Source organism: Ictalurus punctatus, chromosome 1 (genome assembly GCF_001660625.3).
Source record: "Ictalurus punctatus breed USDA103 chromosome 1, Coco_2.0, whole genome shotgun sequence".
In the NCBI taxonomy this organism is placed as follows: domain Eukaryota; kingdom Metazoa; phylum Chordata; class Actinopteri; order Siluriformes; family Ictaluridae; genus Ictalurus; species Ictalurus punctatus.
Window position 1 is genome coordinate 10,636,719 of NC_030416.2, and position 71,868 is coordinate 10,708,586.

At 40.5% G+C, this 71,868-nt stretch overlaps 3 protein-coding genes across 4 annotated transcripts; 2 read left to right on the plus strand and 1 right to left on the minus strand.

The window, feature by feature from the left end:
- Positions 1 to 1,284: 1,284 nt before the first annotated feature.
- On the plus strand, positions 1,285 to 24,511 carry atp1a3b (ATPase Na+/K+ transporting subunit alpha 3b). Its single transcript, XM_017469503.3, has 22 exons — positions 1,285 to 1,626; positions 1,773 to 1,831; positions 15,039 to 15,155; positions 15,343 to 15,402; positions 15,713 to 15,916; positions 16,037 to 16,150; positions 16,293 to 16,427; positions 16,577 to 16,694; positions 17,016 to 17,284; positions 17,396 to 17,594; positions 17,713 to 17,957; positions 18,532 to 18,724; positions 18,813 to 19,125; positions 19,288 to 19,438; positions 19,970 to 20,138; positions 20,259 to 20,413; positions 20,501 to 20,624; positions 20,715 to 20,860; positions 20,962 to 21,092; positions 21,215 to 21,316; positions 21,549 to 21,640; positions 22,786 to 24,511. Exons 2-22 carry the CDS (start codon positions 1,826 to 1,828, stop codon positions 22,812 to 22,814), a joined length of 3,072 nt encoding a protein of 1,023 aa, XP_017324992.2. The 5' UTR covers positions 1,285 to 1,626; positions 1,773 to 1,825; the 3' UTR covers positions 22,815 to 24,511.
- Positions 23,192 to 33,930, minus strand: rabac1 (Rab acceptor 1 (prenylated)). 2 transcript variants are annotated; one of them, XM_017469528.3, is made up of 6 exons: positions 33,790 to 33,930; positions 33,221 to 33,293; positions 31,323 to 31,532; positions 30,061 to 30,158; positions 29,768 to 29,869; positions 23,192 to 25,007 (listed from the first exon to the last, which is right to left on the minus strand). In XM_017469528.3, the coding sequence occupies exons 2-6, from the start codon at positions 33,289 to 33,291 to the stop codon at positions 24,904 to 24,906; spliced, it is 585 nt and encodes a 194-aa protein (XP_017325017.1). In that variant the 5' UTR covers positions 33,292 to 33,293; positions 33,790 to 33,930; the 3' UTR covers positions 23,192 to 24,903. The 2 variants fall into 2 exon arrangements, with proteins under 2 accessions (XP_017325017.1, XP_017325027.1); XM_017469538.2 differs by lacking the exon at positions 23,192 to 25,007 and adding an exon at positions 25,239 to 26,139 and having other exon boundaries at positions 33,790 to 33,929.
- A 275-nt stretch (positions 33,931 to 34,205) lies between these two features.
- dedd1 (death effector domain-containing 1) lies at positions 34,206 to 50,742 on the plus strand. The gene is made up of 6 exons (XM_017469514.3): positions 34,206 to 34,285; positions 35,131 to 35,622; positions 36,797 to 36,901; positions 37,071 to 37,199; positions 48,677 to 49,064; positions 49,606 to 50,742. Exons 2-6 carry the CDS (start codon positions 35,166 to 35,168, stop codon positions 49,610 to 49,612), a joined length of 1,086 nt encoding a protein of 361 aa, XP_017325003.1. The 5' UTR covers positions 34,206 to 34,285; positions 35,131 to 35,165; the 3' UTR covers positions 49,613 to 50,742.
- Positions 50,743 to 71,868: the final 21,126 nt, after the last annotated feature.

A 71,868-nucleotide genomic window follows, 5' to 3' on the forward strand; every position in this document is an offset into this window, starting at 1 on the left:
AATCAGGGATAATTTTCTCAGTATCCTGTTTGCTGAGAGAGAGAGAGAGAGAGAGAGAGAGAGAGAGAGAGGGAGAGAGAGAGAGGGAGGGAGGGAGAGAGAGAGAGAGAGAGAGAGTGAGTGAGTGAGAGAGAGAGATGGGGGTTGGGTGAATCAAGGATATTGTATGTACATGGGGACGGCCATTTTGGTTATTCAAAAACCGAGAAAAAACTTTATTGAAACCAGAAGCAAAGGACAATAACAGAACCTTTTATTTTATTCGAACCAAAAGAGAATTTAGGTCCTATGTATAAGAACAGACATTTGAATGGAATATGAAGGACTGCAGTAGTAGGTCTACTATAAATAAATCATACAATCTGCAGTGTAAACTCTCTCTCATGTCCTCTCTCATGCCTCATCAAAGCTTAGACTCAGTTCCTCTGCTTTGTGTCCTGCTTTCCATTGCAAATCGGCTCACTGATCATCACCTTGTGTGTGTGTGTGTGGGGGGAGCATGTGTATACATGTAAGATATCATTCACGTATGGTCAGGGCACCTATCAACCACTATGCATTATTATGGCAGAGACTCTGAAGTCAGAATGTGGTTCAAACATGGGCTTGAGAGCATTTGGAGAAATGTGATTATATATGCTTTTTCCCTTTTAAGTCTGTGTGAGAAAATGGCAAATGTGATTGTGTAGAATGTAGGCAGTACATGTACAAAGCAATCTAAGCTGCCACTTGTTAAATTTCTAGAAACGACACAGCCTAGTGTAAACGATACTACACATCCTGCATGAATGTGCTCATTAATAAATCATTATATAGCCTACTGTAGCTATGGCACACAGGTAGAAGGATATATGGAAATGAAAACATGATGGTGGTGAAACTACTGGTGCTGTTTGAATGTCCAGACTCTACAGTTTACAGCTGTAGAGTCACAAACAAACAAGCATACTTATACTGTTATACTGAAATTTCATATTCAGTTCATGTAAAAAAAATAATAAAAAATACAGTAGGACACCCTTTTACAAACACTGTAAGGCAAAATAAATAAATAAATAAATAAAATCACGTCTTAGTTCAGAGAATCCAGTCATTTCTGAGGAAAAGACTAGATTCCTGCTGTCACCCTCGGAATTCTGCAGTAACGGAGGCGGGGCATCAACCGCGTTCTGATTGGTCCGTTTGATCAGCTTGCTTTGCGTTGATTGGCCGTACGATACGTCAATTATACATAAAGCGTTGTATTGGTCAGTGCAGCTGGTGTATTAATGAGCTTGGACAGAGCTAAAACCGCTGCGCATCACTCGCATCAACCGGCGCAGCTTTTTGAGGCGGAATTGCGCAGGTTTCAAAGGGGTGTGCTGCGGCTTGCAGGCGGAAGGACACAAAAGCCCATGAAAAACCCCCCCACAGAACCGGGACAGTGCGGCTTCTTAGTCTTTGCCGGCTTTACCTCACCTCAAGAGCAGCGCACGAGACCGGCATCCTGAAGAACCGGCACTGCCCTGCTCTCTGATTCCCCCCCAACACACATTTAGTAATTTCTTTAATTCGCTTTTAGTCTTGTTCAAGCTTTGTGAACGACTTTATTTCACATCCTGGCCAAACTTTGAAAACTAAACCGCGGTGAGGCTCCTCAACTCATACACTAGAGCACTTGTTTACCTCTCTGTATACTCTTTTATAAAAAAAAAAAAAAAAGAAAAGAAAAGAAAACAACAACAACAAGAAGAAGAAAAAAGTCAAAATTTCCCCTCTCATACATTCTAAAGGGCTGACATCTCCATACTGTACCAGCTGAAGACAGCCGACTGACTGCGCAACCATGGGGGTAAGAACCAACATCTCCAGCTTTAGCCTACTTTTTTTTATTATAATAAAGAAATAACGCCTATAATTGGCACTAGCCTATATAAAGAGAGGCTGAATGGCGTTGTCAGTGTAGTACAGTGTGTTAGATGGCTAGAAGAGACGCAGAACTTTGTGTTCCGATCCAGATGAACTGCAATGTCACTGCTGAGCTGTGACTGAATGACATTGACTGTAATGCGGATTTTCACTTTTTCTACCTCTCAGACTGCGACTAGACGGAATGATACAGGAAAAGCCCACTTCAGAGAGAGAACAGGAATGTCCACTAAAAAAAAACAACTAAAAAAAAATAAAAAAAATAAATCTCTAAGCTAGATATGTGTACGTTTTAACACCCCTGTCCCGGTTAGTGATTCGGACCCGGAACCCTTGTTCCTGTAGCATATCGTTATGGTTTGTATATGAAATGCTGGTTATATCAGTAACCTGTTTATTTATTTATTTATTTATTTATCAGCAGAGCAGCATCTGCTTACGCTCGAGCTCTTTCCCTCAATTCATCATCTTTTGCACATTTTTTATTTATTTATTTATTTATTTTTAAATCACCTGCAGTGCCCTTGCGCTTGTACAGGCTGTAGATTTCCCCCCCATCCTCCCTTCTGTTTTAATTTGCGCAGGTACGACCGGATGTCCTCTGCTTAAATCGCTCTCATCCTCTTTACTCATGCACTCGTGTCGTCTCGTTTAAAAATAATAATAGTAATAAATAAATCAGAAGTTGCAAACTTCTGAGTTTGTTTTTTTTTTTTTTTTTCAAACCTCATCTGCCTTATAGCTCATTCATCCTGCACAGTGAGGATTTTCGCATACTCGTGTCTTTTGGAGTAACACTTGACAGGTGCGCGTTCTGGGAGCAGTGGTGATCCGCTGACGCTCGCGCGTCATAATGCGGTTACCGGGTATCACTGCGCTCCAGGGCTTCTTTCCCCCCCGCCGGTTAACGTGTTACATAAGAGAGCGTTCAGGGGAATCTGAGCGATACTACGTCCTCGCTGGGCAGATCGAAACTGCTTGAATTTCTTCTCCTCTGCGGATAATGCACGGAGTGGTGAAAGAGCGTGTGCCACTGCGTCAAACAGCGCACGCGGCCTGTAGCCAATCAGAAACGCGACCTCATTTGAACAGCGTGTCCAAACCAACACAGCATTATTATTATTATTATTATTATTATTATTATTATTATTATTATTATTATTATTATTATTTTGGTCAGAAGGAGAATGGAGCTGAATTCTATAATTTTCCTTCCCGCAAGGGCATTACGTCCTCTCACACTAACAGTATGAGAAGTATTAATACAATCGTCATGCCATAGGCTTGTTATTATTTCCGGGGTTATGCGGCTTGGGACATCGTGGTGTCATGACGCATAAAAACCGAGAAGTGCCAGGACTTTGCGCACATGCATGGCGCATTTCAACCCTTGTCTATAATGGTGCGTTTATAAGATTCAAACTCATAAATGTCCAAACTGGGTGTCTAGTGCCACTGCGGCAAAACGACGGTATCAGCAATGCTCCAAGGGCGCAGGGTAAAGTGATTACGCGCACAATATCTGCCGAGTCATGCTTTGTCTATGTGTGAGCAACAGAAAGGCAGCAGATGCAGAAGGACGCGCGCGCTGATAGGCCTATAAGCGTCTCTGCTTTATCATCATCACCGGGTTATTCACGTTGTCGACCATCTCTCTCTCTCTTTCTCTCTCTCTCTCTCTCTCCCTGTGTGGAAGCGCGCGCGGTGACGTGACGCAGTGCTGCCGGTCTGCGTCGAGCAGGGGGCGTGGCCAAGCCAGTGGAAACTCCCTGTGCATGACCGATGGACGGATTGTACCGAGACATAATGGACATAAAGTGCACTGGATATTTATAGACTAGGAAGTGCACTTACGTAAGGAGACATTTAGGCAGTCTGAATTGTGTAGGATAACCTGAGGATCATGCATGTATTATAATTTTTTTTAAAACCCCATATATTATGGGGAATGCAATGAGATTAATTTCGACTATGAAACAAGAGGGAGAGAGAGGAGAGCTAGAGTTACTGTATATTCTGTTACAGTTAAACTTCAGACACAGGACACGCGTGGGGTGACAAATATACAAATATCTGAATATCTGAGAGTTGTGACTTTGTGGGGAAAATTCGACCGTTAATAATGATTTCACTGGAAGGTCCTGACAAGAATAATAAGAAAAAAGTGTGTGTGTGTGTGTGAGGAGACAAAGGGTAGGGGGCGCAGGCAGAGGTAGAGGACAGGAGGAAGTATGGGCGGGGAGGGGGAGGGGGAGGGGTTAGAAGAGAGATAGGAAGGGATCATGTTGCAGTGTTCCACCTGAGCTGAGCTCACGTTTCCACAGTTGATATGTACTCAGGTGTCTCTCCCTCACACTCGGGTGAGGACAACTGGGGTTTGTTAAAGTGGGACAGTACGATCCGGACTTCTTAGAGAGACGGAATCATTCTTCATTACTGACTCAGTCATTGTAAGGCCATTATGTTGTTGGATAAAATTAGCATCGAGTGTCGGAAACTCATGTCATAAAGATGACCTTCAAGTTAAAGTGGCCTTGTTTTTCAAAGTGAGGCTGTTGAGAAGAAGCATGTCGAGATTATGTTTTATGTCACAGTGACAGCAGCAACCAGTCAGAGTGCTTGGTTTAGAGAGCATTGATTGACAACCCTCTCAGTGCTTCCGCCTCCTTTTTTTAACTTGCAGCAATAAACCTGTCTGTAAAACAACTGAGTGTTAATCAGTCAGTGAATTAATATAACATCTTTGTTTTTTTTATTGATTTGGCATCTATATCCTCCATTTAGTACGTGAATCTCCAGCAGTCTGCATCTAGTACGTGAATCTCCAGCAGTCTGCATCTAGTACGTGAATCTCCAGCAGTCTGCCTGCTAAATCCAGATTCATGATGATCATACCTCTCAACCCCGAACATTGCATTCATTATAGATAAAAGAATAGTGAAGCCTAGATCCAATGAATTAGGGAGAGCATGTGGTCATTGTGGAGGTTATTAAGTCAGCTGACTGGTTCATTTGGGGTTTATTATCGGGAATTGTGTCTGAATTATGTGTGTGGATGTGTTCAGTTTCCCAAGGTAGGATTACCCCCTCCTACAGTTTCTCCGGCGCTGAGCGCTACCCAGAAGGTCAGTGGTGCGGTGAGATTACCGGTGTCTACGGGAGGTTATCCGAGGGCTCGGCTCCGGTTCCCTGCTCAGCACGGCATGATTTATTCATGCTACGCTTTTGTACCTTGAGATGCACTTCAATCAAACATAGAAAATATTTTCATAGAGGAACTTTACACTTGTATCTGTTGGTTCTTGTTCTCTTTTACTTAATGGCAGGTCAGTGGGGATGGTCATGTGGAGTATGATTTGGCATAAAAACAAAACAATTTGATTCAGGTGTATGTGTCAGGTCCTGGTGAAGAAGACGACTGAGAAACTGAGAGAAAGTGATATGTGTTCGTGTGAGTGTGTGTGTGTGTGTGTCAGTGACGCAAGGGAGTGACGCAGGGGAGATCTCAAGCAATTCCTTTTCCATTGGAACCAATGAAAACATATCCATTTCCATACCGCTTATAACCTTATTTGGGGTCATGGGGTCATCCCAGGGAACTTGGGGCACCCTGAACTCAACCCATCACAGGGCACAGTCAAACACACATTAACAATTTGGAAATGCCAATCAGCTTACAATGCATCTTTTTTGTATCGGGGGAGGAAACCACAAAGCACAGGGAGAACGCGCAATCTCTGTGCACACAGAGCAGAGGCGGGATTCGAACCTGGAGGTGCGAGGCAAACATGCTAACCACTAAGCCACCATGCCGCCCTGAAAACATAGACATATTTTATCAACTATATTCTGTGTCAACATGCAGATTTAGTCGTGAGCATGTAAACACATAGGGCCTAAATTCTAGCAAAGCTGCTAGACTGAGGATGAATGGATGGCTGGACGGACAGATGGACAGTTGGGCTGAAAGGGGAGGGGAGGAGGGGACAGAGGAGGTAATGCATTAAGAAGGATTTTAGATTTAGCCTTGGGTTTTCATTAATTGCATAGAGCACACATGGCTGTGTGTATTCTTTGTCAGACCAGGTTTGATTTGTTTTTGTTTGTATTTGCTGTGCGTACAAGACTTAAAGTATTAGTGTGTGTATCTACTAAGAGATTTCCTAGGGTCACTCAGTTCGGGTGTCAGAAATAATGGGTGTCAGGGTATAATGCGAAGTGAGCGATTAGGGAATGAAGTGCGAGCTAATCCTCATCTTTCCTAATCAGATTACGCAATCTGTATTCGCGCAGCTCTATCATAACTTACAGCAGAGTCCAAAACATATGGCCCCAAGGACGTTCCAGCATTCAAAAACACACACATATACGTATTTACACACATGCTAGGCAAACAAAATCTTGCCACTTTTTCATGAGAACCATGTCAGTCTCAGGGACGAATGATTCTGGATGTCACGGACAGATTTTCCCTGCTTCCTTTTGCTCACGCCGTGTATACATCATCTGGAGCAGTGTGGGCATGTCTGCTGTAATAATAATAAGTGCACACAATACACCTATGCACTCACGCACGGTGCGCACACACACACACACGCACACACTTTCGCTCTCTAGGGGCAGTGTCGCTGTTTTTTCTGCACTAGCACTAATTTACAGCTAAAGCTCCCACTAGACGTTGAAGGAAAATCGTGACCTTACTGTTATATAAGCTCCATTCTCCCATTCATTTTTAACCCAGATAGGACGTTATAAAACTAAGGTCATGAAACGTTAACACCGAATTAACGTTTAATCCTTAAACACGTGATCGAATCGAAATAGGTTAAAAGTTTGCAAATGTGAAAATCCTAAGTGTCTAAGGTTTTGAGGACGGGAGGGAACTGCTTCATGGACTTGCCGCTAGTTCACATGCTGATTCATGCTCCATGAGCAGCTAATCAAGGGTGGTGTTGGACTGTGCCTTCAGCATCTTTGCTTTGCATAGAAAATAATTAGATATGACATATCTTGGGCCGTAGGAAAAGGCTCAACCTTAGCAAAAGGACATGAGGAAATGAAACGGCTCCAACCGTAACCATTCGTATGAATTCCAACACATTCAGAATTATGAAGCCGAGTTATTCCGAGAATATGTATTGAACATGTTTATTCAGGGTAGCTGATGTTACGGGGACAAATCTACAGGCAATAACATCCAGAAATGGTAAATACCTTATGCAACTAAGAAAACAGAAAAAAAAAAAAAAAAACTCAAACCAGTAATTCGGTGCAATCTTTTCTTTTCAGCATTAAAACCGTCATAGATGAATTCTCCACTTTAAATACAGTATTATCGTGTGTTTAAAGTCTCCATGAAATTAAAATGGCAGTTTTGTGTCTCTTAGTACGGATATGTTGGCCTTAAGGTTATCTATAGGCTTGTGTGCTCGAAAACAATGATACAATTTGTATTTAGAAGATACCGTGCTGTGTAGAAGTATTTGAAAAGTAAACTAATTTCTTCTGTTTTTGTGTATATCTCATACTAAATAGGTTTAGATCTTCAGACGAAATACAACGTGAAACAAAGGCAACCCGAGTAAACACACGATACAGTTTTAAATTATTTACTTATTTATTTTAATGGAGCAAAAAAAAAAAAAAAAAAGTTATCCAACACCTGTCACCAATTTGAAAAATGAATTGCCCCCTTAAACATAAAATCTGGTTGTGCCACCTTTAGCAGCAATAACTGCAACCAAACGCTTCCAATAACTATAGATCAGTCTTTCACTTACTTCTACGACTTGGATTAACTCCTACGCTTCGGATCATTGTCTCGCTGCAGAATGCAGTTGCGCTTGAGTTTCATCTTACGGACTGAAGATCGGACATTCTCCTTTAGGATGTTCTAGAGAGCAGAATTCATGTTTCCCTCAATTATTGCAAGTTGCCCAGACCCTGAAGCAGCAAAGCCTCCCAACACCATCACACTTCCACCACCATGCTTGACCGTAGGTATGATGTTCTTTTTGTGGGATTCAATGTTTGGTTTGCGCCAGATGTAACGGGACTCCTGTCTACCAAACAGTTCCACTTTCGACTCATCAATCCACAGAACATTCTCCCAAAAGTTTTGAGGATCATCAAGGTGTGTTTTGGCAAAATTCAGATGAACCTTAATGTTCTTCTGGGTTAGCAGTGGTTTTCCCCTCACCACTCTTCCATGGATGCCATTTTTGCCCAGTGTCTTTCTGATAGTGGAGTCCTGAACAGTGACCTTTATTGATGCAAGAGAGGCCTGTAGTTCCTTTGATGTTCTTCTTGGCTCTTTTGTGACTTCCTGGATAAATAGTTCCTGTGCTCTTGGAGGAATTTTGGAAGGTTGGTCACTTCTGGGAAGGTTCGCTACAGTGCCGAGTTTTTCCATTTGGGGATAATGGCTGTCACTGTGGTCCTTTGAAATAGCTTTGTAAGCCTTTGAAATAGCTTTGTAACCTTTCCCAGGCTGATGTATTTCAATCAACTTCTTAACAACAACTAGTGTGTTACTGGGTAAGAGCTTTTAAACAACTTCATGCTGTTGAAAAAGTTCTATTTAAGTGTAGATGTGATTGAACAGGGTTTGCAGTAATCAGGTCTGGTTGCGTCTAGTCCATCTGAACCCCATTATGAATGCAGTTTCATAGATTTGGGGAATTAGTAACCACGGGGGCAAATACATTTTCACACAGGCCCAGTTAGTATTGGAAAACTTTTTTGCTTCAATAAATAACATTATCATTTAAAAACTATTAAATTAGTAAACTGTGTTTACTCAGGTTGCCTTTGATTTTGTTTTAATTCTGAAACAATTTAGTATGAGATATACACAAAAACAAGAAGAAATCAGGATGGGAGCAAATACTTTTTCACAGCACTGTATATGCATTTAAAATGTACAGTCTCCCTCTATCTCCAATACGGCTTAACAATTTTGGTGACATCGTTCTGCACTTTATCTTATCATCAGATTTTCTGTCCAATCAAATCCTCTCTAGAATCTGAAGTGTCCCGCCCCCAACATTATACAAATCCATGGTACTAACTGTCAAGTACAGCTTAACCTTGGCTGTGAGGTAAAGTAAACGCTTAAGAAAGGTGGAGGAGTCACTCAATATGTCCCTTGACTTCCTGTTTGAGTTGTAATTATGTCAACACCTAGAATAATGCTGCACGCTTCAAGGCACTTCATAATATAATACAACATTTAAACCATACAAGTATAAGAGTGAAAACATTTTTATAAGGCATACTGTGAAGAAATTGGCTTTGAAATGGAATTGAAATTGGTCCATTGGTATGACCTTTTAGGGTGCACGGTGGCTTAGTGGTTAGCATGTGTGCGGAGTTTGCATGTTCTCCCCGTGCTGCGGGGGTTTCCTCTGGGTACTCCGGTTTCCTCCCCCAGTCCAAAGACGTGCATGGTAGGCTGATTGGCGTGTCCAAAGTGTCCGTAGTGTATGAATGGGTGTGTGAGTGTGTATGTGATTGTGCCCTGCGATAGACTGGCACTCTGTTCAGGGTGTACCCCACGTTGTGCCTCATGCCTCATGGGATAGGCTCCAGGTTCCCTGCGACCATGAAGGATAAGCGGTATAGAGGATGGATGGATGGATGGTACGACCTTTTAACGTTATTAGGCTTACCAGTTATCAACTTCACATTTTATGTATACCTCTTTATACATACAAATCTGTATAACGTCTAAATGTACACTTAAAAAAAAAAAAAATCAATATGCTATTTAAAAATACATCTTGTAATTCCATGTCAGCCCTGTAACTCATTTGAAAAAAAACAAACAAACCCATTACAACATAATGAAACAATGCTCAAGTAACACGATTCACAGGAAGTCATCATCTCTTGTCAGGAAGACAATGGTACAATAGCAAGTAAGTTTTTCCTAATATATCTAATATACTATTTATGAAGTTTTATATTTGACTAAGAGGTACAAGTCTAATATGTCAGCTCTGTTACCTTTGAATATTGGATGAATTGCTACTTATTTTTCACAAACACTAACAAGCAGATCAGCTCTAAATGCTCACGGGGTTGACATGCATACAGGAATACTGGATATACTGTAAGCACTCGTGAAAATAAACAAGTAAAAACGAACGACTACTTAAACGGTCATGTGATTTAGAGCGTAGTTTGAAATAGTGACAATAACGAACATTAAGTTGTGCGCATAATCGGGCCCATTGTGGTTTATAGTTTTTTCCTTCACCAGCTTTCCATTTGCATGTACAGCCCATGATGATGACTAAACATTATCTATATGTATTTCTGTATCAGGAAGTACTTCATTCCCTCTTTCTCTCTCATTCTCTGTCAGTCTGTCTCACTCTCTCTCTCACTGTCGCAATGCGTTTCAGCCGACTCCACCATGACTCACTTCCAAAGATGATACGATTCCCCAGTTTTAGTGCTCTCTTCTGTATATTTCATATATATATATATATATATACACACACACACACACACTCTGGACTAACCGAAGCTTCCAGTTACAGGAGCATCAATAATTAGTTATCAGAGTTCAGGAAACAGTCCATTGGTGTAAAGGTGTGTGTGTCAAGTCAGTCGGTAGAAATATGCCAGGATGTAATTTCAGCCCGTGGTCTCTGGTTCTCTCAAAGACCAGTTCTGGTAGGTTATGGTAGGTATCACACGGACACAGAAATCATTACCGTTGTTGCTGGTAATTTCCTGGTAATAACGATATGCTGAAGGAAATCCACAAAGATTAGCGAACACCTCTCATACACAACAAATTTACCCAATTTGAGTCATCCACTTCTCTGTGACCCCTGGTGCATCATCGCCTGAGTCAATTCTCACTCGATACCCACTGCAGTCCGATACCATATGGAACTGCTTCAACCTTAATGACAGAGGGAAAGAGTCACTATTCTCCTCTTCTCTTACTTCTCAATCGTGTTTTTGTGTGTGTTTTGGAGAAAGGCTGAACGCTCTACCTTAAATAAGTGTGGGTTAGGGGTCTTCACTTGCAAACTTTTATTGATGTAACTGGTAAATGGTCTGCATTTATGTAGCGCTTTTATCCAAAGCGCTTCACACTGGTTCTCATTCACCCATTCACACACACACTCACACACCAACGGTAGCAGAGCTGCCACGCAAGGCGCTAACTTGCCATCGGGAGCAACTCGGGGTTCAGCGTCTCGCCCGAGGACACTTCGGGATGTGGAGTCACGTGGGCCAGGAATCAAACCGCCAACCCTACGATTAGTGGACACCCCGCCCTACCACCTGATCCACAGCCGCCCACATGATGTCACTTTTAGTCACTGTTTTAACCCCCATTTCCTTCCAGTTTTTGTGGTTACCAGTTTCTCACCTCTGAGACCGGTAACATTTTGCAGTCAGCGGCACCTTTAACTGTAAAATAAGTTCCGTACAGATTTACACTCGCCATCCACTTTAATATGGCCGCCTACTCATTTATGCAGTTATTCAATCGTTCAATCATGTGGCAGCAGCGCAATGCATCAAATCATACAGATGCAGGTCAAGAGCTTCAGTTAACGTTCACATCGAATATCAGAATGGGGGGAAAAAAGTGTGATCTCTGTGACTTTACCTGTGGCTAGGATGTTGGTAGCAGATGGGCTGGTTTGAGAATTTCATAAACTACTGATCACCTGGGAGTTTCTAGAGTTAACACATAATGGTGTGAAAAACCATATATATATAAACTCTGTATAATCTCTAAATAGATCAGCAGTTTCTTGAAATTGCTCAGGTGTGAGTATGTGTGTGTGTGTCCAGTTAGAAGTGGCCAGGTGGTGTGCTGGTAAGAGCCATCAGGCGATAAATGCCATCGCTGTTGGCAACAAGCTCACACGCTGACAGAGCAGCAGGTCAATATCTAATTACCACACTGGAAGGAAAATGACAAAATCCTCCCTCTTATCTCTCTTTTTCGCTCTCCTTCTTTCTCTCATCCCTCCTGCCCTTGTTCCTCCTTCTACAGCGATCTCCATCTCAGCAGATATCGCTGTCAGTCTGTCAGTGTCTCCTCCCCCACGCTCCTCTCTCTTTCCATCTGTCCTCTTTTTCTTTCTCTATCTCTGTCTGTCCATCCATCTCTCTTTCTCACCTTCTCATTCTCTATTCATTGAACGTCACCTGCTTGGCGTGGATGCGTTCATGGCCGACGCGTGGGTGTAAGCAGGTGCGCCCTTGGTCAGTCCAATAGGGAAATTAAGAGCGATAGGCCAGATGAGGGAGTCGTCATGTGGCACAATGGATAATAATACCTTCGATGAACGACAAGAGAAAGGACCTTGATTGTAAATTTTCCTATCAAGCAAGGAAGGTGTCGGGCCACAACAAGTGCAACGACTTCAGTGTGCTTTGGCCAATCTCTGGAAATTCAACGGAGTGATGAATGCCGTTTTTCCAAATGATATTCCCTCAGTTGGAGTTTTGGTGCTGGTGCTGTCATGTCACTTCAAAATCTCTCACAGGTGTTGGGTTGAGATCTGAAATCATGAAAAACACCCCGAAATGCCCCTACAGCATACACACAAACATTATACCAGGACATTTATGCAGTACATAGGCTCATGAATCCACTCTAGTATAGTTGAATAATAAAACAGGAATAGATATGAAGGTAGAATTTATTTGGTGGTTTGATGTGCGCACATGAATGGTTCAATAAGTTACTCCGCCCATTATACACTAGTCATTCTGTAAATATGTCCTAGTCCATCACTGGGCAGTAGGAGTCTCCAGTGTTTAGAACGCGGACTCGTTTACACTTGTTTTCTCTACTGTATCTCTACTTAATGATCTCAGAAATGGACGAGTAATTAGATCTGAAATATTTCTACCTGTGTATAGACAATAGGTGTTTTTTGTTGTTGTTGTTGATTTTATTCAAAGTAAATATGCACCAAATAAACACAATTCACAGTCATCCTGCGGCCACGTAACAAGTTAACTGCTGCTTCAAAACTCTCAAAGAAAATCCATAGACAATCACATTGTCATCTGAGAGGTTTTCCGGGAAGACGATTCACTTTCGCGTATCCGCAGTGCATTAAAATAGCAGCTCACATCCTGGAGGATGACATACTGGCTCTTCTGGATATCGATCAGGAAACGTGTGTGCGTAGGCTGAACCCGGCTTAGTGTCCGAAAGGCTAAACTAATCCGCCGGTAAGGTTATTTTATTATGTTAGCGTTTAAATCATCACACATTTGCCTTGTCGTTTAAGACATTTGACTTAAAGTTAATAAGACACCAAAAAAAATGCAGCTTTGTACATTACCGAAAAGCCCTGAACAGTCCTGAAGTTTCCCTGGTTTTAATGACTCTTACAGAGACTCCTTCCGTTTAATGTTACGTGAATGTCTCCTTACAGGAAGCTTCTCCGTATCAACTGTGAAGTCTCTGTGAAATGAGGTGTTAGTAAAGAAGTGATAGCATATTAGAATGAGTGCATAAATATAAAACAAAGACTAGCTAGCTAGCATTAGGAAATGTCCCAGAAGAATGCTAATGACCTAATAGAAAGGGAAAAAAAAGAATCTCAGATTGAATTAACCTGTATAACGAGCTGTGATTAACTGAGAGAAAATGGGAGGTGATCGGCTACTTAGACAGTTAATCTGGCTGGTTAAAATTTCAATCCTTCCAGCGTGGATGATAATATAGTTTCAGTTTGATTGCGTTGTGAGTATTTCATTTTTACGTGCAGATTTTTGGCATTAAGCATTATGCAGCCAAATGATGTCTTTAAAGTGATGATTTAAGGATGCAACTGAACTGACGCTAAACCGGATAATGTCTACATTTACGTGCACACCGGTATTATGATATTAATAGAAATCTGGCGATATTCTGATTAGTATTGCGTCGCCATGTGAACGCCGCGATCCGTTTGCTCGATTCAGATTAAGACAATATTCGGATTCCCCAAATTCTGATACCCACCCCTGGAATATGCCTGTTTTAATCGGAAATTTGTTACAGAAGATCATCCGGAAGGAGAGATAAAGGAGATGCGTGTGCGCATATAAACATCGTATTCGGAATCTAGGAATCCGATGCGCATGTAAACGTAGTCACTATAAACTCCTCTGACTAGTTAGCAAAATTAGTAGCTCAAAAAAAAAAACAAAACATTTTTTAATTGAACACCAAACTTCTCGACTGACTGACTGCATTTGGAGTAAGAGGACGATTTATTTATGTATTTATTTTTCTCTCTGAAGTATTTCTTTAATGGTGCCAGGTCTAATAGCACAACAAATGAAATAGGGCCAAAAAATACCTGATTTCTAGAATCTCACACACATACAATATGGGAATGGGGTTTAGAGATACGGATATAATGTATCTGAGAGTTTAAAAAAAAAAAAGGCGAATGTTTGGGTACCTTCAGTGAAGAGGACCATTATATTTCTCATATTTTGACATCTGACATCGACTTTAGTAGAGAAGAAGCAAATCATAGTTTAGACAAACGTTAATGATTAGAGTTGTCTTAATCTGCGTGAGAGGTGTGCACACGACTAAGTCAAACCTCCTGCTGACTACGATTTTTCCCCCTCGGTTTATGGTGCACACCTGGTCCAGACTCATTTGGGTGCCAGACACACACACACACACACACACACACACAGAGAGAGAGAGAGCGAGAGCGAGAGAGAGAGAGAGAGAGAGAGAGAGAGAGAGAGAGTGAGTACTCATTCTTTGATCTTTGATCTCTCAGCCTGATAAAGTCCAAAGCAGCTGTACATGAATTAACATGCTTTTGAAGTATACAGATGTTTCAGTACAACTTGATGTTTCGGTTCAAAGCAGCAAGTCAAATTATAGACTCCTTGAAAAAGATAATGACTCATTATATGTCTTGGAGACACAGAGAGAGAGAGAGAGAGAGAGAGAGAGAGAGAGAGAGAGAGCATCAAGGTTGTAGTTCAAATTTTAGCATCTATATAGACAATGATAGACAATGAATGAGAATGATTTGCACATTGTTGCTTCAGGATTTTGTAGACAAAACAGTCTACAACAGTATTTTGTAGACAAAGTGTCTCATGCGTTATGTGTGTTTCAGTATGGGCGATCAGACAGCTACCGCGTGGCTACCACGCAGGACAAAGACAATAAGGGCTCCAATAAGAAGAAAAATGCGGCAAAAGATCTGGATGAACTGAAGAAAGAAGTGCCTCTGGTAAGATGCACAATCTCACAATGCTTTTACACACACATACACGCACACATACAAAGTGAACAATTCCTTTGTCAGCGGATATTATGTTTGCCATGAAATGTGTATTTTCACGTGAGTGTTCCTAAAAGCAGTACTTTTCTTCTTCTCCCCCTGGTTTGAAGCTGTCACTTGTTACTCTTTCTTTCAGACAGAACACAAGATGTCAGTGGAAGAAGTATGCCGGAAATTCCAGACAGACATAGTACAGGTGAGCGTCTCTCCTTCACTGTTCAAACTACCGCAATGTGTCAAAATGTCCACTAGGTGTCAGTGTAATCCAGTTCACTGGTGCACACATTTCATACATGAGTAAACGCTAATGCTGTACATTTCACTTCCCTGTGAGTGGACACACTATAAAAAACATACAGCAAGGACATTATAGATGACAATAGTGGGCTGTTAATATTCTGATCAAGCTTGATTGTGGCTAGTTAACACGTTAATATTTCATTTCACGAATCTCTATGAATAATATTATATTATTCAGTGTCATGCATTTGCTCTCTCTGCACCAGGGTCTGACTAATGCCAAGGCGGCTGAGTTTCTGATTCGGGACGGACCAAACGCTCTCACGCCTCCCCCAACCACGCCCGAGTGGGTGAAGTTCTGCAGGCAACTCTTCGGAGGCTTCTCCATCCTGCTGTGGACCGGCGCCATCCTCTGCTTCCTGGCCTATGCCATCCAGGCTGCCACTGAGGACGACCCAGCTGGGGACAACGTACGCAAAACACACACGCACACACAACTATACATTTTTACAATTTCAGATCTGATACTCAATATGGCTATAACGTTATATGGATATAACGTCAGTAACGCTGCGTCCTCTTTCTCTCAGTTGTATCTAGGTATTGTGCTGTCGGCTGTAGTCATCATCACCGGCTGCTTCTCCTACTTCCAGGAGGCCAAGAGCTCCAAGATTATGGAGTCTTTCAAGAACATGGTGCCCCAGGTACCCTCACAATGTGCTCCACAGACACAGGGTAGCCTCAGATACTCTTACTGTCTGTGCTCTTACAGCACTATTCAAGCGGCATGGCGCAGTCGCTATCCAGATATAGAACCCTCCTGAGTAACATTCTCTCTACACACAGCAAGCGTTGGTGATCCGTGAAGGAGAGAAGATGCAGATTAACGCCGAGGAGGTCGTGGCTGGAGATCTCGTAGAGGTGAAAGGAGGCGATAGAATTCCTGCTGACCTCAGAATAACATCCTCCCATGGCTGCAAGGTACACAAGCATGCTCTATAGATTTTGTGTGCTTGCATATTACTATAGCACATACAGATGTGTGTCCACACATCTGTATGCTATTCTCACGCAGTTCCGCTAGCTTTGATGGGTGAAATAAGAAGTAAGTGCGCCGCTCATTTGTGCAGGTGGATAACTCCTCTCTAACTGGGGAATCAGAGCCACAGACGCGATCGCCCGACTGCACTCATGACAATCCTCTGGAAACCCGCAACATCGCTTTCTTCTCCACTAACTGCGTAGAGGGTACAGACTCTCCTTCAAATATTCCCTCTCTTAATCACTCACTTAATCATTGATCCTCTTACTCATTTTAACAGGAGCACAGCTACACATACTGTATGCTGCAGTAGCATTATATAAAGATTAGGTTGAAAAATGCCAGAGTACTATTTTTAAATGGATAGTACAGCCCATAATAAATTAACCTTGGTTTGCCTTCATCGTTAACTAACAGTTTTGGATTTCTGGCTGGACTATCCCTAAAAGTGCACGCCTTGTAATGTTAGGGACTTTCTATACAGTGGAATAATTGTGCAATAACGTCTCTATGTCTGTTTTTCTCAGGCACTGCCCGTGGCATCGTCGTATGCACCGGTGATCGTACAGTGATGGGCCGCATCGCCACGCTGACCTCAGGGCTGGAAACGGGGAAGACCCCCATTGCCAAGGAGATTGAGCACTTCATTCACATCATCACAGGTGTGGCCGTCTTCCTGGGACTCAGTTTCTTCATCCTGTCCATCATCTTGGGCTACAGCTGGCTGGAGGCTGTCATCTTCCTCATTGGTATTATTGTGGCCAATGTGCCTGAAGGACTGCTGGCTACTGTCACTGTGAGCATTTAAATAAAACGCACCTATAGCACTCGCACACGTACTATATAAGTGACATTTACACTAAAATCACCCAGTTAAAAGCAATTCTGTTTCTCATTTGTCTGGCAGGTGTGTCTGACCCTGACAGCGAAGCGCATGGCTCGGAAGAATTGCCTGGTGAAAAATCTGGAGGCTGTAGAGACTCTGGGGTCCACATCTACCATTTGCTCAGATAAGACTGGAACCCTGACGCAGAACCGCATGACTGTGGCCCACATGTGGTTTGACAACCAGATCCATGAGGCCGACACCACTGAGGACCAGTCCGGTTAGCGAACGTTACCCCATAATGCTTTAGGATGTAGAGCAAGAACTTGTAGATGTTCAAATTTCATTTTATACTACCTGCTCTACACCTAATCAGAGCGCTGATTTTTCCTCTGCAGGCGCAGCCTTCGATAAGACCTCGGTGACATGGGTGTCTCTGGCTCGTGTTGCGGCATTGTGTAACAGGGCAGTGTTTAAAGCGGCCCAAGACGGTCTACCAATCCTGAAGAGAGACGTGGCCGGTGACGCCTCCGAGTCTGCCCTGCTGAAGTGCATCGAGCTCTCCTGCGGGTCTGTCAAACTGATGAGGGAAAAGAACAAGAAAGTAGCTGAGATCCCATTCAACTCTACTAACAAATATCAGGTCAGTATTGAGAATAGCCCAAAAAACAACAACAACAACAAAAAACCAGGATGGCCTAAAATCCATTCCTCCATGTCACAAACGAATGCCAAATCAGCAACTATAAACACTCATGGCACTTATCAACAGCCAAATACGTCTATTATAAGCATAAATATCTCCGGTATAAACAGGACAGTCATCAAACTGAAACTTTTTCTGAGGGTCTACTTTATATAGTGAACGAAGAACAATAGCGAATGTGTATGCCGCAGCATTGTCATTATTGTAAGCTACAGAGCTTGAAAATAAACTAATGAAATGCTGTAACTAGGCTATAGTCTCCTGATGGCTACACAGTTGTCCACTCCCCAGGAATTCAGATGCATGTCTGTATTAATACAATTGACTAGCTGACTCCCTCACTATATATTATTACATTTTATTAGTTTCCGGGGCAAACAAAACATGAGACTGGGTAGCACATTGATGCTTCCACTAGATTAGACCACTGGGCTGGCTAATGAGTTTATTGATTTGTCCACCCTTGAAGACTGTTATATTTCCTCTCACCACCTCTTCATTTCTACTTTAGCTGTCCATCCATGAGACCGAGGACCCAAATGATAACCGCTATCTGCTGGTGATGAAGGGAGCGCCAGAACGCATCCTGGACCGCTGCTCTACCATCATGCTACAGGGCAAGGAGCAACCCATGGATGAAGAGATGAAGGAGGCCTTTCAGAACGCCTATATGGAGCTGGGAGGGCTGGGAGAGAGAGTGCTGGGTGAGAGAGCGAGAAAAAAAAAAGATATATGAGACTGTATATAATACTGTGCATTTAACCATGACCATTCTTCTGTTCCACATCACAGGCTTCTGCCACCGCTTAATGCCAGAGGATCAGTACCCTAAAGGTTTTGCCTTCGACACAGACGATGTTAACTTCCAAACAGACAACCTGTGCTTTGTGGGCCTGATCTCCATGATTGACCCTCCCCGTGCCGCCGTGCCTGACGCAGTGGGCAAGTGCCGTTCAGCTGGTATCAAGGTCATCATGGTGACTGGAGACCACCCCATCACAGCCAAAGCCATCGCCAAGGGAGTAGGCATCATCTCAGAGGGCACTGAAACAGTGGAGGACATTGCAGCTCGTCTTAATATCCCAGTCAGCCAGGTCAACCCCAGGTAACAAATGCACACACATCACTCTCAAAGCACACTCACACACCTGCACAGTCCATTCACAACAACCGGCATTGTTACCTTAAAATGCACATCATCCTTATGCCTTATACAAATACACCTAGAAAAGTGTTGTCTTGTGTTCATTTGTGTTATGTGTTTTAGGGATGCCAAAGCCTGTGTAATCCATGGCACAGAACTGAAGGACATGTCTCAAGAGCAAATAGATGATATTCTGCGCAACCATACTGAAATTGTCTTTGCCAGGACCTCTCCCCAGCAAAAGCTCATTATTGTGGAGGGCTGCCAGCGACAGGTGTGCACACACACACACACACACACACACACACACACACACAAAGTGTCTCATGATGCCAGAATTTGTTTGTTTTCCCACCATTGCGGATATTTTTCCACACTACTATATAAAATATGGCTGCATGATTCTTAATAAAATAGATTCAAATGAAATGATTCAATGATTCGAATCATCATACTTACTAACAAGACCAGATTTAGCCTCATTACTGGCTGCAGTTTCCTGGTAGATGCTCAAGAACTATAACGTTGATATGAATGATAATCACTGGCACATTTGTATTCAAATATCCTATATCATGAACAAAGATATCCACTACTTAGTATAAAAGTTAATCTTAGTTTTCAAAGCCATGTCTCTCGTTTTCCTACAGTAGACTCATAGTTCAGGTTAGGGCACATGGTACAATGTCTATAGCCTTTGGTCACAGATTCGGCATCCTAATCATTTTGTTAACTCAAGTCTATCTCAATCTCACGCTCTCATTCTCTCTCTCTCTCTCTCTCTCTCTTTCTCCCTGTCTCTCAGGGAGCTATTGTAGCTGTAACCGGTGATGGCGTAAATGACTCTCCTGCTCTGAAAAAGGCCGATATCGGTGTTGCTATGGGGATCGCTGGATCCGATGTGTCCAAGCAGGCTGCTGACATGATCCTGCTGGATGACAATTTTGCATCCATTGTGACTGGCGTAGAAGAGGGTGAGTGAGGGAGAGGAATAAAAACAAACCCTTCACAATGAGCATAAAAGCATCCTGTACTGAGTAACTGAATGATATATACATATACGCAGTATTGTATATATTTCACTCTTGCTGCAGGTCGCCTGATCTTCGACAACCTGAAGAAATCCATCGCTTATACTCTGACCAGCAACATCCCGGAGATCACCCCTTTCCTCTTTTTCATCATCGTCAACATCCCATTACCCCTCGGTACCATCACAATTCTCTGCATCGACCTTGGCACAGACATGGTGAGTTCAAACCCACTCACACACGCACACGTTCATGAGTAAATGCAGGATAAAGTATCAAGCGTTTACACGGCTTTCTCCGTTTAGGTTCCTGCCATCTCTCTGGCCTATGAGGCAGCTGAGAGTGACATCATGAAGAGGCAGCCCAGGAACCCACTGAGGGACAAACTGGTCAACGAGCGTCTCATTAGCATCGCTTATGGACAGATTGGTTAGTTTAACTCACACATACTGCAAAGAGATAGACACTGTCTTGCGTTTTCTATATAGTCAAATATAACCACGTGTGTTGTGTGTGCAGGTATGATCCAAGCCTTAGGAGGTTTCTTTGCCTACTTTGTAATATTGGCTGAGAACGGTTTCCTTCCCTCTTATCTGGTGGGCATCAGGCTCTCCTGGGACGACCGCAGCGTCAACGACCTTGAAGACAGCTATGGACAGCAGTGGGTAAGTCAACACATTTGTGTTTCTCTGTGTGTGTGTGTGTGTGTGTTGTGCAAGTTGTTAGGATTGATGCTGACGAATCTCTTTGTGCTTGTTATTGTCAGACCTACGAGCAGAGAAAGATTGTGGAGTTCACATGCCACACAGCTTTCTTTGTTAGCATTGTGGTTGTGCAGTGGGCTGATCTAATCATCTGCAAGACCAGGCGTAACTCTGTGTTCCAACAGGGCATGAGGTAAGTCCACACACTGTTTCTGTTTGACCACTTGCATTTCTTTATATGCAAAGTGTATGCCTGTATCCAGAGCGTAACTGAACATCTATTTTAAAAAAAACATTTATTTTTTATTTTTACAGGAATAAGATTCTGATCTTCGGTCTGTTTGAGGAGACAGCTCTAGCTGCATTTCTATCCTACTGCCCAGGCATGGACGTGGCACTCAGGATGTACCCACTAAAGTGAGTCTCACACACACACACACATATATATATATATATATATATATATATATATATATATATATATATATATATATATATATATATATATACACACCTGGATAAATAGAGAACTATGACGAATACACATTTAAAACTACATGTACATGTGCTGGGTATGGTGTTATACATGTTATACTTAAAATCAAGTTGTATTGTATGAATATTAAACTCTCTGTGACCCGTTCCCTAGACCTTCCTGGTGGTTCTGTGCATTCCCGTATAGTTTCCTAATCTTCGTGTACGACGAGATCCGAAAGCTTCTCCTGCGCCGAAACCCTGGAGGTACTTATAGCCACGTTTTTAACACAAACACACACATACACATGTACACAAAAACAAATGTATTTATACTAGAGTATTAACAAGTGATGATAATGGTGTGCTAATTAAATATATTTTTTAATAAGTTTCAATAATAACATTTTTTGAGAGCGCTACCTAGCCCTAATAAAGTCACAGGTTTTAATTCAGTTTGAACAAAAAAAAAGTTTCAAGCATATTCTTCAGTACCTGCAACAAAAAATAATTATATAATATAATTATTCAACTGTACAAAGGAATTTACGAAGCATATAATTAGTAAGTGCCATTTTATATCATTTTGTTTCATGACACTCTCTCACTCTCTCTCACCCCCCTCTCTCCCTCTCATCCGTCCCTCTTTCTCACCCCCCTCTCTCTCCCTCTCTCCCCCCTTCTCTCTCCCTCCCTCTCTCTCTCCCTCTCTCTCTCCCTCCCTCTCTCCCTCCCTCTCTCTCTCCCTCTCTCCCCCTCTCTCTCTCTCTCCCTCCCTCTCTCTCTCCCCCTCTCTCTCTCCCTCCCTCTCTCTCTCCCTCTCTCCCCCTCTCTCTCTCTCTCCCTCTCTCCCTCCCTCTCTCCCTCCCTCTCTCTCTCTCTCCCTCTCTCTCTCCCTCCCTCTCTCTCTCCCTCCCTCTCTCTCTCCCTCTCTCCCCCTCTCTCTCTCTCTCCCTCCCTCTCTCTCTCCCCCTCTCTCTCTCCCTCCCTCTCTCTCTCCCTCTCTCCCCCTCTCTCTCTCTCTCCCTCTCTCCCTCCCTCTCTCTCTCTCTCCCTCTCTCTCTCCCTCCCTCTCTCTCTCCCTCCCTCTCTCTCTCTCTCTCTCCCTCCCTCTCTCTCTCTCCCTCCCTCTCTCTCTCCCTCTCTCTCTCTCCCTTTCCCCCCCTCTCTCTCCCTCCCTCTCCCTCTCCCCCTCTCTCTCTCCCTCCCTCCCCCTCTCTCTCTCCCTCCCTCACTCTCTCCCCCTCTCTCTCTCTCCCTCTCTCCCCCTCTCTCTCTCCCTCCCTCCCCCTCTCTCTCTCCCTCCCTCACTCTCTCCCTCTCTCTCTCCCTCTCCCCGTCCCTCTTTCTCACCCCCCCCTCTCTCCCCCCTTCTCCCTCTCTCTCTCCCCTTCTCTCTCTCTCTCTTGCAGGTTGGGTGGAAAGAGAGACATACTATTGATCGACGAATTCCTTCTTTACTCACACCCCTACATCTTCCATTTTTCTTCTACCCCTCATCCTTCTATCCCTGTTCAAAACGCACAACCATTACCCCCCCCCCCCCACCTCACCCCACCCCTACCCATTCAAAGAGACAGCAACTTAAAGCCAACACCATGCCTGTCCCAAAGAGAAAACTACAAAGCAGCTTCCAAACTCTTGACCGTCCAAGTCCCTGCGCTGCTCCCATCACCCCGAATATTACTCTTTGCATGACTTTTCACGGGTGTGCACATAATGTCTGTTATATATTTACCAATGGCATCTGCATAATCATTATGTAGATCTGAGAGGAGCTTTCAGTGCTAATCAGGAGCGTGTGTGAGCGTGTGTGTGTGTGTATGCTCTGCTAACAAAGCTCCCAGCCCCCTGCTTCTTCCTCACATCCACCTGCCTCCTCTTCTGCCTCCTTCTCCATGCCTTTCTACTCCTCCTATCCCTCCCACCGCCTGTCCTCCAATTGCACACGGGTATGTGGGTCACATGACTTGCGGCGGGACGCCACCTGCTGACACCGGTACACTCTGGTCAATTACTCCTGCTGTCTCCTGTTGTCTGGGAGAAGACAAGTCCACACCTTCCTTTTTTTTTTCTTCTCTTGACGTCGATCATGTCGATTGTCCTTTTTGGTTTTCTCACTGTAGTTTGCTGTGATGCTACCTTGAAAGGAAGGAAGGGTCGTTCACTGACTGGTTGTTCTATTATTATTATTATTATTATTATTATCATTGTTGTTGTTGTTAATCGAAGATGGAGAGAACCATGTTGGCTCTTTCCGCATGAAAACGTAAACATGGGTTTTTCATATCTCTCTCTATCTCTTTCTCTGTCTTTGTGTTCTCTGCTAACCCTGTTTCAAATCCAACTTCAGATTGTGTGTTTTAGAAGCAAACCGTATATACAATAATATTCAACTAAATAAAACACAACGGATACATAAAGCACTAAAGAAAGAATGGTTCTCTTGCATGTTTGACTGTAAAAAAAAAAAAAAAAGGTCTATAACTAGATGCAAATGATACAGGGACACACCCGTTATCAGGTATTACGTATAGAATCAGGATGTACTTTTAATGTTTTTGGTATGTTTCCGGTTCTACTGCCATTATGATTCCAAACACACCAGGCTCCGCTTGTCGTTCCCCTCAAACGCTCTGTATTGTTTTTTTTTTTTAAAAACAAAACAAGTTATCTATTATTATTATTATTATTAGATCACACCTGAGTGAACTGAATGCATTATATCTGTAATAGAACAGTCGTCCATGCCACACAACAGAAGAGTTTCCTTTGGTTTATGATTTCTACAGGTCATTTACAGAGAACCTGGTGTGTTTGGGGCCTTTATTTGTTGGTTTATCAGGAAACGCACGTGTGGTCTGGTGTGTGGAGCGCCCCAGGTCTTGTGCTGTGTGAATGTGCGTGTGTGTGTGTGAGAGAGAGAGAGAGAGAGAGAGAAAGGTTGTATGTATGGGCGTGTGAATGCTTGGGGACAGCGCGCTGTAGCAGTCGGCTTATGGCTGTGTCCATCTCAGAAAGGTGTGGGGGGGTGAGACTAAAGAAAGGGACGAACATTAAATATAGCAAATTGTAGAGAAAATGTGTATGAAAGCAATGAAATCAACACCAATAAAACATCTAGAACATTTAATACAACCGAGAACTATCTGTGTCTTTATTTCCCTCACGGGTTGTGTGTGTTAATGGGTCACTGAGCCTAAATAATGATTTTACTTAAGATAAAAACGAGAAATCTGCAGTGTACATGAACATAACACTTAGAGTGTGTGTGTGTGTGTGTGTGTGTGTGTTTCTGGAAATCATATTGGTGGGATAATCTATAAAGCACAGAAGTACTTCTAAGGCAGTAAATGTGTAAGATTTCTCTGTTATTATGCTGATGTCTGTGGTTTTGTCTAGAAGCTTCTGTATCAGCACTAAGTCATGACTTGCAGAAGTTGGCATCAGTGCACACACACACACACACACACACAGTTCTGTAGATGCTTGGTGAGTGCACTGCAGTGGGATCCCCTCCCTCCCTCTGCTTACTGCACCACTGTAATGGAGTATCGATCGCTGGCATCTTTTGCCGCAGTATAATTTAAAGCCAGTGAGGGAGTCTTTTCTCCAAGGTCATCACTATGGCAACCTAAAAAAAAGAGTAGATTCTAGGCAGGCGTGGTGGTGAGGGGTCAATGAGGTCAAAGGAGTCAGGCAGGAGAGGCAGAAAAGAGGGTGTGAGAAAGAAAAATGAGCACCAGGATGCAGAAGGCTTGTAACTCGATGCATATTGATGGAAGACCTTGCAGGATTACAAAGGCTTTTATTCTCCTTCAACTCATCCCAGCAAATTACGAGCAGTGACATCAAACACGGCACGGTCTTTTACGGGCAGAGGATTTTATTGCACTTTCCTTTTGATCAAAATGCAACACAGAAGATAAAAGATGGAGTTCTGAACAGAAATGTAGAGAAAAAAAAAAGATTCTTCAAAAATATCGCGATAAAAAAAAATAAATTGGCAATCGAAAAGACCGCAAAGAATTGCAATAAAAGCACTTTCGATACTGCAGGTCATACATACTCTATTATCAAGATCAGAAAACACCACCACGATGATAGTATCGACAGGCACCATGGATAGATTTTTTTTTCCCATACACAAAAACTAGCTGACTTTCTTTTATTTTTTTGGCAGGGGGCGGGGGCATATTTTCACAAAACCCCTAAAACACTCCTGAATAATTTTCCAATCCTATTCCTAAAGCAGAGTTTGAGGAAGTCCCATTAAGAAAAAAACCCCAAACCACACACACCCTTTTTTTCCCCCCTGCAATGTTCCAGCGTTGATTTGTTCCATTATTTCTATTAGTTTATTTATAACGCATGACTCACATGCAGTCCTTCCATATGTAACAGATAGAGCGGAGCATCCGCTGCAGACCCACGAAGGTGTACTTATTCGGTCAGTGAGTCAGCGTCAGTCTGCACTTAAAAACCTATTTGCTGGACGTCGTTTATCTGAAGCTGGAGAATCGGATCTGTAACGGAAACTCTTCCTGAATAACGGCTTATCTATAAATCGGCGATTAAATATTACGTTCGCTCGGCACAACCTAGTAGAGAGCAGTAACGATGTGCGCTCGAGACGTTTGGATAAATGAAAAGCTCAATGGTCAGCGTGCTGAGGAGTTAGACGGGCTCCATCAGGAGCTCCTCCATGTCGGATTGCTCCAGTTCACGGAAGGCAGCGTGCGAACCAATCACAGCCAGCGTCGCTCCTGAGTGGATACAGGACACAAAGACACGACTAATCAATCGGGGGACACGCTGAAATTGTTGAACATTTCTTGCATTGTAATCATTAATTAATACAAATTACAGACTGCCTCGTAGCACTCCAAGGTTAGAACTAGCTCACCCCCCGAAAAGGCTCCATTCAATCAATTACAGTTGAGATGATAAGTTTACATACACGTTGCAGAATGTTATTTGATTTTATTAAAATTATTAAGAGCGGTCATAAAAACCGCATCTTGTTTTTGATTTAGTGAATAAGCCGTTTCACATAACAGGTGTTTACATATAGTGCACAACACGCAATAACCGTATTTACACAGATGAACCAGTTCGAAAGATTACATACGCGGGATTCTCAATACTGGGTGAGATCATCATACCGGGATGATCCACGCCTGTTTTTATGTTGTGGCTGTATGATGTAGAGATCCATCTTTTCACACTGAGGACAACGGAGGGATTCGTACACTATTACAAAAGGTGCAAACGTGAATCACTTCTCAAAAAGGCCACACGATACATTAAGAGCTTGCGGTGGGGGGGGCGGTGACTTTTAGATGGACGACTTTTGAACAGGATGATCGGTGTCAATTATTATTTTGTCTTCTGGGAAACATGTAAATATCTAGCTTCTGAAGGACGGAATCTTTAATCAAAATCACCTTGTTTAAAGTTTACACCCCCCCTGGCCGTTAATGTATCGTGTTGCCTTCTGGAGCATCAGTGAATGTCTGCACCTTACGTAATAGTCGTGTACGAGTCCCTCAGTCGTCCTCGGTGTGAAAAGACGGATCTCGACATCATATAGCCGCTGTTGGAAAGCGGTCAAATATGCAGAATATGCTGGAAAAGTAAAGAATGTGAAGGATTCTTCTGAAGAACAGTGGGCAGTTTAACAGCTCAGGACAAACAAGGGACTCATGAAGAACTCTCACAAGACATAAACACAGTCGTGGATCATCCAGGTAACGATACAGTGTTAACAATCGAGGGTATGTAAACTTTTGAACGGGTTCATTTGTGTAAATTCAGTTAGTATTGTGTCTTGTAGACTATTTGTAAGAACATCTGTTATGTGAAATAGCTTATTCACGGCGGGACTAAATAAACAACTAAATGCAATCCCTATTTTTTAAAATGGATTTAATTATTAACATTTTGCAGATTCCGCAAGGCGATTGATCTCAACGGTATAGCATGGGACCGGCAGTGAGACATCAATAACCATCCCTGAACAGAGTGGTACCGGATCATAATTATCATTCAGAAAGACGATCCGGTCACCCCACCAGTAACGTCAACAACGATGTGACGACCGAAAGGAAATCGATCGCTTCGATTGTTACCCTTAAATTGAACATTTACAGCGAGACTTCCCATCTTTTTTCATCTGGAACTGCCTCTTCTTTGTACGTCGTATTCACGCACGCTTACTTTTCAGAAATGGAAATAAATTCATCCGACAGATTTTGCACACTCTGTCGTTTCCTCTCTTCGTGGATTCTCGTCAGCTCCTCTTGGAGAGAAGATTTTACACTTGAATAAATGTTCTCGCCTCTAATCTGGACTCCTTTGAAGTCACGCAGTGTCACTGTTGCTCGTTCTTGCTTGGACAACCATGCGCTCCGAGAAGGCAGCCTGTCGTAAAATGGAGCGCAAGTGGCGTGTATTTTTTCAAGCTTGGGGGAATATAGAGCTGCAAGCGAGTGCTTACTTTTCTCAGATCATTGAGAGTAATCGACGCAATCCCAGGCGTCTCTTCCGTACTATAAACCGACGCCTCAAAAGGTAATGTTGGAACCACTTTGCCGGTTTTAAATCTGATTTCTCAGCATTATTAACGACTCTCCGCACACAGGTGTTGTACCAGCAGCATTGAAAACTTCTGCTGTAACCCCAGCTTAAAAAAAAAAAAAAAAAAAAAAAAAAAAAAAAAAGAAAAGCATAATGGGGTGATTTGGACAATTTAAATAATTATCGCCCCATATCAAACCTTCCCTTTTCGGCAAAAATTTTAGAACGTGTTGTGGCTTTGCAGCCGCGCGATCCCCTTACCGTTAACAATCTTTTCGAGCCCCTTCAGTCTTGGTTTTTGTAAACTTCATAGTGCAGAGACAGCTTTGGTCAAGGTCACCAATGATCTGTTAATAGCCTCAGATTCTGCTTCTCTCCATCCTTATCCTTCTTAATCTTAGCCCTGCTTTCGATGCTGTCAATCACAACCTCTTCCTCAACCGACTTGAACCTGTCTTTGGTGTTTCTGATCTCATCTCTCTGTTCGCCGCCAGTTTGCTTCAGGTCTGAGATTGGCTCTGTTCTTACCGGTGTCCCTCAGGGTTCAATTTTAGGCCCCTTTACTTTGTAGCATTGACATATTTCCTCTTGGATTGCTCTTTTATTTTTTACTCAGGCCTAATTATCACTTCCATGCAGACGATACTCAGATTTATACTCACTCGAAGCCTGGTCGAGATGTGGACGTTTCTTTTCTCTCACATTGCATTTTCTGAGATAAAAACATGGATGTCTCAACACTTTTTGGGTCTTAATAGTGATGAGACTCAGGTTTTGCTTATTGACTCTCCTCGTCTGTGTCGTAAAGCTGGTTCGATAACGTTAAACGTAGACGGCTCTGTTTCGGAGCTCCAAACGAAATGAAAAAAAAAAAATGTAGGAGTTATATTCGATTCGAGTTTTTCTTTTGACCCAATATACTGTCAAGAATTCCTCTTTTCATCACAGAAATATCGCTAAACTTCACCCTATGCTATCTTTTCCTGTGACTGAAAGGCTTATCAACACTTGATATCGATTACTGCGATGCACTTCTTGCTGGGGTTCCTAAAGCCACGCTAAATAAACTGCAACGTGTGCAAAATTCTGCTGCTAGGATCCTGACTGGTGTCGGGAGAGATGAACACATCACTCCGATACTGAAATCCACGCGCTGGCTCCCGGTCAGGTTTCACATTGATTTTAAAATCCTTATGCTCACGTATAAGGCACTGCACGGTCTGGCCCCTCACTATCTGCACTGTCTGCGCTTTTAACTTTATATACTCCCAAGCTGGTTTACTGGCTGTCCCACAGACACGGGTACGATCTGTAGGACTGTAAGACTTTCTCGTCCTATGCTCCTAGACTCTGGAATGCACTTCCTGCTCATATGCACAGAATTTAAGCATTTTTAAATCGAACCTAAAAACAATTTTTTTTTTTAGGTTAGCTTTTTCTTAATGGCTTTAACCATTCTGTATTCAAGTCTGTTTTTTGTAGTGTTTTTATCTGTGTATATTTTTATTTTCTTTGTATTTTTTATCATGTAAAGTGCCTTGAGAAGCTGCTTTAAAGGTGCTATATAAAAATAAACTTACTTATTATTATTATTATTATCGTTTTACAGTAGGGGTGGGAAAACTGGTTTGAAAAACCATTCGAGTCTGAGCGGATACTGTTCGATGTTCACTTGACTCTGATGAACCCGAAGTGCTGCGTGTACTTTGTCGCTGCGGTAAACTTATTCTTCATTGTGATCTTCGACGTCCTCGATTTTTTTTATTACGCCAGCACCTAAATGTCACATAGCCGCGAGTGAGAGAAAATACTCACCCAGTACCCAGAAAACCGCTGTTCCAGCACCTGCCAGCCAGAACACGGGTAAAGACACAGCTCCGGCCAGTCCCAACTGGTGACCCTGAGTCAACTCCCGACCTGACGGAAAGGACAGCACGCTGTGACACACTCACACACCTCGCAGCAGGTTGTTATTTACCTTACTTCGAACATTTACTACTGAAAGTCAATAAACTCAAGAAGAAGAAGAAGAAGAGGAAGAAAAAAGCCCACTCAAGCATTTTCAGACACAGATACACTAATACGTACACACACACACACACACTTACCGAAAACAACCAGCTTGGATTCCAGTGACTTCAGGTGGATGATGTAAAAGGCACCAACAAATACAGCCAAAGCGATCAGCAGCATGGGGGAGCTGATACTATGAGAAACACAAAGAGGAAACAACCGTTTATATCGAGGGTATTCGGTGAAAAATTTGGAAAGGCCAAGTTTTAAAAGCTAAATTCCTTGCTTTTAAAAGGTCAGGATAAGTAACTAACATGACTGAATGGCAACAACAGTCAACCATTAGTGATTCGTTTAAGGCTAAAAATGAGTTTTTATAGTGGTTATATTTTGTTTCATAGTGATGCTTCATAGTGATCCGCCCACTATGAATAAGTGAGACATACACCGCCCTCCACTAATATTGGCACCCTTGGTAAATATGAGCAAAGGCGGCTGTGAAAATTTGTCGTTATCGTTTAACCTTTTGATATCCCGCTCTCCTGGATATCAAATAAACACAGGTTAATCTAAAAAAAATATATATTCCTTTGTTTAATATAGGTGTGGAACAATTATTGGCACCCTTTTAGTCAATACTTTGTTCTACCTCTCTTTGCCAAGATAACAGCTCTGAGTCTTCTCCTATAAGGCCTGACGAGGTTGGAGAATACGTGGACAATACACGTTATTAAAAACGGTATTAAGTAAATGTATAGCATAGTATCTAAAGAATCTGGAACTTTTCATCACTAAACTTTTTTTCCCAGCAACGCTTCTTTCACGTCTCATTTACTCGTCACTAACTGGTTCTAATTAACGTTTTTCAAACCAGTGACTATACCTTGCTGCGAAGAGCTCATTGTGACACAGTGGGTAAAACGTTGGAACCATTACAAACGAGCAATTCGGTCTGCGTATACAGAAACGTGCAGCCAATCAGATGTCAACCTTTAGGATCCTGAAGCTTTTGATCAGAAAAGTATACAAACGTTAGATGCTAAGCGGCATGTAGGCAGAGCGCCTGAGGCTGAGATCACTCCTTCACTGACTTCGGTTTAATCCGCAAAGGCTTCTACACTCTGAATATAATTACATTAAATAGATTAAAGGCATTTTGGATAAAGTAACTTACTCCACTTATATATCAGGTCGAAGTAAGATAGCTCTGGGAAATATCAGAGAAAATCCTAAGTGAACGTCCGTGCGCGCTTGCAAGAAAGAAACAAATCCAGGCTTCAAGAGGTTTTTATTACTAATGGAAGCGCTTCTTCTCGCTTCATTCAGTGAGGTACAATCTGAAAAAGAGTTTTCTTACATGCAGTAGAGGATGAGCCCGAGGAAGATGAAGGTGTAGTTGCTGTGGAACGTGTCCAGGTTTCGCAGAACACGCTGGCACAGTTCACCGAAGTTCTTTGGTTTGGAAAACTTGCGCTGATCCACAAAGCTGGCCCAGGGCCTAATAGACTTCCGTCGACGGTCCAGCCAGTCCTTTGCCACATTCCCGGAAAAGCCTTTAGGAAAGAGTCTAAGCACACAAGGAGAGAGAGGGACAGATGGAGAGGATAATCCCGTCACATTCCTGCTCGTAGAAAATATAAGGGGCGGCTGAGGCTCAGGTGGTAGAGCCACTAATCGTAGGGTTGGCGGTTCGATTCCCGGCCCACATGACTCCTCATGTAGAAGTGTCCTTGGGCAAGACACTGAACCCAAAGTTGCTCCCGATGGCAGGCTAGCGCCTTGCATGGCAGCTCTGCTACCATTGGTGTGTGAGTGTGAATGGGTGAATGGGAATCAGTGCTTTGTAGAACCACTAACATTAAAAAAGCGCTATATAAGTGCATTTACCATAACATGATCCATAAACCAGAAGTAAAAATAGGCACTGTGGTAATGTGAAGAGCCATACTGGAAAAGAATTTGATTATTTTACAGATTACCGGCTGCTAGGTTTACATCAATGCGCTCGATCTAATACGTTAATACATTAGCGTCGCTATAATAACAACAAACTTTCTCACAAACAAGACAAGCTGCATGGATGAAAAAGTATGACACGTCATTGCAATTATTGGCAAATGAATGAAACACCTCAGGACATGCTGTTACTGGAAAATAATCAACTCTTCTTTGCGCTTTTGCAACTCTTCTTTGCGCTTTGATCTCACTACCAATAGGGTTAAAAAAAGAGCTCATTTACCTTACTCTTATGTTCCAGAAAAGGGCGATTTCACTTACACATAGAATTGAAACCAGGGGTTTTAATTTACACATAAAATCAGAACCCAGGCATTTCCAATAACCCAGAAAATAAAAACCCAGAGCTTCTAGTTACTCAGAGGATCAGAAACCAGAATTTTTCAGTTACCTAGGGCGTCAGAAACCAGACTTCTCAGTTACCTTAGGGGGTCAGAAACCAGAATTCTCATTTACCTAGGGAAATAAGATGACGTAGACAAGACGACTAAACAACCGGGAGGGACCTTGGTCTTATCGTTATCTCGAGGGGGGGGGCAGTTTGACCCAGCCACCCTTATAACTGGCTCTCTTCATGGTTCTCTTAAGATTGAGGCCTTCCTTGCGAGCCAAGAACCCTCACCATTTGAGTCATGAGTAAGTTTACATTTTCCTGTATTTCTAGTTTATAGTTTATTTTCATATTTGCACTAAATTTCTTATTTTATATATATTTATACTACTTGAAAAGCGGTTTACTGTACTTCCGACTTCTTAATATCATTACAGTTCTACTGTCCTGCATATATCCTACTATTCTGTTTTTTTATAGAGTTTCTCTATTACTATAAGATATTATTAAAGTTATTTATGTGTGTGTATGAGGAAGAGAGAGTGTGTGTGTATGTTGTGTCTACTTGCCCGCCCTTGACTGTACGAGCGTGTGTGTGTGTGTGTGTATTAGCCCTCCTCAGCTCAGCTCGTATACCTCTTTTTGACTTTTTTGACTATTACTGCTCTTAAAGATCTTTAAAGTGTAATTCCAATTTGTCAATGTCCGCCTAATCCTGCTTCTATGTGTCTAGGTGCCCGTCTTTTCTTCTTCTCCCCTTTGCTGGATGCTAGGTCTCCCTTATGTTTATTTTATGACATTTTTTATCCACAACACTGTCCGTATCGCTCAATGGCCGGTTGATTATTTTCCTAGAACAGCATGCTCGATCATGTTTTATGCGTCAAGTAATAAAACTAACTTCTCACCTGCTGAGCATTCGTGCTGCAGGAAGCTCCTCTGCCCCACTGTCGAAAGGGTCACCCGCCTTCGCCTCCATTTCTACACACACGCATCAAACACATACAGAGAGTAACAGACTGTATGACGTACGTAGTGACGTTGAATTCAACGTTTTTATCAAAACAAAACAAAGTCTGTGGGCTGTTGATGTGGATGAGTGATATCTTTCAGTCTCACACTGTATACTTCTGAATGGGTGTGGGACTTTAGGCACAATGGGTATATAATGAGTATGTAATGGACATGTAATTCCCAAAATAAGCTGTAAACCGCCATTATTGTAACACATTTAGTGTATACAGGGAATAGGGAGCTGTCTTATATTATATATAAGTTACAGTTACTTCATACATACATATATATAGCAAAAATATATCAGCAAAAATAAATAAATAAATAAACCAGCACTCCTGTACCAATGTGATGGAATCTAGTACAGGAAGCTAAGTTACTGTATAATGTTTATCAACACCAATGACAGCTGATGAATAAACAGTAAATAAAAGGACAAATTTCTAAAACAATAGCTTCTTACTGTGTATATGTGCGATGTTTTCGTTGTGCCGTTGCGAGGCGGATGTGCTGATGTGGAACAGCTTTAGTTTCTTCTCTTCCTGTTCGGTGAGGTTTCTGTGCCTGGCTCGCTATCGCCCTCTAGTAGTACTACACTAACGCACACTGAGGACAGTTAATACGGTATTAGTGCTTCTACAGACGTTCCTTGCACTCGTTATCTGGTCCTAAAGAAACCGGCCAACGAGTGCAAGTATTACATTAAATCTTTTTTATATTAAAGGAGCAAAACTAATTATTAGATATTACAAAGCGTTAATTACTTTCCCTTACCAACATGGCGGCTGTTGTTGACCGTCACGCTTTAGAGCGTAACGCGCACGTGATTGGTCAGTGTTTTTGTTATTGCCCACACGTGATTGGTCAATGTGTGTTGTTTTTCAGCACGGTCACCGCCCACTGCCGTGAAGGGATGTTTCTAGAAATTTGACCGTGGTCATCTTCTTAGTTTGTCCCAAGTAAGTGGTAAATTATGCCTAAATATTTCGAGGTGGTTACGTGTGTAAAAGTGAATCAATAAATAAAGTAAAAGCCTTTCATGTTTTCGTTTTGAAAGCTCAACTAAGAGTCTGTGAGAGATATACAGCAGTTTGACGTCACTGGAATATCAACTGCTTGTGAGCTAGTCAGATAAACTAGCCTAGCATAGCGACTAACGTTTATTTCTGTACGGTAAACTAGCCTAGCATAGCGACTAACGTTTATTTCTGTACGGTAAACTAGCCTAGCATAGCGACTGACGTTTATTTCTGTAAATGTAACAGAGTGTTGTCCACCACAGCGCGTCTTAGTGCTGTGTTGTTACGGCTCTGAGGAAGAAGATAAGGACAGTCGTGTTAGCTACTGTAGTTAAAAGTCCGGATGAAAACCACTGTTTTGCTAGCGAGTGAGGGGATTAGCTAACTAGACATAAACACCTAGCAAACTGTTCTTATTTTTTGTCAATATAAAGTTCTAAAATACAAATTTGACTCTTTTTTTTAGTCGCACAAAGTCACACAGAGCTAAATAACTAGATAATTACATCACTTGGCCTTTACACTTTCTAAACGACATTATGTAACATGGACACGTGATGCTATGATGTAACGTATCGCATTGTCCGTGCGATACGGCGTTAGGTTTTTTCTGTTTCTATAATCACAATGTTTTCAGAATTGATTTGTACATTAGTACATCACTGTTCTGCTGCTATTTACGCAGCATTCAAGATAGATGTTATCAGTCTGGCTGTTCAAGTTAGTCTTATCAAGAGAGCATATCGTTTAATAATGAGAATCTTCCTTTGTTTTTGCTGTTGCAGAAGCATTTGGCTGGAAGACTTGGCAGCAGTGAACCATGGCAGCATGCTCTCTGAGGTACTCTCTCTACTGGGAGGAGACTGACTGCTTGAGCTACTATGACATGCTGTCTCTTCATGAAGTCTTTGAAATCGTGGGTTCGCAGCTGACGGAGACTGACGTTGAAGTCCTGTCATTCCTTCTCGACGAGGCCTATCCTGCCAGGCATCCTCTAGATCCAGAAAACTGGACTGAAGAGGTTTCGCCAGACTCTGATTCACCTGTAAATTCTCCTTGCCCGCGCCTTTTGGAGGCTTGGCGCAGAATATGTCCTAGGGGAGAGCCGGGTCCCTTCGCTGCCCGCTGCACGCCGAAGAGCGGTGTTGCCTTGTTGCTGGAACTGGAGAGACGTGGCGTCTTGAATGAAGCAAATCTGGAACCTCTGTTGCAGCTACTTCGAATTCTTACACGGCACGACCTCTTACCATTTGTCTCCAACAAGAAAAGAAGAACAGGTAAACAGTGGAGCAACCGTAAATTTGAAGCAGCTGTGCTTTTAATTAAGCCCACATCCCCCACCCCCCTTGCCCATACATACACCCACACCCACACAAAACACGGAAAATTATCAAAGGACAGATAGCTGCATGCAGCAATTCAGGGGGCCAAGCACGACAGAGGCAAAGTAGAAGCAAGCATCAGAGCATGACCAACAGTTTGGTTTGGTCTATAAACACGAAACTCATGTCAAATTTGGTGAAAATCGGACAAATGGTCAGAAAAGCAAAAATATGTTGTTGTTTTTTTCTTCATATCTCATGAGCACTAGGTGGCGCTGTTCCGAAACTGCAGGTTCCCTGAAGTCATGATAGCTCATGACATATACTGAATTTGGTCTGAATGCGCTAAAGTGATCCGCAGATATAGCCTCATGTCCAATCCGGCGTGCTCATCTGCGAATTCGTTTGCGCATTATTCGAGAGCGGATTGTTTAATCAACTTGAATTTGGGATGGTCTGCAGATTTTTTGTGAAAATCGGAGGAGTTCGAAAAAGTGGGTTTTCAGAAAATTCAAAAGACCAGAAATATGTTCATGACAGAAAATGCTATTAGACTCGACATGAGCCGAGGAATCCAAGGAAGAAATCATTTTCTTTCAAAGGTATTTCGTATAAACATGGCTTTAGAGGGTTTGAGATAGCGATTTCAAATTGGCTAGGGTAACATTTCAGATTATGTACAGTTCTATTGGCTGCCATAGACTCGAGCAGAAGAAGAAGAACACTAGCAATTACAAAGGGTGCCTATGCTTCTGCTGTGCTTGGCCCCTAATAATCCACCCTGAACAATTTGCATATCAGTATTAATAATCAATATGTGATCTTAATTGGAAAAAAAAATTATTTTATGATTAAATTTTAGGTAAATTTTTTTTCAGTTACTTGAGAGCTCTGAATTGTTTTCTCCTATTAAAGACCATTGTAATTGACTAACAGTATCGCCCTGTGACGTCAGCGCAGGTCACAACGGCAAGCTAGTCGCGGGAATAATGACAATACTGCACCAACCATTGACAAATATTTCAATATAAACAAATTTTATGTTTTTCAGCGTTGAGTTCTCCTTTAATATCATTTGTTGTCATTTAAAGCAAAACTCATCCTTACTTTCTTGCATTCTCCCCGTCAGTGTCACCGGAGAGAGAACCTGTAAGCTATGTGGAAAGTAGAGAACATACACACGCAAGTTCACACTCAGACCTGGCAAACACACAAGTGTCTCAGTGGAGGGCAGGTGAGTTGAGATGATATTATACTTTGGTCACAAATTCACGAACCTGCCTCTTCAGGCAGGTGAAATTCTCCAAGGGTCTGCTTGTCCTTGTTGCCTGGGCTTGTGATTTGTCCTCACCTGTGAAGTACATGTGAAACAGTCATGAGATATGTGTGTATCTGGTGATTAGGTGTTGGCTCAGCTGTCACAGCATCTGCACCAGCACGAAGGAGAAGGGGAAGAGGGCGAGGCCGGACAAGAAAGGCTAGAGATACGTCAGAAATCCTACCTCAGCCTGTACCTAACAAAGTGACCTGCGGTAAGACCATGTTACCTTTATCTCTCTCATCCTCGCCATCTCTTTCAATTCCATCTTTCTTTTAAACCTTTCTGTTTGTGCCCTTACTCATCTCTTCGTCATTCTCCACAGTTCGGATTTAATCAGGATTTCATCATGACTTATTTCCTTCCTGTATATGTAAACAACGATTACAAATGTCCCTATTCTCCTCTCAGACTTGCTTGTCATCTGCACTCTTCTTAATGTTTGTGCGACCTGTTGTTAGCCCCGATCTCTCAAACAATTAGCAAAATGAAAGTGCTCCATTTATATGGCAAAATTATATATATATATATATATATATATATATATATATATATATATATATATATATATATATATATATATATATATATATATATAAAATGTAAATCACAGATGACCAGTCTCTTAGCAGACCTACCAAATGGCTTCACATTTAAATGTGTTAGTCTGATCAATTATTACTATTTGAATTTCATATGTTACCATCAGTCTAACCTGTTTTCCCCTCCATGGTGTTCTTCTATTCATTCACCACTTTGAACTGCCTGCTGCTCATCTTTACATTTTGTTTTAGATCAAACTGCCTTCACACAATCAGAGAGACACACTCCTTTACCTACACGTATTAAAGCGATTTAGGTTGTAGATGATCTGCTCTTTTAGGATTTGCGTCCGAGTCTCTACAAACCCCATTCAGCATACTCTGATCATTCTGATCCTTCACCATATTGGTTTGAATGATTTGCTTGCATTAATTTTTCATCTACTTGCAGTGAAAGTACAGTGTTTTGTGCAAAAATACACTTAGCAAGCAAGCTTCTTTGTCTCCTGACATCCTCCGTCTTTAAGAGGCGCACCAGGCTGTCAGAGATGGGGGGCGGCCATTTTATGCCTTAACGATGCAGGATGATTCAGTGTTTGATTCAGACACACTGCATTGCTCGTTACAGCGAGACCGCTGACTCAGCCAGTGTTCAGATTAGCACATTTAAGTGCCTGTCCATTTGTTAATAACAACCTGCTGTGTAAGTGATGTGTAAATCTTTAACAAACCAAAAAAAAAGTTGGGACACTGTTTATTAAAATGATTAAAACTGAAGAGTCTGGGTGTATATTGTTGCAACAATGTCAAGTGAATGTATATTAGTAAAGGGAAAAAAAAAAACTAGTGAAACTAGAAGGAATATGGCTAGAGCTACAAATATGCATCATAGCTGCATCTCTTGTTGTAGAAAGAATTTCGCACTTGACTAAAAACTGTAGTACTTTTCCACTGTACTGTGCGGCCCAGCTTGGCAAATTAACCAGGATCCCGCTTTTTTTGTCGTTGTCAGCTGTACTATTTACATGCAGTTAAGTGCTGAAAATAGTCTAAAACATATGTTGGACAAACAGTCAGAGACATGAATAATTCAGATTCATGTCTCCGACTGGAATCTGGTTGCACAAAAGTCTTCAGTAGTGACTTTCTCTTTTCAAAAATCCTTCGTCTGGTGGATTTAGTAGGCAACAACGTAGTTTTATACAACAGCATAAATGTTAAGATTAGATTATTTTCTTATTGATATTCACCCATATTTAGCATTTTTTGTAGGAGTCAAGTAAAATCAGCCATTTTCAGTGCCACCCATATTCTAACATCAAATGAGACATGCCTGCTTTCATTTCAGTCATTTCATTAAAAAAAAAAAAAAAAAAAAAAAAGTCTCAGTAGTCATCACCTGAAAACCTCTAGAAAAACTCCTCCTACTGTCATGGCTACTGTATATGGTGGGAAATGGACACCTGCATTCTGTCAGGTTCCTGTCCTAGGTTCAACTTTGATACCAAGCCGTGCCGGGCTGTTAGTGGAAAATGCTTTAGTCACGGTTTAATGGCTTGTGAAATGAAAACACATATGCATAACGTTAAAAAGTCTTGAAATGAAAAGGGTCATTACGTTACATTAATTTATGTCTCTTTTTAAAAGAATGTTGTATTGTACAGCTCTTTCAACTCTTTAGGAAAGGATTTATGAAAACTTACATAAAGACTGCTGACCTGTGTACTTCTTCAAGGAAAACTCAAGAGCACAGAAGCTTCACTCACTGGTTTATCTAAAACAGAGGTTTCGAACATATGGGATAAAGATTTTAAACCAACCAGCCAGCTAAATGAATTTACAATCTGTGTTCTAAATTAAAATGTGTCTCGAGGACCGTAATTGAATTGAAAGATGGGGGGGGCTAGTCTCTATTATTCTACCAGGTGGCAAAAAAGAGCAATAAACTCAACTGCTGTCATAATGTGCTAATGAAATGTAATGCTTCATTATCACGCTAGACATTTTTGCATAAAATCTCATTTAAGGCCATTTTAGTTCCGGGGTTTAACACTACAAAATGATAAAGTTCTATTAATCCGTGTTGCAGACTGTTCATCTGTTTTCTAGGACACGCACAGTGAGGTCCAAAAGTCCCGAGACCACATTAAAAGTCTGGGATTTTTCCTTTTCTTTTCTCTCCATTTAAAATTGGAAATACACGGAAGGTTTTAGAATTTTGAAAGCATATTAGTAATAAAGATCGTGTTAACTGCTTTGTACAAGGTCAGATTTTCCTCATGTCTAGTCTCTTTTTTTTGAAGCACGTGTTCAGACGACACTTGGATGGATTTGATCTCAAATGGATCATAGGATCGGATCGGTTTAGCACAAACCTGTAGAGCCCGTACCGGCTCGAGTGCAAAACGGGACGTACCAAATGCTAAGAAACTTTGAAATGCATGTAAATATTTCAAAGATTCAACTTTTCACTCAAGTTGTTGTCAGTAATATAATTTGTAATGAAAATTTTTCGATTAAATTAGAAAATAATGCCAAACAGAAGCATTTTCACGAGTGCTCTCCGACTTTTGGACCCCGCCGTGTGTTCAAACTATTTGTGCATTCAGAATGTATATTTTTTTATAAACTGCTGATAAATGACTAAACATTTCATTGGCCTGGCTCACTTGACACTGGACTAAATATAATGTGGCCCACTGCCTTAAATGAGTTTGACACCCCTGCTCTAAAGCCTTTAGATACATCAAAAACACACCACATCCCCCTAAAGGCACCTTACCAAGTAATCAGTTTTGTTTGCGCAAATGAACATGAACGTGTCAGAATGGTTGGTGAATCGTATTTTCTGTTCAAACAGCCTGAAAGGGTGATAAATGGGTAAAGGAGTGGGCAAGAAAGAGTGCCTCAACGTAATTACAAATTGCTGCTATGTTTAATGCCGCTCCGCCATACCAGGTAAACAAACTACTGCATTAGTCACTGGGAAATAAAAAGAAATATGGGCTGTGTGGTGATAAAGGTCCACTAAGTTAAAAAAAACAAATCAATATTTCTAATATTAGCATTGTAATAAAAAGTGAGGGGCATAGGGAACCTCAAATTTTGCAACATTTAGGGCAGCGACTGTCTGAAAAGCTTTGGTGATTGGTTATGCAGTCAACATTATGGCTGTAACATTGTGCAACTGGTGCATTCCCCCAAGTTGAACATGCTAAAACACAGGTGAAACAAACCAGAAATAATTACTGACGTAACCTACCGAAATGGTAAAAGATTGATAAAATTGTAAATCTGAAATGAAAATACGTAAAGAGAATGAATTATAATTGTGAAAGTCTTTTTTAAAAGTCATTTCAGCTGGAGAGCTTTAATCTACTGATTCTAAAATCAGTTATGAAAATATTTCTTGTTTTTATGTTTCGGAGTACTCGCATCGTCAAAGTATCACTCGGTACTCTAAAATAGACCATTTCTGGAGACTACAAATGCCCATAAACAGACCAGTCGTATTTAATCTTCTCATTAACGTCATAATTTCATTGAGAGTTAATATGTCCAGAAAGGTTCCGGGCTGAACCGTGTGTGTTTTGCATTGTACTCCTTGAAAGTCATGTAAGAGAAACCTATGAACCAGAAGAATTGTAATCTGTACCAACCACCACTACATGGTGCTTAGAAAAGTATAATACTTGTTTATTATATACTGTATGATAAAAATTAAGTGGTTTATGAACTCAACAACACTACAGGCTGTCAAGAATCGAGGAGTCAAGGATCAGATGAACCATTAGGCACTTTTGTGCTCCCAGGAAATGAATTAAATGCTTGATTTTTACACACCCAGCGTATGTGACGCATATACAGTGTTTACAGAATAAAGCTGTAGGGTGACTTCATTTCAGCTGCCAATATTTACTTAAGGAAAAATCCATATTCAGAGTCACGCTACACAGGTGCACTGGGTGGCTGATTCAGATTATTGTAATTACCAACATATAGTTCATGTGTTTGAGTTTCCAGGCTTTTGTCCTTTTCAGGAGGTTTTCAGTCGTGTCTAGATGTAAACAGAGCACTTGTCTTAAACCCCCCAAATATCAGGTGATTAAAATATTTATTAATTCGTTCATTCATCCGTCTTCAGCAGCTGCAATACGAGGCCTAATACAATGATGAACAAATCAGATTCATTTGCGATTAGAAGAATTCATATAAACTTCTAATACTAGCCAAATATAATGTAACGCTGATGAATATTCCAAGGAATTGATATCACATTTATTTGCAATCACCGAACATTTGTCTTAATTTAACAATTTGGATCTTACCCACATTAATTAGTTAGAAGGCAATTATTTTTGTTTAAAAAAAAAAATGTCTGCCAACATACTAAATTCTGTCCAAAAAAAAAAAAGGCACATTGTCTTTGATGCCATCTCCTTCAACTTCCTGTATATGCAAGAAACAAAAAAGCTGTCTGTTGCCTTTCCGAGGCTTGGCAGATGAATTCTTTCATAAAGTCGTATTTATGTATTTAATATTGCCCTCAAATGTTTTGTTTTGTTTCAATCTGAAATACAGCTCGTCCCAAAAGCCTCCATACACAGGGCTATGTTGGCCAGCACCACGTCGGTTGTGCCTTCGTCAGTGGATGTCCGTGGACGTCCACAACGCTTCCAGTCTTTTTGAATCTGTTAATAAGTTTGGTGACAGTGTCGTGTGTGTGATGTGCTTGCCACGTTTCCTGTTAAAGTCCATCGCAACCTTGTGACAGCTTCCTGATGCACCATGAGAATGATTTCAGTGCATTCTTCTTTTGTCAAAGGCATTCATAAAGGCTATATTAAGGGGGAAATAAACTAAGTTTGGAAGATATTTTGCTAAAAAGTTTTAATTTCCCCTTTGTTTGGAGACTTTTGGGACACCCTGTATTGTGGTTATAATAAATTGTCACCCAGCAGTGCTGGACTTAATACTGGTCAGTATGCGAAAAATAAAAAAATGACAATCATAAGTTTTGGGATAAAATTGTTCATATCTGAGACATGCCTCTGTTTTGGCCAAACCTTGCCCCGTAAAAGAGCTGTAAGAGGTAGTTTGTTGTTGGTGAGGCAGGAACCGATGGTCTCATAATTGAAGTGTGATTATATTACTTAGTGGACCTTTAACTTGTTTTTGCATTCTACTCCATTTATATCTAAATTATTGCTTTCTTTCCCATGTGAAATATTTACATGAAGTAGACGTCATTCCCAGTGTTTTTTTAGTCTCGCTTCAGTTTCCCAGACATCTTCATTCTGCATGATCACATTATCTCTTCTCTTTATTCATTCTCTCTCTCACACTCTTTCAACATAACATAATGCTGGGACAGTAAATGAAATGCACTTGCCCTGATTGAAAGCAAACGCTTTAAGGCTCTCTAGAGTATAACTCTCTACTCTATATCTGAACTTGGCGAATCTCGCCGATGCGCTGTCAGTACTTGTGCAGCCGGATATTGCCCTCATTCACTTTCCCTCATTACTGCTCAAGCTTCTAAATATCGGGAACCCAAAAGAGCATGCGTAGTGTTTCAGCTCATTGTAAATGATGGAAATGCACTGCAGTCAATGTGTTGGGAGCATTAACCCAGTGTTGTCTGCCACAAGCTCTTTTTTTTAACCCGCTTTTTCAGTGTACATGTGGCTTTTTTTTTTTTTTTTTTTTTTTAAATGATAACCCATTTTCTTTATTCTTAGTTTTATGGAATGACGTTTTCAGTTCATGAATTGTTTTCATTTAATTGGTTTGTTCTCACTAAAACATTCGCCAAAGCACAGTGCTGTGAAAAAGTATTTGCCCCATCCTGATTTCTTCTGTTTTTGTGTATGTCATACTAAATAGACCTTCCAACGAAATGCAACATAAAACAAAGGCAACCTGAGTAAACACACAATCCAGTCTTTATTTTTTATTGAAGCAAAAAAAGTTATCCAACACCTATCACCAATGTGAAAAACTAATTGCCCCCTCAAACTTAAAATCTGGTTGCGCCACCTTTAGCAGCAATAAGTGCAACCAAACGCTTCCGATAACTGGAGATCAGTCTTTCACAGCACTGTGGTGGAATTTCTTTGCAGAACTGCTTTAGTTCAGCCATATTGGAGGGTTTTCAAGCATGAACTGCCCACAGCATCTCAACTGGTTAAAGTCAGGTCTTTGACTAGGTCACTCCAAAACTTTTTTTTTTTTTTTGAGCCATTCAGAGGTGGACTTGCTTCTTTGGATCATTGTCATCTGTCAACTGTCTTCAGTTTCAACTTGCCGACTGAAGACCGGACATTCTCCTTTAGGATTTTCTGGTAGAGTAGAATTCATGTTTCCCTCAATTATTGCAAGTTGCCCAGGCCCTGAAGCAACAAAGCATCCCCACACCATCACACTTCCACCACCAGGCTTGTTTGTAGGTATGATGTTCTTTTTGTGCAATTCTGTGTTTGGTTTATGCCAGATGTGACAGGACCCCTGTCTACCAAACAGTTCCACTTTCGACTCATCAATCCACAGAACATTCTCCCAAAAGGTTTCAAGAACGACAAGATGTGTTTTGGCAAAATTCAGACGAGCCTTAATGTTCTTCTGGGTTAGCAGTGGTTTTCACCTCACCACTCTCCCTTGGATGCCATTTTTGCCCAGTGTCTTTCTGATAGTGGAGTCATGAACAGTGACCTTTATTGATGCAAGAGAGGACTGTAGTTCTTGGCTCTTTTGTGACTTTTGGAAGGCCGGTCACTTCTGGGAAGGTTCGCTACTGTGCCGAGTTTTTCCATTTGTAGATAATGGCTCTCACTCTGGTTCTTTGGAGTCGCAGAGCCTTTGAAATAGCTTTGTAACCCTTCCCAGACTGATGTATTTCAGTCACCTTCTTTTTCATAATTTCTGGAATTCTTTCAATTTCAGCATAGTGTGTTACTGGGTAAGAGCTTTTAACCAACTTCATATTGATAAAAAAGTTCTATTTAAGTGTCCGTTTGATTGAACAGGGTTTTCAGTAATCGGGCCTGGTTGTGTCTGGTCCAGCTGAACCCCATTATGAATGCAGCTTCATAGATCTGGGGAATTAGTATCTATGGGGGCAAATACATTTTCACACAGGCCCAGTTAGTATTTGATAACTTTCTTGCTTCAATAAATAACATTATCATTTAAAATCTGTATTTTGTCTTTACTCAGGTTGCCTTTGTTTTATCTTAGATTTTGTTTTCATTTCTGAAACAATTTAGTATGAGATGTACCTGTACCTGGAGATGAAACAAAAAGTTTATTATTTTCTATTTAACACAGTCCTTTTGTCTTATCACGTAAAAAAAAAAAAAAAAAAAAGACCTTATTTTGGAACGGAAGATATTTCTCTTCCATTATTTCAACATGTTGGTTATACTCTTAAAAGAATTTTGCCATTTAAGATACAGTCCTGCTTTACCATGAATGACCTTTGACCTTTTGCTCCTGAACGTGCTGAAAGTGCTCTTTGCTCTATTGACCCCACATTTGATTCCAGCAGGTTGACTCAGGAATGGGTAGGAAAAGCAGGAGAATGGATAGAGAAAGAGAGAGTGCACGCCACACTAAAGGGTGTGCGCTGTCCTCTCTGTGCGATCATACTCAAGCCAAGTGCATTCTCACTCGTGCTCTCCTTCATGAGGCCTGGTCCATGTCTAAGGTAAAAACTTTACCTTCCTCACTCGGTTAAGAGGAGGGGTGAAAGTGCTGAATGTTACCATTATAGTCCACTTCCTCAAACCATGATTCCCCAAAAGACCTGTTTTTATTTGTGTACTATTAGTAGACTTTAGGGGAAAGAACTTGTACAGAATTCTGGAGAAAGTTGTTGGCCACAGAACTGACTCAAGAAAGGCAGAACATTTCTTAACATGATCTCTACCTTGTGTTTCCATCGCTGCTAAGTGGGAAAGTAACCTTCATATAATGGGAAAATTGTTCTAAAACAATATAATTTTCTTTCACAGCTATCAGGGTTCTCCTGAATGCGTGTCATTTGAACTGATCAAAACTGAGGAAGTCAATAACAATAACAAACCTGAATCTGCCTTGAGTAGTAGCTCAACCTTGAGAAATGTCCAATTTTTCATTTTGTGAGCAGTTCTGAGGAAAATGACCAAACAGAGCTCTTGCTGAAAATCAAATTAATTTAAAAAAAAAAAATGTAGACGTAAATATCATTGGAAGGGGGACTGCAAATTCAATTTATTTCTACCCATATAAAATTGAAGCTTATGAAATTGCCTGATTTGACCGCAACAGAGGAACAGCCTTTGGAAAACGTTCATCCCAAACTCTGCTTGTCTCTTTCTCTCTCCTTTGTGTCCACAGTTGAAAAACAGACTGACTCAAGTGTCAGGAACAAAACAAGTTGGCCATCCTCACATACTTTGAGAGGGAGAGAGCGAACATAAAGAACGAGATAAAATAGCGAGTGGTTGGTCAGCAGCCTCCTGCTCTTGTTCTCTCTCCCTCCGTCTTGGTTTGTTGTTCACCACAAAAGAGGGATGGAAATAGTCTGGAAGCTCTTCACATGGAGCAGCTCCTCGTAAAATTGTGCCTAAAGGTTGTGTTTTGCTGGAAAAATGAAATGACCTGTTTTTTTTTATTTAGAAAGTAGAAAACCTTACTTTACCATCATGGATTAATGTAATTTTGCTCAAATGGCCTCCTGTCTGATTCTCTGTAAACAGTAAACACATAATCCATCATTAGACAAAAACTGTTGGTTCATGTATTTTGTACTGAGACTTCTGCCTAAACAAAGTGGCGGAAGTGAATCTGGAAGCTTGATGGAGATGTTCTTTTTTTTTTTCTTTTCCTTAAAATTTTTTTTTAACTTTGTTTTTTTTTTTTTTTTAAATAATGCAAAAAAGCATAATGTCCTCGCTGCATGACAGCATTCGGGGTGCTTTAAAATGGAACGAAGTGGAAAGTGCACTGAATGTACACTGTCATTGGACCTTCTCTGGAGAATCACCCCCCCCCTCCCCCAAAAAAAGAGAAAAAAAGAAAAAGAAGCTTTTAACCACTATATGCTTCCAGTTTGTTGTGTGCAAACCAACTTTGAATTTATTATTTGTGGGGAATATTTTGAACAAGATAGATCCAGGGGGTAAAAATCTCAATTATAATGATGTTTTACTAGTTACTTGTTTTTACACTCAATTCTAAAAGCCCACGGAGATGTGTATGCTTTCATTATTCTCTTGGAGTTATATAAATTAAGAACTAGGAAATTGCCTTTCCTTGTGCTCTTATCTTAGTCAGAATTCTCACTGGTAAATTTCCATTGTAGTATTTTCTAATGTGTTATTTGATGTCTATGAGAAGTGCTTGTTGCAGACAGTAGTTACAAATGAACAGTGATGTGCAGGGAGGTTTAATATGCTAATGTTTACAAACATTCAGCCTTCCTGTAGTGATGGATTTTATCTCAAATCCTATTATTATTCCTTCATACATAATAAACTAGCTGTATTAGAATCATATTGAAGCAAATGCTGTTGGACAAGTATCTCAATCTCTAATATTTACAATAACTTTGAATTGCTCAGTTAATTATGTTTTTTCTTGGGATTTCTCATAACAGCCTCCTGAATTTGTTTAAAAAACAACAACAACAACAACAAAAAAAAAACTTTGAGTCTCATGATTGCACTCCATGTATCCATTGAGTTCCTAAGATACTCTTTCGCTTTTAAGTCACCAAACATAAAAAGCGAGTACAGTTGGTTGAGGGTGGGAAGGTTGGATTTGTGTTGCAGCAGTGTTCTGAAGATCGATGGGCCCACTCCTCTTCTGACATGAAATGACATGAAAGGAAATGACATCACAACGAAGCGCTGGTTCAGTATGTATCTTTCAATCGTATCTTGCCATCTCTGTGCCCTGTGCTGTTGCATGACATCAGTTCCTCCTCCTGTTCTCAAAATGACCACACGGTAGCGCCATGCTTTACTAGTCTGTGTTACTTCTGACTGCTTGGCCTCTGAAACATTTTAGTTCCGATCAAAAGACCAGTTCTGCTCAATGACAGTCCACCTTGAAATAAGTGAATTTTTTTAGTACTGGGGAGCTGCGTTTTAGTTTATCGATTACACTGAATTAACTGAAACTTAGCCCCTCTGTTGGTGGACTTGTTAATGCTGAAGCTCCCAAAATGAATTGTGAGTCCAAAATGGGTGCGAGGTTAAAACGGGACAGTCGAAAATTCAACACAATGCAGAGGACCAGTAAGAAACAATGCTGTATCCCCCAAAGTGCTGGAAATCATTTGGCATTGTGTGCCATCAGTGAAACCCACCTTTTTGAGTTCTGCTTGCTCAATTAAAATATTCCTGTCCATCTCTAAAGTGTAACAACAGCGAATGGTCTTCTGCGAGATCCGTTGTTCACTCAGAATTTGCTCAGCTGAAGAGTGTTAACCCTTTCTTGACTGTCTACTCCTAGAACTGAAATCATTACTCTCCTTTTGTTTTTTGTTTTTTTTTGTTTTTTAGTTTTGTTTTGGTTTTCTTGAAGTAATCTCTGAATGTATTTCTAAACATTCAGCTGTATCCTCATCTGGACCAGATGAATGTTTTAATCATTTCAGTTCAGGTTTCAGTCACCACTGTTGAGTTCAGAAGCAGCTCCACGCTGCTTGCAGCCACAATGCTCCTGAGCAGAATAGTTTCACTTTAAGGCCATTAAGTACTCAGTCAAGAAATCCTATCCTCTTGCATTCTGTAAAACTTATTGTGAAAGAACAAAGACCTCTCAAGAGCCAAGTTATTGTTTGTTGATATGTTTGTTGAGTCTGTCTGATAATTGACTAAATTTTCTTACTTATTTCTCAACCTTTTTATCCCTCTCTTCTCTTGCCTATCCATCTACACCTGTTTTTACTGCAACCTTTCCTTTTTTTCTACTCATTCGTTAATACCCTCGGCTCATCCTGCTTGCCTGGCCTCTCTGATTTTTTATTTATTTATTTATTTTTAAATACTATCCTCTTACTGTGTCCCCCACTTATCCCATTCCCTCCCATCTCTATTCACCATCCCTTCCTTCCTCTTTTCTTTTCCTCCATTCTCCTCCTTTTCTTCTTTCCTCATGGCAGACATCCGGCTGCGTGTTCGGGCCGAGTACTCCGAGCACGAGTCAGCCCTGCGCGCCAGGGTTTCCTCAGATAAGCAACAGCCTCTGGAGCGCCAGTTTGAACTGTTCAGCCGGGCCAGCCTTCTGCTGCGCGCTCGTGACCTCGGCTCCATTGTCTGCGACATCAAATTTTCTGAGCTGCAGAACCTGGACGCGTTCTGGGCCGACTACCTGAGCGGCGCGCTGCTGGAGGCACTCAAGGGCGTGTTCATCACAGACTCCCTGAAGAGAGCGGCTGGCCAAGAGGGCGTGCGGCTGTTAGTCAGCGTCGACCAGGACGACTATGAAGAGGGAAGGAAGCTTCTGCTCAGCAACCAGACTCACAGCACAGCAAGTGGCCCAATGTACAGGTAAGATAGTGTCCTCGCTGTCAGACAGTGGTCAAGGGCTGATTAGTGAGAAGGTCACTGGTTCCCATTGTTTGAGTTCTTTTTCCAGGTGCTTTACTGAAACTGAAGCCTTTAACTCTTAACTTAAGAGTCAGTCATTGTGTGGTTATTTTAAGTAATTTTAAAAAGGCAGCTCCTGCCCTTAAATTAGGATTTGGTGCAGGAAACTTGCTATCAGGAGTGATTTCTGTGTGTTTTCTTTTTTTTTCTTTTCTTTTCTATGTTAAAACCTGTTCAGGATAATAACTGACCCATTTTTAAAGCATTGTAAAGATTATTTGTGCCACTAGGGGGCAGTAGATGACATTAGCTTTTCTCATTTGAGACCATTTTGGCCAGCTAACACTAATTTTATGCAGAAAGGTTTTTTTTAACCAATGATTTATCATTAATAGTGTGATCACTGTATGTAATGCTGATGAAGTGCATTTTTATTGTAAATAAAGTGCCATGTTTGTCAGGCTTCTCTAAAGTGCACTAATTTTTGTTCCTTTGTTCCCAGGCCCTGAGAAATATAAAAGCTGCCAAAAAGAAGAGAGACGAAAGAAGAAAAAAACAAAGGTGTTCTTGAGTTAATTTAATCAAGACCGTTCAGGATGGGCTGTCTACGGATTGAGAGTATATAAAGAGAGATTTGAATTCGAGTATGGCTGAAAGAAACACAAACACTTTACCAAACAGGTACAATGTTTCCTGTAGATTTGTTTTTTTTAAGGCTAATCGATGGTGCACACGTTCAGACCACACATAAGTTGTGGGCAGCTTCCTGTGCTGCTGGTAATCTGTGCATTACAATGTCTTTGGTTACGCCACACATTGAAACAAGGGAGACCCAACTAAAACTGGTTCTGTATTTTATGTTAAGGGTAGCTGGGTAACAAGAATTTTCCATGATTTTGCTCTAATTGTGTTGATTAGGCATCTACATTGAAGAAGAGGAAACTGAGCTTAATTAAATACTTTGTAACCAACGGTATTGTTCTGAAAGTACCAAGATTGGTCTCCAAAAATGGTCATTATTTGTCAACTTAATCATAAAAAATATCCCTATACTGGTAAGGTGTCTGTTTTCTACAAGTTGATTTATGTTGTGTGTGTGTATGCTCACTATAGCAGGACACTGAAGAAACATAACAGTGGTATTAGTTTACCTGGTAATTATGGGTATTTATGGACCAGATGTAACCGAACATCTGTGCAGTAAACACCAGCATTCCAAGATCCAGGTCCAAAAATGTGTCAGAGATGCTTGGAGACAAGTAACGAGTCATTTCTAGTGAAAGGGCTTCTTATATGAACACTTTCACTCGAACAGATGATTCAGACAAGCTGCAGTCTTCTTGACCTTAAGTCACAACCACACTGAGCCTTTATAGGATTTTTTTATTATTAGTATTATTAAGAATATATAGGTTAATACATATGTTATCTTTGTATCGTTTAAAGACAATGTAAACAAAAAGAAACAGTCATGGGTAACGATTCGTCTATACTCTTGCGTGTCTGGTCAAAATGTTGTTTTTTTCCTGTGTGCTACTTTTTCCTTCTGTTTTTGTTGAACATTTTAATTTAATGAACCCAGGTATAGACGTTTATATTTAAATTCCAATTGAATTCTGAATAAAATACTATCACAAGCGCTTTTTTCCATTGTACTATTTTTTTGGCCAGATTTTGTCGATTGGGTGCTCCGCACTTTGTCGTCTCAGAAAACCTTAACAAAAATTAAGTTCATTAATTAATAAATAACATTAATGAATTCTGGTCGGACAAGAGCAAAGTGTCTCAGTGGAGTTTTGTGAGGTCCAGGACCAGCCACAAGCAGTTGCCCTCGGTGTTCCTGTGGATCGGGTTTTTATAGCCCGCTGCTGTTCTCAATTTTCTTACAGGTGAAGAATTAAAACCTGATCCGCTGCCAATCACGTTTCCGTGCACTTTCTTTATTTCCGTGCACTCACTTATTGAACCAGAGTGTCCCACTGTTATAGCCATTCATGTACTGGAGTCCCACTGCATGTATTGCTGCACAAAAATATCTTTCAATCCAAGGAGTCTTTGCCTGGTAAATAATTTTTTTTTTAAAGAAAGTCCTGTGACCCATGCTACATGACTTGTTTAGCTCAGTGTAGTATTGCTACCATTCAGAGTCAGTTCTCTGGAGCACCCTTCTCAGTGTAATCACCATATGCTAACACCGTAACAAGGTATTTTAGTCAACGACGTTTAAGATCTCATCATAAACTTTATTTATATTTATACTAAATAAAGTGTTAGTATAGTGTTCCTTCCTAATATAGTGCTCAGTAAGTGTATACGGATATTTACTGAGATGGGTTCACCATTTAAGGAATGATATACTGAAATCATACGTAGTTTGCATTGCAAAAAATAGATATATATAAATGGTGTTGAGGAACTATAATAAAGGTAGGAAAAGAAACCTTTCAGTCGATCTTTCTTATCAGGGTACACTACGGGTCACTTTGTATGTACACAATTACTGACTGAATCCCATGTGTTGCTCTGTGCAATTTGTCAGCTCCTCTCCACTCTGTCCATCAATGCCAAGGGACTACCACACCACAAGACCACTGCTGAGTAGCTATTATTTGGGTGGTGGGTAATTCTCAGCACAGAAGTGACACTAACAGGGTGTTCTTACACGCACTTAGCTTGTTCCACCTGGTAGCTGTACAGTTGGTGTGTTTATCCTAACATTTCCCCTGCTAAATGTATGTTCTCCTTTGGTTTCTGACCACAGGACTGCATGTGACTGAACTGTTCTCAAACCAGCCATGATATCGATATTTAAAATTCTCACAATACATTTATACCACACCCCAAACCTAGACAGTTGTGATACGATGGAAATCCCTGCTAATTGGGTGTGAAACATAGATGGATTAGTCGTATACATACGAAGTAACCTATGAGGTAGGCGTAGCTGATAAAATGGCCTGTGTTTAAATTAAAAGCTTACCTTTAATTTAAAAAAAAAAAAGTTGACTGAGTGCACTCTGAGATAAAACACTGGGTTATTTTTACACGGGAGTTGCTGGGTTTTGCTTGTTGGGTCAACATGACTCAAACCGGGTCGATAATGGGCACGCTGATTGGGAACAAGCACACTGCGTTGAGATTCATTTTCTGGAATTGTCACTGCGTCTGTTAGAACAGAAAAGGTTAAGGAAATCAGCTGGAGCTGTAAGAAATGGCCATTTTTGTTTATATTTAATCTAATTTAGTTGAATTAGTGTATTAGTAGTTGTCATGGTGGCTTAGTGGTTAGCACGTTTGCCTTGCGCCTACGGAGTTGGAGGTCAATTCCTGCTTCTGCCCTGTCTTCTCCGTCCAGGGTGTACCCTACCTTGTGCTCTGAGTTCCCTGGGATAGGCTCCAGGCTCGCAACCCCGTGTAGGATATGTGGCATGGAAAATGGATGGATAGTACATTAGTATATTTCTGTATTAACTAGACGTTATCTTTTTGATAAGCAGTGTTAGCTTGCTAACAAAAAATACTATGGTTACCTTTTTAATGGAGAAAATATGGCTGAACTTATGCCTGAAGCTTCTTGTAATAAATAAGACAAACTGTTTGAAAGATGAGATTACATTCCAGTATAATTAGATGTAGAGTTAACATTAAGTTGCCTAATTCTTGGCTGCTACATAACTAATGGTTTCTGTGTAACATTATCTTGGATTATTGGATTATTAGCTTGGGTCAACATCCTAAAACAACCTTGCTGGCATAAAACAAGCCATGCTGGTTTAGTTAGTACTGGACTTAGTGCTGGGTATCCAATTTGGTTATTTTCAACTAGAGTAGGCTATATGTACAACTGATGCTTACCCGGCTTTGTTTTTTTTTTTTTTTTTTTTTTACTTCGTAACAAGTAAACAAATCACAGATATGACACTAAACAGTTTTTGTTTAATAGCTGAACATTATGGCTTCGTGAAACATACCTCAAACAAATGAATTTAAATGTTTTTTTTTTTAATTAATGGGATTTTTTTTGCAGACCAAGTAGAGGAAAAATTATGGAGTCACTCAATGTTGAGAAGAAAAAAAAATAGAATCGTCAACATCAACAAAAAAAATCACAATCACTACTTTCTTGCTTCTCCTCGGGCTTTTATTATGGCCTGAGTTCTATAAGGCGTAGACTTCACTAATGAAAACAACATTCTCCATCAAGCTGGTTCTAACTTTCTCGAATAGCCTTATCATGGACCAATTTTATAAATTTCCACCATAAATGTTCCAAAAAATTGAGATCCTGACTGTTTTCTTGCCATGGCATTGAGTTGATCTGCCTTTCCTGAAGAACAGCTATAACACTCTTTGCCCTGTGACGAGATGCATTATCCTGAAAAATGACTTCATCTTCACCAAAACCTATGTTCTGTTGATGGAATGATAAAATGTCCAAAATTTCAACCTACACCTGTGCATTGACTGTTGAGGTCTCCCCTGGTCCTTTACCTGACACGCAACTCCATATCTTTAATTAGTGGGGAAATCTGATTGTTTTCTTCAGGGAGTCATCTTCATATGTTTCATTAGAACAGCACCAGAGAAAAGTTCCAGCATCATCTCCTTGCCCAATGCAGATTTGTGATTCATCACTGAATATCACTTTCATCCAATCATCTACATTCCATGATTGCTTCTCTTCAGCCCGCTGTAACCTTGTTTTCACTTGGCTTTTCTATACGTAATTCCCCATTTCATTCAGCCGATTTCTTACAGTTCTGTCACAAACCATGACTCCTGTTTCCGTCCAATTTGTTTTTCCATTTGTCTTGTTGTGCATTTTCTATTTTCAAGGCATATCTCTTTGAGTTTTCTATCCTGACGCTTTGACGTCTTCCTCGGTATACTTGTGTGTTTTCCATTTATAACCCTCCCATTTTTGTTTATACATGCATCAAACATTTTAGACACAGCTTACTGGGAACAACCAACATCTTTTGCCACACTCCTTTTCGGATTTCCTTCTCGAAGGAGTTTTATAACTCTTTCCATTGTTTCAATTAACAACTCTCTTGTTGGGGCCATGTTTCCTTTCAAAAAGTCCAAGGTAAAGATCTCTAAGTGCACTCATTTAACTGCATAATAATTTGCATTTTTAGACTTGTGCTGGTATTTATTTTAGAAATTCAAGTTACAGTGTGATCCATAATTATTTCCTCTACTGGAGCTGGAAAAATATATGCCATTAATTAAAATAATATCATTTAGCTTTCAATTCAATTCAGTTTTATTTGTATAGCGATTATTATTATTATTTTTTTTTTTTTACAGCGGTCATTGTCTCAAAGCAGATTTACAAAAATATGTAATTATAATTGTCCGAGGTAAGTTTCACAAAGCCAGAATGTTCAACTATTAAACCCAAATTGTTTTGTGTCATATCTATAATTTGTTTATTTGCTGTGAAGTAAAAAAAAAAAAAAAAGAAAGAAAAAAAAAGTGGGGTGAACATCCTCTAAGTGTGGTGATTCCATGATTTTTGCCAGGGGTTGTATGTGGAAATGAGTCTTCTATTTAAAAATAGTGGTCTCTTTCTGAAGCAGGGTGGCAGAAGATCCCTGGCTGGACTCTTTGCTGGATTTGAAGCTGTTGTTTTAGAGGAGAGCGGGTGTGTCTGCGCTGTCCGTGGTGCTGAATCTGGTGGTCAGTGCTGCCTGCGACCAACAGCCATGTTACTGAAATGACGCCCATCTCACTCCTCAATCTCAGTCCAGTCCTGGTGAGCCACTCACCTGCTCATTCAGGCTTTCCCTGCTCAATTCAATTCAATTCAAATTGTTATTATACCAATACAGAAAAAGCTTTCTCACTATTCCCTCCGGTGCAACATACTGTACATTGCACACATGTAGTAGAAGAGTATGGGACAGGACCCTGCAGGGGCAATGCTAAAGTGCATATACAATACACACTGGAAGCAAGACAGGACACATAGGCAAGTGCAAAGACAGTGTATACTAACTAGGCTATATAAGTACTGTGTGCTACGTGTACACTCTAGACATAAGGGTAATGTCGCCTACCACTCTATCAGTCTTTGTCACTGGGGATGGAATCCTCAATTATATATATATATATATATATATATATATATATATATATATATATATATATATATATATATATATAACCTTGAAATGTTAATGTACCTCTAAAGCTTTACTTTAAAGGCAATTGCTGTCCAATTAACAGTTTATAGCGATAACAGTCAGTTCTTTGCTGTTCTAGCAGACAGGATAATTGTACATTGCAGCCTCGATTTCATGAATGACAAACACATTGCATAATCCCGTTCATCTGTCATTGATTTAATCACAACACTACACTGCAACACTTTCAGTGGTATGAGTGGAAATCAGCAGGTAGGTTGTAGCCTAGGTATGTGTCGTGGTTTCAGCTCCATCGCATGTCACAGACTCAATCGATATAGTCACCGTGTCGAGATGCATTTTAAACGATATGTCTTGTTAACATTTTTTTCTGAAACCATAACGTCAGCATAAATCCAAGGCCTTCTTTCTTATCTTGCTGAATCTGTTCTGGTGTATGCAGCATTATTAACTGCTTGCGAGAGATGCACAACAGGCCACCATGTTGTACCACATTTGACCTTGTGAAGTCACATGTAAATTCTGTGTCTTTTTTTTTCTGTCTTTCTCCGGCTCCTATTCTCTCTCTCTCTCTCTCTCTCTCTCTCTCTCTCTCTCTCGCACGCGCTCATTCTCCTATCGCCCAGCCAAGAGCAATGAACACGTCGCCATGGAAACCGCCAACAGTCACGGACAGATGTGTGTGTGTGTGTGTGTGTGTGTGTGTGTGTGTGTGTGTGTGTGTGTGTGTGTGTTGGGGGGGGTGATGGTCTTGGTGTTGGGAGTGATGAGAGGTACAAGTCTGACCCACACTCCCCATTGCCTCTGACCCCCATCACCTTTCACCTCGGATTCAAATTCTGCCTCCTCAGCCCGAGTCTCCCCTTCTGTCCCCACACCGGCCCCCGACACGCACCTCTCTGCCCCCCTCCGCCCCCATCTCTCCATATCTGCCCCGTTCCTTCTCCATCCGTCTCTAGCTCGTATACAGCCAGACTGCACATATATGGAGGACACTGCGGCCGTGCGTCGATGGAAAAGCTGGTAATGTCTTTGGGGGAAATGCTAAAAAAAAAAGAAGAAAAAAAAAACCCTTTCATCTTTAGCCTATATAGACAACTTTCTTCTTGCTTTGCTAGCGGTTTCTTCATTCTTGTTTCTTTCTTCCTTGCTCTGCTTCTGCTTGTCTAAATCAAGAGGTGGTTTAAAATGATTGTGTATAACTTTGTGTCCTGCTCAAAAGGCAGGAGGGTAAAGAGAGAGAGAGAGAGAGAGAGAGAGAGAGAGAGAGAGAGAGAGAGAGAGAGAGAGAGAGAGAGAGAGCTAAAAGCCTGGATTTTAGTTTCTTATTGATTAGTTGGGAAACTAATTCCATGGACAAGCCACGTTTCTCTCTCTCTCTCTCTCTCTCTCTCTCTCTCTCTCTCTCTCTCTCTCGCTCTGTACCCCCTCCCTTTGCACGTAGCTTTGCATGTGACCGCGAATCTGTGTGTGTGTGTGTGTGTGTGTGTGTGCATACGCGCGCGCTCTGTGGAATATTCCGCATCGCGGGAACATTTGAATAGACTGAATGTGCGCTGCGCTCGTGAGCACAGGTTTTGCGCTGCGTTTTGGCCTCTGCGCCTTCTCTCTCTCTCTCTCTCTCTCTCTCTCTCTCTCTCTCGCTCTCTCTATCCAGATTTCCCAATAATCCTGGTGTCTTTGTTGTTGCGTTGTCTTTGTTGTGGCTTTGATGAGTTGTTTTGTCTTTCTTTCGTGTTATATCATGTTATGCATTGGTCAAACGCGATTGCTTCTGTTGGGGGAAGGGGCGTGGCGAGCTTTTCTCCCAGTCTGGTGTGTTTTTTTTTGGTGGAAATTGTAGCCTAAACCTGAACAGTGTGCTTTGTGTGTCTGAGTATTGATGAGTTTGTAGCTCCGTACAGTACAAGCACGCGCCGGATATTACCCTTACAGTGTTTTAGCTGCTGACACAAAACTATTAAGTCTTTATTTTATGTTTGGTGGTGGAGCAACACGCTTGCTTTTGTTGCTCAGGGTTATTAGTGAGGCTTTTATTGTGCTCATTCAGATAGTGAGTTTATTGCTGAAGAACGCCACGTCTGTCCTCCTTTTCATCCTTAGCGCTTTTTTTTTTTTTTTTTTTTTTTTTTTTTGTCTCTGTGGGAACCGGAGCGTGTTTAGTCCCCCGTACGTGTCTCTTTAATCAATAGGGTCGATACGTGTTTGGCGGCGGTATCTGCGATAACGACACTAAAATAACACCGGAGTGCAGGCTCTGCCGAAGGGAAATCGATCAACAAACCGAGTTAATTATGGGAAAAAATCAATCAAGAGGAGGAGATTTGCTGGGCTTTAAACAGAGAGAGAGAGAGAGAGAGAGAGAGAGAGAGAGAGAGAGAGAGAGAGCAGGGATGCGACGCAGACAGACGAGGAGAGATGCAGCTCCTCCAGTCTCGGCTTTTCTTTCTCCCTCAGTGTTCACTGAAGCTCACAGGCTGTGCCATGACACACAGGACTTCAACACTGTCTGCATCAATTAAACACCTGGGATTTTACTGATTCTTTTTCTATTTGGGTTGTTATTGCAGCTACACAGCTAGCCCGACATTAACACGTTATGAACACACACACACACACACACACACACACACACACACACAGTGTTCATTAACGTACAGCTGGACTGTATGTGTTGTGTAGTCACTACTGGGTTCGGCTGAAGTGTGCTACTGGTGTGTGAACCAAACGAAAAGCTTTCACCTGTGTAGACCTATATTATAAATGGCTTACTAAGGAGACCAAAAAAAGCTCCAAAAGGAAAACTATTTTTATTACCATGAGCGTGTGTGTCATTCACAAGGACAGGAATAAATGACAGTTTTGACTTTCTGTTGGTCCTCATGAGAGAAGCAAAGGTGGTTCATGGTTTAAAAAAAAATATTATTAAAATGTTCCCTTTGTGTGTGTGTGTGTGTGTGCGCGCGCGCGCGCGCGTGCGTGTGTTTCTCAACAGTGTTAAGGCGATCTATAGAGTTTTAGGGCCCGCAAATATTTGTGGGACCTAATCGCGTTCAGTTTTTGTTATGTGCCCTCACGTTTCATCGCTGCTTCACATCTCCTACCCATTATACTTACCGAATCAACTACACACACACACACACACACACACACACACACACACACACACACACACACACACACACACACACACACACACACCTGCAGAAATCGGAAACCGTGATCCTGTGAAGATGTGAAGAAGACAAAAAGGCCTCTGTGACAGACCGAGTTAGTTAGTGAGTTACTTAAGTGTTCAGAGAGAGTTTCAGAAAGAAAACAAGAAAAGGAAGTTATTATTATTATTATTATTATTATTATTATTATTATTATTATAAGAAAAATAATGCGAAGAACAACAATATACAGTAGAATATACTAAGTTTAGGGGTAAATAATTATATTTCAGGTACATTTGCAAATCTATAAAGGTCTGAATTTGAACATGATTTTTTACTTCACAAAAATAGTTCATCTTGGGCAGGTGTCATCATAAAACCAAGCATGATTTAATGCAAAAGACAAATAAACTTGATAAATAAAAATCGTGCGTATTATTTACATTAGAAATGGCATGTTCAGTTCAAATCCAAGTGCGCTAGATGATGAGGAAAGGCCGGTGGTTAATGAGGACTAAAGTCGCAGTGCAGGAGAAGCTCACACTCGGGCTGCGTCCCAATCCGACTAGAGCTTACTAATACTGTCACAATAGTAGGCTACATGAGCTCTAATAGGCTAATTATGGCAGCCTAGTGTTGTATGCTTAGATATTAATTTAGTACGTGATTAGTGCTAGTCTCACTTTTTACACGCAGAAAGACAGGAAGTGACGCGGCTGTGAAGATTCAGGATAGAAAACGTATAGCCTCCAGAATAATAATACGCTTATTTCCACCCCGACAAATAAAACCTTTAAAAGGGCATTTTGAAAAGTACAGCTTATTTAATTTTTGTTCTCTCTCTTCCTTTTCTCATTCGCATGTTATAGTTCTGCGTTGTCTTTTGCGCACTAATCCATCCTGAATACGCGAGCTTCTATAAATATTTGCTGTAAAAAAAAAAAAAATAATAATAATAATAATTAAAAAAAAAAACATCACATCTGAATATTTACCTTTAGTGTAACTGACAGGCTGCAAAATTGCACAAATGCAGACTGCACATTATAGTCCGTGTTTCTGAAAACAGCCTGTTGTATATTATTTGGAGATGGTAATAAAAACCCGAATGCAAACGATTTCAAGCTTTGTCTTCGGGTGAATCAAATCAAATCAAATCGGAAAATGAATGCTAAATAGTGACGCATGGGAAATTAATATGAATATTAATCGAACTGTTGCTTAACAATATGCGGGTCTTTAACGCTTATATTAGAGGAAATGCCTTTCCATAAGCACACTGCTATAATTTAAGGATATACCTAAATTAGCACAGACATATACCTAAATTTAGACAGATTATATATATATACACATTGGACAGATAGACTGGACACTGGTATGCCTAATAAAATATTAACTTAGCCTCTATTTACAATATATTAACAAGTAGTGTTGGCATGTGCTGCATGTTATCCCATCTCTAGCAAAGTATCAAACACACGGCTGCCATTTATCCAAGTGGAACACTGGACTCAGTAGTGCAGAAATGGAAATGGAGGTATTTACAGCGAGGGGGAAAATATCAGAATGGTGCACATTGTGTGAGAAAAATGAAGCGATCAGTAGAATAATCAGTGAAGGCTTTTAATGCGTTTAATACATTATGCACGGCAAGATTCGAATATTGACCCATTTTGCATATTGCATATTTGGTTTCTGACAATAATGCAAGGAATATGGGGACGTGTGTATATTAACATGCACTTTCGCCTCACTATTTAAATATTTAAATTCATATTTATAAGGATTCAAATGGACCACAAAACACTGATGAAGTGCTCTACTGATGGTTCGTGTACTTCTAAAATCCCTGCTGTGAGGGTTCTTATGTTTAATTATTATTATTATTATTATTATTATTATTATTATTATTATTATTATTATTATTATTAGGGTTGATTTGAACTGAAGCGCGCAGTTCTGCTTTATTTGCTGTTTCAGTGTGTATCAGTGTGTGTTTGCACGACTGTTAATCTCATTGGCATATGACTTATAAGCAAATTTCATGACACGACTATTTCCTCTACGCAAAAAATAAATAAATAAAAAATTTAAAAAAACGATCAAAAGAATAAGAAGAATAAGAAGCGCTACTATTTTCCCAACAGCACACGCACGTGATCATATAAAGCGCTCATTAAACACGCCTTTGTGTGTGTGTGTGTGTGTGTGTGTGTGTGTGTGTGTGTGTGTGTGTGTGTGTCCAGGCCACCGCACCGCACTGCACCGCAAACTACCGCAGTGCACTTAGTGTCTATAAGCAATGTACACTGTACCTGGATTTATTTACTGCAAAACAAACAAACAAACAAACAACAAAAAAACAAATGACAGTAATTTACGCATCTGGCAATTTGGCCAAAAAAAAAAAAAAAGCCTAATGAGATCTTGTTCAATCAAATAGTGCACATGTCTTGTGGTTCTTGCTTTAAAGTAGCCTATTATATGAGAAACGCCTTCACCTTTTTGGGTTTTGTTTTTTAAGTAAACATCCCTGATTCGGTTCATTAGAATCTTCAGGTGAATCTGAATCTGAATGAAGTGTGACAGTCAATTAAATGCAAAATGCAAAAGTAAATTAATTTACAGTACTCTATACCTGCATGACATTTATCAAATCAGCTTTATGTAGATTGTATATATATATATATATATATATATATATATATATATATATATATATATATATATATATATATATATATATATAAATGATTGTTTTTGTATAAACTTAATGTTAATGGTTTTTACACGTGGAATAGAGTAGCACGAGGTGATGGCTGCTTCTTAAGGAAACGTGTGAAAATATGAGTCTCTGCAGCACACTGACACTGTGTATGCTTTTCTATTACTTTTATCTCAGGTGGTCTTTAGCCTCTTGTTCCACTACCATAAGTCCTACTTGTACTATTCTGGCATGGTAGGCTATTTAGTGCACTAGTATGTGCTTCTGGATGTTTTCTAAATTCCCAGGTTCAAAGGGTAATTTGTAACAAAGAGACCAGACCAGCTATTTATACAGACTTCTTTAAAAAAAAAAAAAAAAAAAAAAAAAAATTCCTTCAAACTCAAAAACATTTACTCCCCTTTAGGTGTTTCGTAAATTCCTTATTTCTAATGAATACAAGTTGATCTTTCCTATTTCAGCAACGTGTATGCAAAATGTCTATTTAATGTAAATAGTATATGGGTTTTGTAGAGTTTTTCTATAATACAAAATACAAAATCTAAACAAATATGTCCAATTAATGTATGTGAACAACAACAACAACAATAATAATAATAATAATAATAATAATAATAATAATAATACAGTACTCACTAGCTTTAATCAAGCCCGCCCTCCCTTCAATCTTTTCCTTTAGGTTCACTTAGATATTGAAGTGAATGGATCTGTCCTATGTCATGGATATGAAACATACATGATTCTTGTTGACCTCCGCAGCGTTATTGACAGGTTACCTAGTAAATGCTCATAAATGAATTCAATCCGATTAAATTAAAGCAGTGATAAGTAACATCCAGAAGCATGCTTGTCCCCAGTGACACCTAGGTTTATCATTTTGCGCAGTCTTTTTTTTAAAGCAAGCAGTGAAACGTGAAGGCAATTTATTTACAATACTATCGTTTTCTATTTCCTCCTTTATTGATTATTGAGTCTGTTGGATAGAAATTCAGCTGCTTATAGATCGATGGTGTGAGGCGGAAATGTCTCAGCGGCAGTTGTCAGTTGTGTCGTTTGCCGCAGCCCGGTGACGAATGGATCAAAATAAGCACCATAAGGCCCACTCTTGTCTGTTGTGTGCGTCTGTTTGCTCTGTGCGTACGTATCTTTAGGACCTGATCAAGCGTCAGGGTCAGAGTTCAAATTCAGCCAGAGGTCAAATTCAGAGAGCCAGACAACCTTGTTCGATTGCCTGACCTCAGGGGTCAAAGAGTGATGGTGGAGAAGGCGGTGGGGTCTGGGGGGGGGGGGACAGAGAGTACCGATGTGGTCATCAAATTTAAATCTGTCATGTTCATTCGATTGTGCATCGTGGATTCATGGCACATATGCTTCTCTCTCTTTAGCTCTTTATCTACTTGTATCCCTTTTAATGTTACACATACACACTCTATGTAGGCCATATTTCCTTACTGAATCCTCACTAAGCTCGTCCAGCAGAACCAGGCTGTGAGTGCTGCATGTCCAGTGGATAACAGAGGATCAGGGCTTTTGTCCACTTCTCCATCCTAATTAAAGTCTGAGTGCACTGTAGGTGCAAGTGTGTGTGGGTAGTGCACTTCTGCACGTGACCTGTGTGAGGCAGTGGAGAGTCAGTTGTGTGATTACTCATCCTAGCTGATAACCAGGTGAATAGGACTGAGAGGTGAAAGGAAGGAAAGGAGGGAGGGAATTCAAGAGGAGAAAAAAAGAACAGGAAAAATGTTGTGCACCGTGAAAGGCTTCTGTCTCCAGCTCTTACCCCTTTTTCCTCTTGTGCCTTTTCCTCTGCTCTCTCTTTTATGCAACATAATCATGACTCTCTTTCTTACTCCTCCTCTTTCACTTGTTTTTTTCTTTATTCACACTATCCACGTTTTTTTTCCCCCTCCTCTCATTCATTCGTGGAAATTCCTCTTACATGGTTTTGAGAATGAGAAGAAGAATAATGCTCCAACAAAACTGCAATGGATGTACGTACATTCAACACATTTTGTCTCACACTGTCAGTTATAGTCGGTTTTCCTTTCTATCGATTGTATTTCTTTGACCATTTTCACCTATTTTTAGGATCTCTCTCTCTCTCTCTCTCTCTCTCTCTCTCTCTCTCTCTCTCTCTCTCTCTCTCTCTCTCTCTCTCTCTCCTACAGTCTTTAGAGTGCTAGCATACGTTTCCTGTTGAAATCCACCACATTTTTAGTGCCTCAGTTTAACTCAATGTTAAATACTCATCTATGTCTAAAACCACACAGCTGGCACATATAATCACAGAGAAAACGGGGATCCTTCCTATCTTATGTTCCCATTGAGAATAAAACAATTTGCATCCTCAGGCTCCCCCCAGCCAAGCTGGAACAGCTGCTAAGCAGTGCTTTTCCTGGGTGAACCCTCAGGGCAGAAAAAAAAAATTCCCCTCTGCTTTATGTCCCAATTGAAAAATGACTTTTTTCCCCCTTCCCCTTGTACCAGCCCTATAAGTATACCAGTGTGTTGCCTTTAAGAAGATCAGGGGCACTGACTGCACTTTGGTCCAAGGAACTTCACTTTTATCTGGTCTCCAGTGGCAGGAACCATTTAGTAGTTTAATGGAAGTATAATGGAGGCGCTTAGTGACTGTTTTGCTTGTAGGACGAGATCCTAAATGGTAGCTATTGGTCTTTTTTTTTTTATTTTTTAGTTATTTTGGCACCCTGTAGGCAATTCTTGTTTAATTGTCTTGAACAATATTCATAGAATGATTCCGTCTCTGTACGTACTGAGAGAAAATGGACTCAGACACGGATTCTAAGAGAACGTTAATACTGTAACATATTCACGTTAATGAGTGTCTGAAGTTCGCTGACAAAACGCTCCACTTATACATGAAACATTTGCCAGGCTTGAACTGTTACAGTTTACTATATAATAAACAATTTATGCTTATTGAAATAAACAATAGATATAGTATAAATGTATTCGTTTGAGCTTATGGATGCGTTCACTGTAACTACATTTTGATTTCTTTTAGAATCAATATCCAAGCTTTTATAGTAGTTCAATTTTACAAAATTGTTTGTTTGTTTGTTTGTTTGTTTGTTTTTTTACTTCTGTATTGTTTATTCATCGTTTTACTTTTAGCATCCCTTTTATGTTGGTGAAACGTCGAGTTCATCTCACTCTTTATTTTTTTCTTCTTCTTCATTTCAATTGAACTCAATGCAATTACAGTGCTGCATTGATCTATATGTTCAAAGGCTTACAAGTCATCCAAGAATTTGTACAACGTGCTGCTAAATCCTGTGCGATCAAAAACTGCATTTGAACGTAAAATTAATCTTCGCTCCCAAGGCCAATATATCAGAGTCAGCTGGGAACAAAGTCGGTGGTACAGAAGGAGAGAAGCACATGAGAACGCTGTAGAAAGACCGCACATTACGTCTTATGAAAAAAAACTAACAAGAAACAAGACAATTCAGGGATACAGAAATGTAAATATGAAGACTAAAATATGCACATTGTTCTTTTTTTCTAGAATGTAATCGGGGTTTGTTGTCAGGTTATTGATTTCCTTCTCAAAATCATACACAGGGAGAGTCAGCGTGTGTCTGCTTTCATACTAAATGAACACAAGGGCAATAACACGACCTTCAATCAACTCATATGTAGGACTGCGTTATCAACATAATGAGCAATATGCGTTTTTCTGTTTATAAAAAGTCTTCTCAGGTTTTTCAATTATGACTTTTTTAAGCAATGCTTTTTTTTTTTTTTTTTTCCTCTCCTGATGTTGTAATCTTCCAAGACCGTGGAGCCATTTAATATTTTTTTCACGTTTATTTTTGAAATCCTTTTGTCATCATTGAGTGTAGGAAAACATGCTTTTAACCATTCAAAAAAAAGGATGTGTGAAACCATCTCAGGCAACAATGTCAAAATATTCTACAAGGTTTCCTTTCAGAAAATGGCTGAATTTTGCTCTGCGATGATTGACAAGGTTGGGTTTTTAGCACAGAAATAACAAAGACACAAAATGTGGTTAACTAGCATCCATTCCAATAGCATGAAGACATTCAATTCAATAAATGTTTTTTTTTTTTTGAATAAATTGATATTGTCACAAAGCGGATTTAGATCTTAAAAAGGATCTTAGCTTATGTCCCTAATACATTCTATTCTATCTATCTATCTATCTATCTATCTATCTATCTATCTATCTATCTCTAATACTTTCAATCTATAATTTGGGTAGGATTGTACTTTCAAATTGGCCAGTCAATATCACAATATTATTCAAAATAAATAAATAAATACATCAATAAGAATAATAGAACTTACTTTTCTTCTTCCCATGATATCCATGAATTCGGATGCCGCAGCTTGCCGTTGTGGAATATTCCAGATTTTTAACAGTGTTTGGGTAACAGTGTTGAGTGAATAAATTCTTCAAAACCTATAACGTGTATAACTCATAGAAAACGATGTCTCAAGAATTCGATGAGTAAACGGGATTCACGCATTAATGCAAAAGTCATTTTGGAAGATTTTTGTAATATTTTATCGATTATAGTCTATTACAAGGTAAAGTGTAGTTAGAGTTAGAGATGGCACCGATCCGATACCCGTGATCGGTATCAGTACTGGGCTGATAACTGCAAAAAAACAAACAAACAAACAAACAAAAAAAACGAACAAAAACAAAACAAACCACAACTAATTTATATAAATACTATATAATACAGTTAAAAAAATTAATCTGATCCTGTAACAAATGGAAAACATTGGAATGAGATTTGGAATAGAATTTTTTTTTTTTAACAGGAAATGTTTACATATAAAGAGACTTTATTGTTAGGATTGATTTTTATTATATTTATACTTGATTATATTTATTATATTTGCATTGAAATGTTTATTATGTTTCTGTGTGAAAGCGAAGATCTTGTTAGCTATGCATTTTTTAAGTGCTTCGGTTAAAAAAAAATAAAAAATCATTTTATAGCTTAAATTTTTCAATGAAAAAATTCCAGCTGTGTATCGATATCGGCTGATACTCAAGGTTCGGTACCGGTATCGGACGTGCAGATGCGGTATCGAGCCATCTCTAGTTATGGTGGACCGAGATGAGGGAAATGATGCTGTGGATAGACTTTAGATAGATGATCATTTAAAAAAAAAAAAAAAAAAATTTTTTTTAAAAAAGGATATTTATCTGAAATAAGGACATAGATCATGGTATTTAAAAGATCAATTTCTTGTACATTACATACATATTTGTAAATGTAATACAAATGAGTCACGCATAGTACAGTAATAATAATAATGCTATAACTATTACGATTATACAGTCACACCTCTAGTTTTGATCACACTGTGTGACTTTTGGTTATCAGTGCACAGATGAAAGTGCCTCTTTTCAGACTCTGGTCTGAAAGGAAAAGCAGCCTTATACGGAACCAATGCATCCACCATGCTTTGTTACGAGCAAACCTCCAGTCTAAGAGGAAGGCCTGGCTGAGGCTTTGTGGATCATGGCAGCTGTGGGTGATCCAAATGCAAAATCATGTTGGCTATGCTTCTGTGTCTCATTCCTGCCCCAGCGTTCAGACAGCATGAGCTTAACGCTAAGGCCATCATTTCCGTTCATGCAGCAGTTTCTCTCCTCTGTTTAATGTGTGGAGAAGCGCTTTCAGATTATTGTCTAATACCTATAACAGTGCTTCGTTTTCAAGACAGCGCCGAGGTCTTGATAGAGAGATGCTGACAAGACGGCTTAGAGCATGCGTTCTGGATATTTTCCACAGGGAATGAAGAAGAATTTCTTAGAAATGTTGCAGTTTTATTTCTCTTGGTTGTTTTGTTGTTGTTGTTTTTTTTTTTGACTGTTCACCCTCAGCCTATTTTAAGAACTTCATTTTTTTTTTTTTTTTTTTTTTTTACACATGGGGTCAAGTAGGAAAAAAAAGAAACTTTGTGGAAAAAGTGAGTGAGCAGCACAGCTCCGGAAAACAAAAAGCTTTCAGGGGAGAGGGATGAAAGCGAAGGGGATGCAGACGCAGAATCACCTGTGAAGCCTTAGCCTCACTCAGGCTTTTTTTTTTTTCCTTCTCTTCTTCCAATTTTCCTTCTCTTTTCTCTCTTCCTCTCTCCAGGCAACCAAGCAGAGCGGCTGCTTACTGCGATCACTCATTATCCTCAATCGAGCATTGAGACAGTCAATACACTTCCACATTTGCTTTTGAGACAGTCATTTTTGAGACAGTCAATACGAAGGACTTATTTAGAAGAAGAAAAAGATTTGAAAGAAAGCGAAATTTTTCTTTAGACAACATATAAAGGGATTTGCTAACAAAAATGTGCCTGGTATGAAAATTTTTATTAATAGGAAAATATTTCTCAATTAAAAGCGCCCAAAGTCAGGCAGCAAATGCTTTTTATAACCCTGTTCTAGTCCATAATGGAACATTTAATACAGAAATTCAATACGTGTTCACCGCATTCTCATCCTTCCTAATGTTTTTTGCGTATATTTCATTATTATTTAATCATGTAAGGACTATAAACAGAATGAACTGACCTTGATTGGAGAATATAGAGATTTTCAGCCAGATATGACCATAAATCTGTTAAATTATGCTCATTAAATAGTATTTTCATCTTTTACTTTTCAAATATTGAATCCTCATCTTTATTCTCTACATACTCACTACATATTCATCACGCAAGCTACATCAGAGACGGAATGGCAGCAGGACATAGCTGAGGAGTGTTAATATTGCTCCAGGGCCCAAGAGCAGCTCTCTGTCTGTGGTGGGATTTGAACTCACAACCTTCCAGTCATTAGTACAGAACCTTAAGCATTAAATCACCACCCCGGTTCACTTAGAGCCCGTCATTTATTGATTATAAAGAAGGAGAGGCTAAATGAGTCTTCACTTTTCACTTACAAGTGTGTTTAGTGTGTGTAAGTGTGAGTGTAAATGTAAGTGACCCTGCCTTTCCCACTGATCGGTTAAGAACTGCAGCGTAGACGTATCGGGGCATGTGATTAGTTGTATGTTGAGTAATTCAGGCGCAGTGACGGAGCTATTGACTCAGCTATTGACTCGGCTATTGACTTGCCTTCACCCGGGTGGAGGAAGAAAGAGAAACGTATCGATTGATTGACCCCAAATTAGCCCCTGCATTCCAACCCACTCAGTCAGTTGGGATATCTCCATTGGAATCCGGCTGTCAGCACAGTTTATCTTTTTCATCTGTTCATCAAGCTCTGAACAATGTAGTCATGGTAATGTTAGCTTCACCACTGGGGATAAATTAACGCTCTAATTGGTTAACGATACACCATCTATCTCCCGTCAATACTCACGGTAAAATGGTTTCTTTTTCACATTGGCTTCTGCATTTCTATAAGGATTTGTTTTCGAGAATGTCGTGGTGCTGAAATGCTTGGTGCTGGTACAGTTTGGTCCAAAAGTCTGACACCACACTGCAGATCTGGGGTTTTATTTGATTTGATTTGATTTAGTCAATTTAAAAATGGAAATACACCGAATTTTTTTTCAAATCTGGCAAATTTCAAACCAATTTTTTTTTTTTTTTTTTTTTAAATGTATACATATGGAAATGTTTGAATAGTTCATTTTGAACGTTCTGCACTATTTCTAAATCACTATTTAAAGGTAAGCACATTCGTGATAATGCCTGTGCGAATTCCTGTGTAAAGAACGTCAGACGTTTCTTGAGCCATATCCCTTCCACCGAAGCAGGTATTCAGACGACACTCGTCCCTGCCCATGGAGTCGGCGCCGGCTCGAGTGCACGCTGTCATTAAAGCAAAAGGTGGGCATACCGAATACTACGAAACTCTGAAATGGATCTAAATATTTCAGAGATTCGAAGTCGGTGCCGAGAATCGAATTCGTAATTAAATATTTTGTATCAAATTAGTCAAGAATGCAAAGAAGTGTATTCACTAGTGCGGTCAGACTATTGGACCTCTCAAAATATTGACTTCGTGATGGCTGAGAGGTGCGTGATTACCAACTCGAAACCAAAAAAAAAATGGAAGACCGTCATATTTGAAACGATTAGAAAATTCAGACATTCTCCAGATTCTAATCTAATACTAATCACGCTGACAAGAGAAGCTGTGCTCACTAACGTTTAAAAAAAAACGAGTATAATTTATATAATATTAGTAATATTGGCTTGATTTATATCCATATTCGTAATTGTATTTATTCTATAGACAGAACGCTGTTTTACATCATGCACCTTTTAATTTCCTGCCTTTCTTAGATGTTCATTCATCATTCCCTCTCCCTCTCTCTCTCTCTCCGTAAGCTGGAGGCAGATCGTTGTTCAACATTTATTTCTCCAGCTCTTTACTGTTGGACTGCAGGAATTGGCAGCTCGATTAGAGCTCATTGATTTTGTAGTCCTAAGTACACTGATTTTCGAAATTCTCATTGATCCAGGTTTTAAATCTCTCTCTCCTTCGCTCTCTCGCTCTCTCTCTCTCTCCGTTTCTCTCTCAGTCCACCCTTCATGCCATTGACCATACACTATCAATACGGTGCTTAAAAGAGTTTAAAAGGCTATTCTCAGAGAAACAGAGATGCACAGGGTAATAATGAATTGAGTCTTGTCTCTGTGGCGGTGTGCACCATGGGTTGGAAACCCCGAGAACCGCCGAGTACAATGCCGAGGAAAAGAAGAGGAGATTGTGACAAGGAGAAAGAGAGATTTTTTTATGTTTTCTTCTTTCGCTGACTGTTTTGGACAAAGCCGAGGGTTAGGCTTGAAAGGAAAGACAGAGACCTTAGCAGACAAAGAGTGTGTGTACGTCTGCGTAAAAGATCTTTTCCAACTCTTGAGTATCAGCTTGAGTTTCAGTCGGAACAAAAGGCGCTCAATAAATCTACTGATTAAATAACTGATTAATGATTGATGTCTTACTCAATCATTTTGCTGTCGCAAAGACTATGGAGAGCTCTGTGTGTGTGTGTGTGTGTGTGTGTGTGTGTGTGTGTTCTCATGTTTTTGAGAAAATGAATCTCTTTGTTCCCTCCACTGTGTTTTCATGACTGTCTGACATAATCCAAATATTATTCCTTTTCAGTTCAGGGGTCAAATGCTGACTCGTGAATTAAAGAGCCATCGCCTTTTGCGCAGAATTCGTTCTGCAGCACACCTTATATAACAGACGTGGAGTCGTATACCATAATCTTACTGCACTACGTCATTCGGCTTTTGTTCTTCATCTTCCGACGTTAAGTCACGATCTCTTCGTTGACTTCTTTTTTATTTATTTATTATTTTATTCTCGCTCTCTGTCACTCCAGCGTTCCGTCTCTCACCTGTTCTGTCATTTTATTTCATCTTTTCTGCCCTGTCCTTTTGGCGCTCTGGGGCCGCTCTCCTATTGTGGTCAGATCCCACTTTGCCTGTGCTGACCAATGAGCTGGCACTGCCTGCTGTGTCCCAAAGAGCAAGAGGGGCGGAGGGAGGGAGAGGAAATCGATAGGAGAAGTGATGAGGAGGGGAGGTGTAGATTACTGTCTGGAGGCCTTGGGGCTGGGGGGCAGGGAACAGGGTTTGGTGTGTGTGTGTGTGTGTGTGTGTGTAGGTGTGTGTGTGTGTGGTGGGTGGGTGGGTGGGGGGGGTGGTGGTGGTGTAGGTTTGTTGCTTAGGCCTTGGAGATGATGTTGCAGCTTTCTTTTCTTAACTTCCCTGTAAGGACGCGGTAGCTAACGCGTGCCTCGATGATACGTCCAATCAGAATTGGCGTTAATGCGCTGCTGGATCTCAACGCACCGATCATGGTAGTTGTTTTGAGTTTAAAGCTCCTTGTAGTTCGGTCTGAAGAGGGGAAATGCAGAAAGAATGGAAGGAACGGAGATGGGTGGAAAGTATTCAGGTGTGTGTGTGTGTGTGTGTGTGTGTGTGAGAAAGTCAAAAAGAGATGAGAAGACAGAAGAGGGTGAAAAATTTTAGAGGAATCCTAGACTGTGTAATAGCACACACAAACACGCATACACATACACACACTCAGCGATTATGATAAGGACAATGAATATCTCTAATAAATATCACTACTATTGTCCCGATCTCCCACAATAAAGAAAAGCAGTGAGGGATGACACCGGGACTGGCCGGGATATTGGCAATATATCAGCATTGATTATTGGGTGCACTGACAGAGAAAGAGGAATAGAGCGGCAGCGGGAGTTAATAAAAACTAATAAAAGAGACGAGTGAGGGAAGAACAAAGGCTTTAGATGGATCTGCTTCTCTTACTCTGAACTACAGGCAAAGACAGCAGCAGCAGGAGTGATGAAGTGCGTGTGTGTGTGCGTGCACTTGGTTTTACTGTCTTTATGCAGCCCAAATGTCCCAGCAATCATAGATTTTTGTCATTGTGAGGACAGTTTGCTGGCTCATATGAGGACAAATGCCTTTTAAATGCAGCTTGCAAAGCTTTCGAAAAGCTAGAAGAGGCGAAGGATTTCGTCTTCGGTTACTCACGGTAACACTCGATTTGTCGTTTCGAGTATACGTCGTAAAGCATAGTATTCAACACCGGCAGCGAAGCTCATAAGAAACTCTTACAGGAACATCACGTGAATTTTACATGTGCTTTTTTTTTTTTTTTTTTTTTTTTTGGACACATTTTACACAATGAACTTAAATTCACATTTAGGATTAGTTTTTCAGATTTTCTCACAGTG

Excerpts from the sequence above, each read along its gene's own strand:
- atp1a3b (XM_017469503.3), top strand. Across the intron at positions 17,958-18,531 it reads ACTCTACTAACAAATATCAG|CTGTCCATCCATGAGACCGA; the intron begins GTCAGTATTGAG and ends TTTCTACTTTAG. Across the intron at positions 20,625-20,714 it reads CATCGCTTATGGACAGATTG|GTATGATCCAAGCCTTAGGA; the intron begins GTTAGTTTAACT and ends TTGTGTGTGCAG.
- rabac1 (XM_017469528.3), bottom strand. The coding sequence starts at position 33,291 with ATGGAGGCGAAGGCGGGTGACCCTTTCGACAGTGGGGCAGAGGAGCTT. Across the intron at positions 30,159-31,322 it reads GGGCTCATCCTCTACTGCAT|TATCAGCTCCCCCATGCTGC; the intron begins GTAAGAAAACTC and ends TGTTTCTCATAG. Across the intron at positions 25,008-29,767 it reads AGCGGTTTTCTGGGTACTGG|GTTGCCATAGTGATGACCTT; the intron begins GTGAGTATTTTC and ends TCTTTTTTTTAG.
- dedd1 (XM_017469514.3), top strand. The coding sequence starts at position 35,166 with ATGGCAGCATGCTCTCTGAGGTACTCTCTCTACTGGGAGGAGACTGAC. Across the intron at positions 35,623-36,796 it reads CAACAAGAAAAGAAGAACAG|TGTCACCGGAGAGAGAACCT; the intron begins GTAAACAGTGGA and ends TCTCCCCGTCAG. Across the intron at positions 36,902-37,070 it reads AGTGTCTCAGTGGAGGGCAG|GTGTTGGCTCAGCTGTCACA; the intron begins GTGAGTTGAGAT and ends TCTGGTGATTAG.